We start from the raw sequence: 72,089 nt of genomic DNA, 5'->3' as shown, positions 1-72,089 counted from the left end.
GCGCGGGGCCGGGCTCTGCCGACGTAGAACATTAACCTATCCTCGTATGTCCTTCCTATAGGTTGTTTGCGTGTCAAGGGGGACTCCTGAGCATCACAACTCAGGAGCCTAACTGGTCACGTTGCCCCTCACTCCTTGGCCCGTCCTGGTTTCCGATCGGCCCAATGGCGGTTGAGGTATGCACGAGGCCGGGCTCTGCCGACGCAGAACACAAATTAAATAGGAAGAAAACCACAAAATCTCAAAGAAAATATTATAATACATATTGTTCTCACAATATCAAATGCAAGTTTAACGCCTTCACGAGGCATGGTGCATGTTGCAGGAATAAAGTAGAAAAGCAGCCGCAAGTCACCCCTGGACATTGTTGGGACCTGCAAAAGGTGCCCCCTCTTAGGTAGCGTCGCCTTCACCTCCATCACCGGTCGAGGGCGCGGGGGCGAAGGCGTCGAACTTCTTCAGCAAGGCTTCCACTTGACCCTTCACGGCTGCGGCGGCAGCCACGCAGTGTTCGTTAGCTATAGGTTCCAGCAGCTCGTCAAGACGAGCGCTGGGGTCGCAAAGGTGCAGGTGGCTGAAGACCCGTGTCAGCGCGGCTGAGGAAAGGACGCGAGCCTCTGCCTTCGCCATAGGACCGATGCCCTCCACGACTTCCTCGAGCGTCTTCACCATGAAGGGAAGCAGCTGAGGAGGGCCATCCTCGTCGATGGTCAGCGGCTTCTGCAAGCCCTTCTCATACAGTGTCTTCAGCGCCACGCGGGACCTCTCCTCGAAGGTCGAGAAGGCCGTGTGGTTTTCGGCAAGAACCCTCGCCTTGGCGTCAAGGTTGTCCTCCTACGCCCTCGCCTTCCGCTCCAACTCCTCCAGCCGGCTTGAAAGTGCGTTATATCGACTAGAGGGGGGGTGAATACGCGAATTTTATGAAATTCTTCACTGAGGAAATTGCTGGTGAGGAAATTCCTTGGCGAAGAACTACTAGCAACGGAATAAGTACTCAAAAGTAAACATCACAGAATACAAGCATAGTCATCATGATGAAATGAAGACAGGCACAGAGTACATGAAGCGTAAGCACAAGATAACACAGGATGAAGACAAACAGACTGAAGAAATTGAACTGAGGAAATTGAGAAAGTCTTCAGTCAAAGTCTTCAAACACAGATATGAACAAGCACACAACACAGTTATGAGGAAATGAAAGAGTTGAGGAAATAGAACCAGTAAGCTTGGTGAAGACAATGATTTGGTAGACCAGTTCCAACTGTTGTCTTAGTTGTACGTCTGGTTGGAGCGGCTGAGTATTTAAACTCAAGGAAACACAGTCCCAAACACCCAGTCCTGAACTCGCAGCTCAGGACACCAAGTCCTCACCGTATTCTCCTTGAGCTAAGGTCACACAGACCTCGCCCAATTACTCGTGGTAAGTCTTTAGGCGACTTCCAAACCTTCACAAACTTGGTCACTTGGCGATCCACAATTCCTCTTGGATGCTCTAGACCATGACTCCTAACCATTTGGAAGAAGCACAGTCTTCAAAGGTAACAAGCGTCGGATCCACGTAGGATCAATCTCTTCAGTGATGCTCAGTCACCTGGGGTTTGTAGGTGTTTGGGTTTGGGTTTTTCCTCACTTGATGATTTTTGCTCAAAGTCCTCGGAGGATGGGTTGCTCTCAAATGACAAGTGTCAGTTTCTCTCGGAGCAGCCAACTAGCTAGGGGTTGTAGGGGGCGGCTATTTATAGCCTAGGGAGCAGCCCGACATGATAAGACATAAATGCCCTTCAATGATATGACCGTTAGGTGAGTAGATATTTTGGGACAGCTGGCGCATAGCACAGCAACGGTCGGAAATTTGAGTATCAAATTCCTCAGGGCTATCATGTTCCTCACTGTGTAGGCAAACCGCACTGGCGAATTCCTAACTCCTTAGTCAGAACAAATTCCTTAGAGACCAGAAGAGCTTCGTCTCTGTCAATAAAGAAATTGACTGAACTGTATGAGATTTCCAATGGCTTCACTCGAAGGGATTGATAGGTGTACGATTTTGAGTTGAGCATCACATGGAAATTTTTCCTTAGTATTTCCTCGACCCCCTTTAATAGTACCGTGTTTCCTATGACTGAAGAAAGAGAAAGTGAAACTATCAAAACAAAAGTCTTCACGCTTCATGTTCCTCGAATGAATACTAAGTCTTCAAGGTCACACCATTTTCTTCACTTTCAAAGTCTTCAGAATGTCTTCAGAAATACAAAGTCTTCAATCAAAGAACTTCATTTTTAGGGGTCGACTTTCTCTGTAAACATCAAACTCCTCATAGACTTATAGACCTGTGTACACTCACAAACGCATTAGTCCCTTAACCTATAAGTCTTCAATACACCAAAATCACTAAGGGGCACTAGATGCACTTACAATCTCCCCCTTTTTGGTGATTGATGACAATATAGGTTAAGTTTTCAACGGGGATAAACATATGAAGTGTAAATACTGATATTGAGGAATTTGATTGCAAGATATAGAAGAACTCCCCCTGAAGATGTGCATAGTGAGGAATTTGCTTTTGAAGCAATGCACACTTGAAGAGTTGAATCATGGAGATCTCCCCCTATATCTTGTAATTCATACACGCATTTGACATATCACAATGAAGAATTTGAAATGCATGATGAAATATGTTGACTGATGTAATTCAGCATGCATGCAATAATATTTAACGAGGAATAAGCATGCAGAAAAAACGCATCAAGAGTATCAGAGCACCATCGGGTTTAAGTTTACAACTCGATCCAATAAAAGTCTCAGAAGAACGAGAGTTGTAACTTAAAAAAACGCCATATAGAAAGACCCGCTTGAAGACTAACTCAAAATTCTCCCCCTTTATCATCAAATGACCAAAAGGATCGAATATGAGGACTAATGGCCCTGAAGAATATCAAGTTGATGAAGGAGCGCCAGCATTGCTGGGGCCGTTTGTTGTAGTAGGGCCTGCCGCAGTGTCGCCCAAGTCTTCATTTTCATCAGTGTCGCGTGATGAAGAATATGAGCTGGCCACCAGAGAAGGAACCTTGACCTTCTTGAATTTCTTCGGTGGAGGTGCAGACCAGTCAAAATCTTCCTTGAGACCCATTTTCTTCAGATCGTCCTCACCATACAGATGTGACAGGATTGCCCAGGTGCGACCGAAGACTTGATGGAGGTAGTAATGGTTTTTCTTCATTGCATTGTGTGTAGAAGTCATGTTGCGAAGAAATGAACCAAACTGACGCTTAACCCATTTGTGATTTCGATCCACCTTCTGGTGAAGACTAAGCAGAAGTTCACGGCCAGTCATCACGCGCGGAGCAGTGGCTTGAGGAGTGGACTTGGGTGCATTGGTAGAGTCATGTGTGGCAGAGTCATCATTCGTGGAATAAGAAGCGGCTTTGCGAAATTGACCATCCAATGGACGAATACCTTCATCTATAACAGCTGGTGCCTTGCCCTTTTCATCAACCAAGGAATTGGTCTGCTTGAGGACTTCAATTGGGGGCAAGTAGCTGAGGTGATTCTGAAAATCAGTTTTGTAGTTGAGTGAAGACATTGTCCTGAGGAATCTCATAGTCCAAGGTGCATAAGGCTTCAGCTCAAACGGAGACAGTGCAACATTTGCCAGAGTCCTCATGAAGAAATCGTGATAATTGACGAGAATGTCATGAACGATGTTGATTACCAGATTCTTCATGATGCCAACAATTTCCTCATCAGATGAGTCGTGGCCTTTGATAGGACTCATTGTCCTCGTAAGAATACGATAGACAGTTCTTGGTACATACAACAATTCCTTCACGAGGAATTTGGTTCTTGGTGCCTGACCTGGCTTCAAAGGTTTCATCAGCACCTGCATGTAGTGATTTGTAAGCTCAAGTTCACTATAGATGCAACGAGCCTCTTAAAGGGGAGGACTGAGTGGTAAGGCACGAAGCAATTCAGAAGCTGGTGCAGTGTAGTGAGTATTTTCAGATATCCAGTCCAGCACCCATGAATTCACATCTTCAGAATCTCCTGTGATGTGCAGCGTTGCATAGAATTGAAGAATCGGTTCTTCATTCCAATCGCAGATGTCAGAGCAAAAGTTTAACAGTCTAGCATCGTGAAGAACACTAAGGACTGGTGCGAAGCACGATAGAGATTCCATATCCACGTGAGGAATATGCTCATGATAGAAGCTTTTCTCCTTGTTGAACAGCACTATGGAGTACAAATTAGCTTGACTAGCAGTCCAGAAACGCCTCTTCCTAATGCGAGCAGAGTTATAGGGGTTGTAGTCTTTGAAGAATACATGCTCGCCGAAGAAATCATCAACCTTGAACTTTTGCTTGCATGAGAATGGATCCTTTGGCTTGGGCAGAGGAGTGTCAGTGAGTTGCATCACGATCTCAGGAATCGCAATCTCAAGTTCTTCAGGCCGAGGAATTTCTGGTTCCTCTTCAGTGGTAGGCTGCATCTTTAGATGTTTAGCAGCAGCAGTTTCTTTAGCACTAGTGGCTGGAATTTCCTCATGCACAGATGAAGTGGGGTGAGTTTCTTCAGAGCCCATTTTAACAGTTGGTGCAGGCGACTGAGGGATTTACTGCAGCGGTGTGAACATTGGAGAGTTTGGATGCTGACTTTCCCAGAATTCATCACTTACTACAGGTGTGGAGCAGCCAACGTCCACATCTTCATCTTCCATTTCTTCAATGCCAGCCTCTTCAGCTATGAACTGAGGCATGGGCGAGGAGATGACAGGTGTTGAAGGGATCACATGCACTTCAATTTCTTCATCAATCTGCTCTGACGAAGCAGCAAAATGATTTTCTTCATCAGATCCACTTGGGATATCATATTCTTCACCAAAAGGAACAAGGTCCTTTGATGGCCTGGTTGAGATGGGAACGGCATCAATGGGATTAGCAAATGAACTTGTCATAGGCTTCATCTTCTTCGGAGCTGAAGACTCTGAAGCAGCTGATGCTTTCCTTTTCTTCACTGCAGCGCGCTCTGCAACCTTGGTCTTCTTCACATCTGATGCAGGTGGAACGATTGGAGTTGAGGTTGGCGCAGGAGCAGCTGAGGAATTTGGTTGATTTTCGTCAGGCACAGCTGATGCAGTTGCCTTGATTTCTTCAGTTTTTTCAGGCGCACCACTAGTGGATGCCCTGGCAATTTCTTCAGCGCCTGGAATGCAGTCATCAACCATGGAACTCACATTTTCTTCAGCAGCCTGATTTTCATCAGCGGTGCTGGCATGTTCTTCAGTCGGCTGAGCAGATGCTTCAGCCTGAGGAACTTCCTATTGCATTGGGGAAGCAACTTTGGAAGTGAAGTTATCCCCAAGTTTCACAAAACAAACCTTGGCTCCAAGCCAATCAGCGTGATATGCGTCAAAGTCATCCCTGAGTTTCTTGATCTCAGTTTGAATAGTGACAAGTTCTTCAGTTGTCATAGAGATAACGTTTTTCTTCATATGGCGGTCTTTCTTGTACTGCGCTTTCTTGATCTGCCCGGCCTTCTCAAATTTCCACTTTTCTTCTTGAATGAAGTGGGTTAGCATGTGACTTTCGCCAAGAGTCAGTTTGAAATCAGGCATGGGAGTGTTGGGGTCCTTGTGCCAAACGTCAATGTATTCGAGGATCAACTTGGGATCCAAAATCATCGGCACCTCTGTTCCCTTGGCTCTAGCGGCCCGGACTTGCCGATCTCTGATGATTTCTGCAAGTTCATCATCATCAGCTTCGTCTTCTTCAGACGGCACTTGGAAAGCGACTTGCTTCTTCTGAGGACTTGGTCGAGGACCGCGTCCAGCAGTTGACTTTGTCTTCAGCAGTGAGGGGACAACTGAGGAACTTGGTGCAGCCGAGGAACTAGCTGAGACACCCGAGGCAATGGATATGCCTGTAGTCCTTTGGCATGAGGCAAGATGCACAGGTGCTGAGGACTTTGTCGGAACAGTTGAAGACTTTGGCGGTGGAGCTGAGGACTGTTGAGGAACAGGAGTAGCATGAGGAATTGGCCGTGAGGGCTTTTAGGATTCTGGCCGTGAGGGCATTGCTGATGAGCTTGGCCATGAGGGCATTATTGGTGAAGCATTTGGCTTGCGCGCAGGCTTCTTAGACATAGCATTCGTTGGCTTGACAGTAGAGGCCTCAACAGAGGCACCAGCAGCAGAGTCTTCATTGAATTTCCTCACTACTTCTCTGGCTTGCTTAGCCAACTTGGCTTGGCACTTGGCCCATTCGTCAGGATAGTCCTCACCGCGCTTGAGGCTAGTGGGATCAGCTATTTGGCCAGGTGCCAATGGAGGTCTTGGGCATGGAGGATTGAGTGCGAATTTCTTCATGTACTTGTGAGTGACATATCTGTAATCCATCCATTCTCTAGCCCATCTCCTCTCTATCTTCTGAATGCGCACCTTGCGCTCATTCTTGGTTTCCTCAGTAGGTGTGCAGTACCCAGCATATATTTCATTAGGGATCTCAAACGATGTATTGACCTCAGGCCTCTTTCCTCCCTTCTGTGGCTTCTTACCATTAGCCATTTTCTTCAGTTGAGGAATTTGGACAATTTAATTCTCTGAAGAAGTATGCAACTTTTCTTCAAGGTACGCCGCAAATGAGTTAAGTTGATGAGAACCTAGTGATTCAGCAGCTGACATGAGTATCTGTGAACAGAGTATAGTTGCGAGGAATTTGGAGAGGTCATATGCATTCTCAGAAGATTTTTCAAAAAGAACAAGTTTGAGGAATTTGACCAGATGAGTCTTAAAGAATTTCACTAAGCGTTCATTGTCTTAGGTTCCAGAGTTGTAAAGATCGAAGATCCACACAATTGAGGAATCTTGAAGGAAAATGATGCTTAGAGAAACGAATCAAGAACATATGACTTGTGAGGTGTTTAGTCTGTGAATCTATGAAGAAAAACACCTTTGAAGATTTTGAAGATAATCATTCGAATCAACGAGAGCAGTAAAAGTAACTTTTAATTACCCTGGACGAAGAACATGACGAACAGTGAGGTGTAGAGATGAAGTTCGTCTGTGTAGATCTTCCACGCCCTAACTCGACGGAGGAAGATGACTACGGCGGCGGTGGAGTGAAGATTTCCACGGGCGGCGCGAGTACGTCGGTGACGAGGTCGAGGCAGTGAAGCTCTTCCTCACCGGCGACGATGAAGTACCAGCGGCGCTAGGGTTTGAGAAGCTCGAGCTGGAGAGAGAGGTCGAGCGGAGTAAAAGAAGTGAGGAGGGAAGGAGGGGTATTTATAGCCACGGTGAAAAAATATTCGCCCAAAGAAATTGGACGAACGTGCCCCTGACCCTTCTCATCCGCTTGACATGTGTCACCCACGTACTGAGAGGTGGAGATCGTGTGCGATCGTGGGTGAATGGATAAGTGTATCATGGGATGCAGAGCGGTTTGAGCGGCAAAGCCAAAAATTTATATAAGATGGGTTTTAAAGTTCCCTTCGCAATTTCTTCAGCTGACAAGGACACAGTGAAGATTTTGAACGAGTTTCAAATAGAACGCACATGAAGAATTTGTGAACAGATTGGGTTGAGTATAGCATAGAGGGGAAGGGTCCGATCACATTCACTTAGCAGAAAAACCAACTTGAAGACTTAGCAAAAAGTGAATGCTGTGGAGGACATAAACTTATATATATATATATATAGACAATGAAGAAAAATGACGGAAACAATGAAGACAGTGCAAAGTTGAAGAATATGATTAATTGAGGAATTTCAACTTTTGGTGGTGGCGTGACCCACCATATAAGAATGATGATTTCAGACACCACGTACAATTATCGTAGGGTTCTGAGAATCAAATTCTTCGTTAATTTCTTCACACTAAGACTGTTATTCTTCATTGATTGAAGAAAAAACGTTTCTTCATGTGTTGCACAGCTAAGTCATGAATTTTGCATAAGTGTTAGGATGAGTGTCCTTTTTAAAGAACGTTCGAAGATTCTAGGATATTTAGCTCACACCGCAACTTGCTAAATCTCTTCTCATCCAAGGGATTTGTGAAGATATCGGCTAGCTGTTCTTCATTCTTCACATGCTCAATAGAAATGTCGCCCTTCAAGACATGATCACGAAGAAAATGATGACGAATCTAAATGTGCTTAATCTTTGAGAGCTGAACTGGGTTGTGAGCAATCTTGATGGCACTCTCATTGTCACAGAAGAGAGGCACATTCTTCCTGTTGATGCCATAGTCCTTGAGAGTTTGGTTCATCCATAGCAATTGAGCACAGCAAGAACTAGCGGCAATGTACTCAGCTTCAGCAGTAGATAGTGATACGCAGTTCTGTTTCTTCGAGGACCAACAAACCAAGGATCGTCCGAGGAAATGACATGTACCAGATGTTGACTTGCGGTCCACACGATCACCAGCATAGTCAGAGTCAGAATATCCAACGAGATCAAAAGCCGAGCCCTTGGAGTACCATAATCCAAGTGTTGGTGTGTGAGCTAGATATCGAAGAATATGCTTCACAGCCTTATGGTGTGATTCCTTCGCTGTAGCTTGAAATCGGGCACACATGCAAACACTAAGCATTATGTCTGGCCTAGATGCACATAGGTACAATAAAGAGCCAATCATGGAGCGGTATACCTTATGATCAAAGTCAATACCATTTTCATCAGTGCACAGATGGCCATTTGTGGGCATAAGAATTTTGACGCCTTTGCAATCTTGCATGCCGAATTTCCTCAGTACATCCTTGAGGTATTTCTCCTGAGATATGAATATGCCATTGCGTTGTTGACGAATTTGAAGACCTAAGAAGAATTTCAATTCTCCCATCATAGACATTTGATATTCTTCACTCATCATATAGGCAAATTCATCACTATAATGTTGGTCAGTACAGCCAAAGATAATATCATCAACATATATTTGGCACACAGACAATTCACCATCATAAGATTTAGTGAAAAGAGTAGGGTTGAGTGAACAGGGTTTGAAGCCTTTCGTCATGAGGAATTCCTTCAAGGTATCATACCATGCCCGTGGGGCCTGCTTGAGACCATAGAGCGCCTTGTTGAGTCTGAAGACTTTGTCAGGATTCTTTGGATCTTCAAAACCTGGGGGTTGAGCAACATATACTTCTTCCTCAAGCTTACCATTGAGGAATGCACTTTTCACATCCATTTGATATAAAGTGATATCATGATGGTTAGCATAAGCAAGTAATATGAGAATAGCCTCAAGTCTAGCAACAGGTGCAAAAGTTTCATCGAAATCAATTCCTTCAACCTATGTGTAGCCTTGAGCTACAAGTTGTGCCTTATTCCTCACCACAAGGCTATTTTCATCTTGCTTGTTGCGGTAGATCCACTTTGTGCCAATGATATTGTGCTTGCGAGGATCTGGACATTTGACCAGTTCCCAGACATTGTTGAGCTCGAACTAATGTAGTTCTTCTTGCATGGCCTGAATCCACTCAGGCTCCAGAAATGCTTCATCTACCTTAGTGGGCTCTGTAATAGAGACAAAGGCATAGTGCCCACAAAAGTTAGATAAATGTGAAGCTTTTGAGCGTGTGAGAGGACCTGGCGCTTTGATGTCATTGATGATCTTTTCAACTTGCACTTCTTTTGCAATGCGAGGATGAGCTAGTTGTTGTTGAAGAATTTGATCAGCATTCTCTTCAGCATCATTTTCTTCAGTATTTTCTTCAGGTGCATTAGCTCGACGGTCATCATGTTCTGGAATGAATTTTTCAGCAGATTCTTCAATAGGAATGACATCCTCGGTAGCCTTGAACTTGATAGTTTCCTTAGGTGCTGGTTCATCTATCACAGTAGGTAGGTGCTCTCTTTGCGAGCCATTAGTTTCATCGAACCGCACATCTACAGTTTCAACAACCTTGTGAAGAGCGTTGTTGAAAACTTGGTAGGTGTGCGAGTCCTTTCCGTAACCAAGCATAAAACCTTCATGTGCTTTCGGTGCAAATTTTGAGTTGTGATGATGATCTCTAATCCAACATTTAGCATCGAAGACTTTGAAATAACTTACATTGGGTTTCTTATCAGTGAGGAGTGAAAGTGCGTTATATCGACTAGAGGGGGGGTGAATAGGCGATTTTTATGAAAGTCTTCAAAACGTGGGAGTTATGAAGACAAACAGCGAAGATTATGCCTGTTACTATGCAGCGAAAGTTAGATTACACTAGGCCAGCCATGGTCAAGTATTCAATAAAGTGAAAGTGCAATGACAAACAGCTACAGTGTAATAAGGATCAGATGGGAAGAAGTTATGAAGCCAAACAGATCATACATTCACGTTGTGAAGACAAAAGATAGAGCAAGCATGCAATGGCTTCACAATGAGTAACAGTAAGAAAAGGAAGTGAAGATGAAACCAGTGACTCGTTGAAGACAATGATGTGTTGGACCAGTTCTAGTTGCTGTGACAACTGTACGTCTGGTTGGAGCGGCAAGGTATTTAAACCTTAGGACACACAGTCCCGGACACCCAGTCCTGAACACGCAGCTCAGGACACCAAGTCCTCACCGTATTCTCCTTGAGCTAAGGTCACATAGTCCTCGCCCAATCACTCTGGTAAGTCTTCAAGGTAGACTCCCAAACCTTCACAGACTTCGTTCACTGGCAATCCACAATGTCTCTTGGATGCTCTGAACGCGACGCCTAACCGTCTGGAGGATTCACAGTCCTCAAGTGTAATAAGTCTTCAGATCACACAGACAAGAAGACTTAAGTGATGCCCAATGTTCTCTGGCTCTGGGTGGTTAGGGCTTTTCTCCTAGCTAGGAATTTTCTCTCAAAGGCTTCGAGGTGGGTTGCTCTCAAACGACAAAATCCATGCACTGTAATCTGAGCAGCCAACCGTTTATGGTTGTAGGGGGTGGGCTATTTATAGCCACTTGGCAACCCGACCTGATTTGTCCGAAATGACCCTGGGTCACTAAGGAACTGACACGTGTCGCAACGGTCAGATTTCAAACTCTCATGGCAACTTTACTTGGGCTACAAGCAAAGCTGACTTGTCCGGCTCTGGACAAGATTCTCTCTCATTGTCTTCACTCGAAGACATAGGTTTTTGTTTTGGGCATCACTTCAGTCATTCTGACTGGTTCTCCTGGACCCCACTTAACAGTACGGTGGTTCCTATGACTCAACACAAAAGAAAAAGAACTACGAAAGATCTAAGTCTTTAAGCTCCATAGGCTTCATAACGTGTATTCTTTTGTCATAGTCTTCAATGTGAATATCTTCATATACCACCTTTGGCTTCAATGTCTTCATACATTTTTAGGGGTCATCTCTGGTAGTAAACCGAATCAATGAGGGACTTCTACCTGTGTTATCCTGCAATTCTCATAAACACATTAGTCCCTCAACTAGGTTTGTCGTCAATACTCCAAAACCAACTAGGGGTAGCACTAGATGCACTTACAATCTCCCCCTTTTTGGTGATTGATGACAAACTAGTTGAAGTTTTCAACGGGGAATATAGTCTGTGAAATTGTAAAGGGTAAGGAATTGTCTTCATAAGTTGCAAGGGCTCCCCCTGAAGATGTGCATATAAGTTAATTTGCTTTTGGAATGCAAATGCACATGGCAGGTTGTACTTGGAGATCCACTTCAGCTTATGATGACAATCCACTATGCATGTGAAAGTATATGAAGATAATGACATGCATAATGGAAAATGGACGTCTGCAGAATGAGCTAAGTGCGGAATTTATCGTCGCACATGCGGAATTTATCTTCGCAAAAATAGGGTGGCAAACAAGTAGCAGACGACCATCTGGTTTAAGTGTTACAACTCAAAGAACCAAATGAAGCAAAAATGAGAGTTGTAAGCACGAAGCAAAATATAGCAAAACATAAAGCACCCGCCCATATGGACCCGCTTGAAGACTATCAACCCATATGCTTCTCCCCCTTTTGTCAGCAAGGACCAAAAAGGTTTGAAGACATAGAGTGTCTACTCGTTCTCAGGAGCAGCAGGGTCGTTGGAGGTGTTTGGCGGTGCAGAAGAGCTTGGAGGTGCTGAAGCAGGTGGCGGTGATGTAGCATCGTCTTCTTCATCAATGATTCTGGCAGTGACTGTGGCAGCAGATGAAGAAAACTCAGAGTCTTCAAGTGATGGTGTGTTGCGCATCACAGCCCTTCTAGGAGGTGTGGTGTCAAACTTGAAGCGCTCAGTGAAGCCATCCTCTTCAAGTTCAGCTTCAGTACACATCATTGAGAGCCCTTTCCATGTACGATGACATGTTTCATGAGTGACGAAAGCATTCTTGGTGGCAAGATTTCGAAGACGATTAACATCCACCAAGAGGCTTTTCATCTGACGCTTTAGCCAGTCAGGATGCTTATCTTGTTTTTGATGAAGGGCCACAAGAAGCTCTCGGTCATTGAGAACACGAGCGCGCTTCTTGGGTCTTGAAGCAGTTGCACTATCAGTGGCTTCAGTTGAAGCAGGGTGTGGCGCACGTGTAGTGCCAGCCAAAGGATACACCCTGGAGATGGCTTCAACACCTTCATCGTTCTGACTGAAGCTCTGGTGTTCTGCATTCTGAAGACTCAACGGTTGCTTGGCAGGCTCAGGATATATAGCTTCAGCAGAGGTATCCACATCTGGCAAGAAGATCCGATGGTTTCGGGCTGAGGGCTGATACGAGATCACAGAGTGCAGTTTGATCAGCCTCATCACCCAAGGAGCATAGAACTTTAAACCAAATAAATCTGAGCCTGACGCTACAAGTTGGCATATGAAGAAATCCTGTGCGTTGAAGCATTTGCCATGAAGGATATAGAATATGAGAGTCTTCATTGCACCCTCAATCTTGGCATGTGGAGAGTGTCCCTTAATGGGCCAGAGAGTCCACCGGATGATGTGATATATGGTCCTGGGCAGGTACTCAAGGTCTTCGACGAAGAACTCAGTTGGATAGGGTGCATCATGGGGCAATGGCTTCATCATCGAGAGCATCTGACTCATATTGGGTTCAGGCCTCTGGAATATGCTCTCAATAGCTTCATCATGTAGTTGACAGCCTTCCTCGAAGAATTCGCCAGGAGTGGGCAGGCCGGTGAGCTCAATGATATCAAATGCATTGGCTTCATGATGGACATTGCCAGTCATCCACTCCAGGACCCAAGTCTTCGAATCTCTGTTGTATCCTTTAATATGGAGGGTGGCATAGAACTGAAGCAGAAGCTCTTCATTCCAATGCTCTTCATCAGTGACAAACTGGAGCAGACCAACTTGCTTAAAGCAATCCAGCGCTTCCTCTAAGCAGGGGCAGAGCAGCAATGGCTTCAGCATCAAGGCGCTTGTGCGGGAAGATGCGACCTTGGTTGTATAGGATGCATGAATTGTAGTTGCGCTGAGGATAGCTCTAGAACCTATCTGATGAAATCCTTTCCCTTGAATAGGGGTTCTTGGAGCTGTTGAAAAATGTATTGTCTGCCTTGAAGCTATTGATGTCAAATGAGCCAGGTGCTGATGCAGGACCTGGGAACCTTGGCAGCCTTGGGACTGGCTTCTGGACATGAGGCCTATGCTCAACATGGTAATCAAATTGAGGACCTGCAGCAGACTCAGGAACAGAAGTGTCTAGATCAGTAGCTTCGCTGTCTGCTAAAGCTTTTGGTGGGGAGGGCTCCACATTGGCTTCAGTGTTGGTTGTGGCAGCCTCAACATTTTCAGCCTCCGCTTGACTAGATGGAGGGTTAGTCACAAGCACGTTCTCCTGGAGAACTGCTTCTTGGTGTAGTGGGGAATTGGGATCTTGTGGTACTTCTTCATTTTCTTCGGCTGATGCAGCCGGAATGTCTTCAGCATAGACTTGAGGCCTTGGACCTTTGCGAAGCCTGTGAAACACAGACGACGCTTGTGGGGTTGGAGTGGGCTGGGCCTCAAAGTCCTCTTCCCCTTGAGGGTGATCCGCCCATGACGCATCTTGTGCAATTGGCGTCAGAGGACGACCAATGCTGATGAGCTCACTTTGTTCATACTGAGGAAGGGCTGCATCATCTTGTACATTGTCCTGATGACCAATGTCTTCAGCAGCAATGGGGTCGGCTGCTGGTATGTCTTCAGCTTCAGGAGCCTCTGTGGAAGCAGGCTCATGAACCGTCAGTTGACGTTCTGCGTTCGGGTGCACCATAGCAATAGGTTCAACTATCAAGGGCTCTGTGGGAGCAGCCCGAGATTTCTTGATCTTTCTCTTCTTCTTGCTGGGGCAGTAGGAGAGGCTTCAGAGCTCTTCCTCTTCCTGGCTTCAGCCTCAGCAGTTCTTGTCTTCTTGAGCTCTGAAGCTGTTGACCGGCTCTTTGGCTTCGAGCCAGTCGTTGCAGTTGGGAAGACAATTGAAACTGCTTCTTGCCTAGGTGCCTCTGGTTCAGCCATAGCAGGCTTCTTCTTCTTCGCGGCCATCTTGGGGTCGATGCTAGGATGCCCAAGTGCCTTGCGCTTCTCGGCCTCATTGTAGGCCTGCACACATCTTTCTGCCAGAGACTTCATCCGCTCACGTGAACCTTGAGCTTCTGCATGCTTCTTCAGAAAGTTTTCCTTAAGTTCATGCAACATGGTCTTGAAGCTCTTCACTTCTTGCACGCTGAGCTTGGCCATATGCTTCTTGAACTAAGCCTTTTCATGATCAATTTTCTGCTTCAGTTCAACTATGCGCTGGGCAATAGCAAGTTCTGAAGCAATAGCACCTTGGAATGCGACGCTGAGGCCAACGGGCAGCTGCAGATCTTCGAAGCTGATGTCTGGTGAGGCAAACCATTCGTCCATGAAATTGTGGATGATGGCGACATCAAAGAGAGGCAAATTGTTGAAGATTTCAGCTTCTTCTTTGCTTTTGATGAGCTGCTCTAGAGCTTCATCTCCAAGATATTCATCACTTGACAGATCTATGGCTTCGCTGCGCAGGATGGCAGCAGCTGTGAGCTCTTTGCCGGTGTGTGGCTGAGGCACTTTGGCCTTCTGGGGCTTGGAGACGCGGGATACGTCTTCAGACTGCACACTGTCTTCAGGAGGTGCAGTTGCCAATGGCTTCGCCCTTGAGATTTTTGAGGAAGGGGCCGACTTTGAAGCTTTTGGCTTCTTTGATTTCTTTGGCTTCGGTACAGCAGGAGCTTCATCAGACTCAGAGTCAGCTGGAGGGTCATTCACGGCAGTCCCTTGGACTAGGATGTGGGTGATGAGGCCTTCAAGGTTGGCAAACAGACCGATGATATTGGGTTCTGCGTCGCGTGTGCCATCTGCCCTTGGTGCAGAGGGACCAGGGTTGAAGTCTAACCCAAATTTCTTCTTGTTCTGCTTCGCTGATTGTTTGGCAAACTGGAAGTTGCGCTTGAACAGATTGTCGTCACGACACCAGAGGAGTGACGACGGATGCGCATCACCAGGCTATGGTCCTCGGACCATGCATGGGTAGAAGCCTTGAGCAATGGCTTCATCTCTGGTCCTGGGTATGAGATTCTTGTAAATGATGTCCCCCCACGGTTTCTTGATGGCACTTTTCTCAGCATACTCTTGGGTGACGAAGCGGTATTTGAACCATTGTTCAGCCCAATAGCGTCGAATCCATTGGATTCGAGTCTTGCGCTGCCCATAATTCTCTTCAGGATCTGTTTTATACATTTCTGCCAGGTCTTTAGGAAGATCTTTGGAAGTTCCTTCACGTCTCTGTCTGCCCCCCTTCCTTGCTGCTGCTTCTGAAGCCATAAACTTTAACTTGAAAGGCTTCAAAACTTTCAAAGGCTTCAAAGGCTTTCTTTTGCTGGACCAACAGGAACTGGCTTCAGGAGAGTTTATGTGATGCTGTAGGAATTGTGCAAATGAATGCAGACTATGAGAACCGAAGGATTCTCCCACGGACATGTACCTGTGACAGCATTAAGGTGCGAGGGAAGGGGAAGAGGTCATATGCATTCTCAGAAGGTTTTGAAGATTAATCAGTTTAGAAGACATTGACCTCATCATGCGAAGACATTCACTCATAGATAAGAAGTTGGTTCTAGATTTGTACAAACCCACAGATCAGTACAAGTGAGGAATCTAACTACTTCATGAAGCACAAGTGAATATACTAGGCATGTTATGAGATGCAGATTGAGAGATCTAACTTGTGTGAAGATAAACTTTTTATGGTAGAAAGTGACAGAACCATGAGATCAAAAGAGGCTGTAAAAAGAAGTTTTATTTACCACACTTGGAACTGCTAGACGGAAGTGGGAGATGATGCCGAGCAGTTCAGTCCTCCGTGCCCTAACTTGGCGACGGAAGACACCTACGGCGACGGCGGAGAGAACGATGTCCGCGGTCGGCGTGAGGACGGCGTCGGAGAGGTTGCGGCAGTGAAGCGCTTCATCGCCGGCGTCGTCGAGAGCTAGCAGTGGCGCTAGAGTTTGTGCGAGGGTGGAAGAAGGAGATAATGACCGCGGTAAGTGTGAATTTATAGGCATAGGGGCGGCACTGTGCTATTACACAGGTGCCCCTGGCGATTCGCATCTGAGGAACGCGTGGCCTGTTTGTGGAAGTTTGGGGTTTGTTCCACGTCCCACGCACTCCTTGATTGTCGGGCGGTCGTTCCTGCTTCTCTGGATTTTATGTGGAGGAATGAGCATTGAAAACGGACTTTATGGTTGTCTCTATATCTTCTGCTGACAAGGACGCAGTGAAGACATTCGACAGTTTCAATAGAATGCATATGACTTGGAGGGATAGAATTTGAGATAGAAAGCATAGAGAGATTGGGGTCCGATCACATTCACTTAGTTCAAAAGTTTCAACCAAGAAGACATAGCTATAAGTGAATGCTGTAGAGGACAGAACACTAGTTTGTATATATCTATATAATCAACGTAGTGAAGATAATCATGAAGACATGTTAAGTTCGAAGCCAAACCAAATGTGAAGATATTGCAAGGTAACGCCATGAGTGAAACACTTCAAAATAGAACGTTTGGTGGTGGCGTTACCCACCGTATAGGAAGTATTAGACCCAGACACGGCGCACAATTATCGTGGCGCTCTGAAGTCAAATTCCACATTAATGTATTCACACTTAGAATGTATGTTTTCATTGATTGAAGATATACTTTACTTTGTGCGTTGCACATCTAATTCATCATATGCATAAGTGTTAGGATGTGTGCCTGATCACAGGACATTTGAGGATTCCAGGATATTTAGCTCACACCGTAACTTGGAAAATCTCTTCTCATCCAAGGGCTTGGTGAAGATATCTGCCAATTGTTCTTCAGTGTTGACGTGTATGATATCAATGTCTTCCTTCACAACATGATCTCTGAGAAAGTGATGATGAATTTCAATGTGCTTTGTCTTCGAGTGCTGAACTGGGTTGTTGGCAATCTTGATGGCGCTTTCGTTATCGCAGTAAAGTGGTACTTGCTTCAGATGAATGCCATAGTCCTTGAGTGTTTGCTTCATCCACAGAAGCTGAGCGCAGCAAGATCCAGCAGCAATGTATTCAGATTCAGCAGTGGAGAGAGATACACAGTTCTGCTTCTTTGAAGACCAACATACAAGTGATCGTCCCAGAAAGTGACATGTGCCTGATGTAGACTTGCGATCAACTTTATCACCAGCATAATCGGCATCCGAAAATCCAACCAAATCAAACTCTGAGCCCTTTGGATACCATAATCCTAGAGTTGGGGTGTGAGCCAAATATCGAAGAATTTGCTTCACAGCTAAGTGATGCGACTCCTTTGGTGCCGCTTGAAATCGAGCACACATGCAAACACTAAGCATAATATCTGGCCTAGATGCACATAAATAAAGCAAAGAACCAATCATGGAGCGGTATACCTTTTGATTGAACTCTTTACCATTGTCGTCAGGACCTAGATGATGTTTGGCTGGCATTGGTGTTGTGAAGCCTTTGTAGTCTTGCATACCGAACTTCTTCAGGCAATCTTTGAGATACTTCTCTTGAGATATGAAGATGCCATTGCGTTGTTGTCGTATTTGAAGACCAAGGAAGAACTTCAGCTCCCCCATCATGGACATCTGATATTGCTCTTGCATCATATATCCAAACTCTTCACTGTACTTCTGATTGGTGCAGCCGAAGATAATGTCATCCACATATATTTGGCACACAAACAGTTCACCATCATATGTCTTCGTGAAAAGAGTGGGATCCAGGGAACCAGGTATGAAGCCTTTGCTCTTCAGGAAGTATTTGAGTGTGTCATACCAGGCCCTAGGGGCTTGTTTGAGGCCATACAGTGCCTTGTTGAGCTTGTATACCATGTCAGGATGTTTTGGATTTTCAAAGCCGGGTGGTTGTGCAACATACACTTCTTCTTCAATCTTGCCATTGAGAAAGGCACTTTTCACATCCATTTGATATAGAAGTATGTTATGATGATTTGCATAGGCCAGCAGTATGCGTATGGATTCAAGCCTTTCCACAGGAGCAAATGTTTCATCGAAGTCAATGCCCTCCACTTGAGTATATCCTTGAGCAACGAGACGAGCTTTGTTTCTGACAACTTGACCATGCTCATCTTGCTTGTTGCAGTATATCCATTTGGTGCCTATTATGTTGTGCTTCCGTGGATCAGGACGCTTGACTAGTTCCCATACATTATTCAGCTCAAACTGTTGAAGCTCTTCTTGCATAGCTTGAATCCATTCAGGTTCCATGAAGGCTTCTTCAACTTTCTTGGGTTCTGACATTGAGACGAATGCGAAGTTCCCACAAAAATTTTCTAGCTGAGTTGCCCTTGAACGAGTGAGTGGACCAGGTGCATTGATGCTGTCAATTATTCTGTCAATCTGCACTTCATTGGCAACACGAGGATGTACAGGGCGAAGACTTTGCTCTTGCTGATCTGTGTTGTTGTTGGGAGGAATGTCTTCAGGCTGAGCATTGTCTTCTTGTTGATCAGGTGCTGAGATGATAAGTTCTTCTTCAGGATGAGCTTCAGAAGGTATAATCTCTCCAGTTCCCATAAGCTTGATTGATTCACTAGCTGGAACTTCATCTACCACATTTGGCAGTTGCTCTCTTTGTGAACCATTTGTCTCATCGAACCGCACATCCACTGTTTCAACCACTTTGTAATGAAAGAGATTGAAGACTCTGTAGGAGTGTGAATCCTTTCCATATCCAAGCATAAAGACCTCATGTGCTTTTGGTGCAAACTTTGAGGTGTGGTGTGGGTCCTTGATCCAGCATCTTGCGCCAAATACTCTGAAGTAACTGACATTTGGCTTCTTGCCAGTTAGGAGTTCATAAGATGTCTTGTTCAGAAGCTTGTGAAGATAAACACGATTGATTGTATGGCATGCAGTGTCAATGGCTTCAGTCTAGAATTTTCTTGGGGTCTTGTACTCATCTAGCATTGTTCTGGCCATCTCAATGAGTGTTCTGTTCTTGCGTTCGACGACGCCATTCTGCTGTGGCGTGTACGGAGCTGAGAATTCATGTGTGATGCCCAAGGTATCAAGATTTGTATCAAGGCCAGTGTTCTTGAATTCAGTGCCATTGTCACTTCTGATGTGCTTTATCTTGGCGCCAAAATTGTTCATAGCTCGATTGGCGAAGCGTCTGAAGACATCCTGCACTTCAGTCTTGTAAAGGATTATGTGCACCCAAGTATATCTAGAGTAATCATCAACAATGACAAAGCCATAGAGGCAAGCAGTAGTAGTAGAAGTTGAGTAGTGAGTGGGACCAAAAAGATCCATGTGGAGCAGTTCGAAGGGTTGTGTAGTAGTCATGATTGTCTTCGAAGGATTTTTTGCCCTCGTCATCTTCCCTGCTTCACAGGCACTGCATAAATGATATTTCTTGAACTTGACGCACTCGATGCCTATGACATGCTTCTTCTTCGCAAGGGTGTGGAGGTTCCTCATGCTAGCATGCCCAAGCCTTCGATGCCAAAGCCAGCATTCTGAAGCTTTTGCAAGAAGACATACAGCAAGTTGTGGCCCTGCTGAGAAATCTACCACATACAAATCATCTTTCCGATACCCTTCAAACACTAGAGACTTGTCAGACTCCATTAGTACTAGGAAATAATATTTTCCAAACATTACGATCATGTTCAAATCGCAAAGCATTGAGACAGACATTAAGTTGAAGCCAAGGGATTCAACAAGAATGACTTTATCCATGTGTTGATCCTTTGAGATTGCAACTCTACCTAGACCCAATACCTTACTTTTACCAGTGTCAGCAAATGTGATGTGGCTCTTGTCGAATGGATGTAAGGTTGAGTCCATAAGAAGGCTTCTTTTGCCAGTCATGTGATTTGTACACCCACTGCCAATAATCCATTCTGAAGACTTTGAAGACGCTGGTGTCGTACCCTACAGTGCAGTTAGGGGGATAGGCTTCACGAAGAGAATTGTGAAGCAAAAACATTTGACGAACCAGTGGGTTATGAAAACTTAGATCCAGATTAGGACTAATAGGGAGAGTAGCATGCGATTCAGGAACGAAGTACATAATGATGCCATTCGGGCATTTTATCTTGCACCCTATAAGATTTTTAAGGTCCCCAGCAATAGCGTCAGAAGATTTTGTTTTTCTGCTGGAGACCTTTCCCTGCAAAAGAGAGTTAAGCTTTCTTAACCACCCACATCTTCAAGGGTGGCTTAGAAGCAATAAGTCTAAGTGCAGCATCTGAGAATTTTGGCTTTGAAGCCTTAGCAAACAGTCTTGCAGGTGGACAATAATACTCATAGGAATAAGCAGAATAATTTTTGGTCATATGAACATGATGGTTCGATGAACCGCTCTCATATTCATATGCCTGAGTATGGTTTCCCTGCAAAACATTTGCGTTAGTGTGACTCAGGTGAGTCCTCTGTTTGTATGAAGCCTTTGGACCGTATGAAGCCTTTGGTCTGAGGTTTGTCTTCTTCAAGTGAGGTGTCATGAAGGCATTCACAGGAAGATTTTCCAGACACTTTTTCGGAATCCAGATCTTCTTCATAGGCGGTCCATTCCTACAGTTAGTACCAATGTACCTGGCAAACACTTCACCATTCTGATTCTCAAACAGTTTATAGTTTGCATCAAAGGATTCATCAATAATAATGGGGTTAGCACATGTGAAGCCAGACAAATTGGATGGATCTGCTGAAGGTTCCTTTGCAGCAACCCATGTGGTTTTGGGGTACTGCTCAGGTTTCCAGTAAGAGCCATCTGCATTTATTTTCCATATGAACCCAACACCCTCTTTCCTAGGGTTTCGGTTCAGAATCTGCTTCTTGAGGACATCACATAATGTCTGATGTCCTTTAAGACTTTTGTACATCCCTGTTTCAAGCAATGTCTTCAACCTAGCATTCTCATCAGCAATAGCAGTGGTATCCTCAGCAGAGGGGTTAGTCACCACATCAACAGTTGAAGATATTGCAACAGCAGTAGCAGTGGAACATTCAGCAACAGAAGTAGCATTATCACGCTCAATGCATTTAAGACATGGTGGTTCAAATCCTTCCTGAGCGGAACTGATCTGTTCGGCGCGAAGTGACTCGTTTTCCTTTTGAAGATCTTCATGAGCCGCTCTCAATTTCTCAAGTTCTTGCTTCCTTTGAAGATAATCATAGGAAAGCTTTTCATGAGTTGTTGAGAGAGTATCAAGACGATCTTCATGTTCCTGATACTTAATGTGAAGATTTTTTATGTCTTCAATTAAGGATTCAGATCGAGTCATTTCAGCACCCAACAGATCATCGATTCTGTCTAACAGTTTTTGAATATGTTCCATAGCTTTCTGTTGTTCAGTTGCAATTTTAGCAAGTGTTTTGTAGCTGGGTTTTGAAGCACAGTCAGAGTCATCGTCACTAGATGTTTGATAGCGAGTAGTGCATGTGTTTACCTTGGCACCGCGTGCCATGAAGCAGTAGGTAGGAGTGGAGTCGTTCTTGTCATTTTCATCGATGTCGGTGATGAAGTCATTGTCTTCAGTGTTGAAGATGGACTTGGCGACGTATACTGTAGCCAGACTCGCAATGCCAGAATCAGACTCCTCCTCAGACTCCACCTCTGCCTCCTCAGAAGCAGACTCCTCCTCTGAATCCATTTCCTTGCCAACAAACGCACGTGCCTTGCCAGATGAGCTCTTCTTGTGTGATGAAGACTTTGAGGAAGACTTGGAAGAAGACTTTGAGTATTTCTTCTTCTTTTTGTCGTCAGAATCATATTCCTTGCTCTTCTTCTTCCTTCTGTTCTCATTGTCCCACTGTGGACACTCAGAGATGAAGTGTCTAGTTTTCTTGCACTTGTGACATGTTTTCTTCTTATAGTCATGAGCAGAAGCTTCATCATTCCTTGAGCTTGATCGTGAAGATTTTCTGAAGCCTTTCTTCTTGGTGAATTTTTGGAACTTCTTCACTAGTATTGCAAGTTCCCTTCCAATATCTTCAGGATCATCAGAACTGCTGTCAGATTCTTCTTCAGATGAGGAAACAGCTTTTGCCTTCAAGGCACGAGTTCGCCCATAGTTTGGACCGTAGATATCTCTTTTCTCAGACACCTGAAACTCATGTGTGTTGAGCCTCTCAAGTATGTCAGACGGATCGAGTGTCTTGAAATCAGGACGTTCTTGTATCATCAGGGCTAGGATGTCAAACGAACTATCAAGTGATCTCAGCAGCGTCTTGACGATTTCATGTTTGGTAATCTCAGTGGCGCCGAGGGCTTGAAGCTCATTTGTGATGTCAGTGAGCCGGTCAAATGTGTGCTGGACATTCTCATTGTCATTTTGCTTGAAGCGGTTGAAGAGGTTGCGAAGAACACTGATTCTTTGATCTCTCTGGGTTGAGATGCCTTCATTGACCTTGGAGAGCCAGTCCCAGACCAGCTTGGATGTCTTCAAGGCACTCACACGGCCATACTGTGCTTTTGTTAGATGACCACAGATGATATTTTTGGCAGTAGAGTCCAGTTGAGTGAACTTCTTGACATCAGTAGCAGTGACACCTTCTCCAGCCTTGGGAACGCCGTTCTCGATGACATACCATAGGTCGACGTCAATGGCTTCAAGATGCATGCGCATCTTATTCTTCCAGTAGGGATATTCAGTTCCATCGAAGACGGGGCACGCAGCGGAGACTTGGATGATCCCTGCAGTCGACATAGCTAAAACTCCAGGTGATCAAAGTCAATACCATTTTCATCAGTGCACAGATGGCCATTTGTGGGCATAAGAATTTTGACGCCTTTGCAATCTTGCATGCCGAATTTCCTCAGTACATCCTTGAGGTATTTCTCCTGAGATATGAATATGCCATTGCGTTGTTGACGAATTTGAAGACCTAAGAAGAATTTCAATTCTCCCATCATAGACATTTGATATTCTTCACTCATCATATAGGCAAATTCATCACTATAATGTTGGTCAGTACAGCCAAAGATAATATCATTAACATATATTTGGCACACAGATAATTCACCATCATAAGATTTAGTGAAAAGAGTAGGGTTCAGTGAACAGGGTTTGAAGCCTTTCTTCATGAGGAATTCCTTCAAGGTATCATACCATGCCCGTGGGGCCTGCTTGAGACCATAGAGGGCCTTGTCGAGTCTGAAGACTTTGTCAGGATTCTTTGGATCTTCAAAACCTGGGGGTTGAGCAACATATACTTCTTCCTCAAGCTTACCATTGAGGAATGCACTTTTCACATCCATTTGATATAAAGTGATATCATGATGGTTAGCATAAGCAAGTAATATGCGAATAGCCTCAAGTCTAGCAACAGGTGCAAAAGTTTCATCGAAATCAATTCCTTCAAGCTATGTGTAGCCTTGAGCTACAAGTCGTGCCTTATTCCTCACCACAAGGCCATTTTCATCTTGCTTGTTGTGGTAGATCCACTTTGTGGCAATGATATTGTGCTTGCGAGGATCTGGACGTTTGACCAGTTCCCAGACATTGTTGAGCTCGAACTAATGTAGTTCTTCTTGCATGGCCTGAATCCACTCAGGCTCCAAAAATGCTTCATCTACCTTAGTGGGCTCTGTAATAGAGACAAAGGCATAGTTCCCACAAAAGTTAGATAAATGTGAAGCTTTTGAGCGTGTGAGAGGACCTGGCGCTTTGATGTCATTGATGATCTTTTCAACTTGCACTTCTTTTGTAATGCGAGGATGAGCTAGTTGTTGTTGAAGAATTTGATCAGCATTCTCTTCAGCATCATTTTCTTCAGGTGCATTAGCTCGACGGTCTTCATGTTCTGGAATGAATTTTTCAGCAGATTCTTCAGTAGGAATGACATCCTCGGTAGCCTTGAACTTGATAGTTTCCTCAGGTGCTGGTTCATCTATCACAGTAGGTAGGTGCTCTCTTTGCGAGCCATTAGTTTCATCGAACCGCACATCTACAGTTTCAACAACCTTGTGAAGAGCGTTGTTGAAAACTTTGTAGGTGTGCGAGTCCTTTCCGTAACCAAGCATAAAACCTTCATGTGCTTTCGGTGCATATTTTGAGTTGTGATGATGATCTCTAATCCAACATTTAGCACCGAAGACTTTGAAATAACTTACATTGGGTTTCTTATCAGTGAGGAGTGAAAGTGCGTTATATCGACTAGAGGGGGATGAATAGGCGATTTTTATGAAAGTCTTCAAAACGTGGGAGTTATGAAGACAAACAGCGAAGGTTATGCCTATTACTATGCAGCGGAAGTTAGATTACACTAGGCCAGCCATGGTCAAGTATTCAATAAAGTGAAAGTGCAATGACAAACAGCTGCAGTGTAATAAGGATCAGATGGGAAGAAGTTATGAAGCCAAACAGATCATACATTCACGTTGTGAAGACAAAAGATAGAGCAAGCATGCAATGGCTTCACAATGAGTAACAGTAAGAAAAGGAAGTGAAGATGAAACCAGTGACTCGTTCAAGACAATGATGTGTTGGACCAGTTCCAGTTGCTGTGACAACTGTACGTCTGGTTGGAGCGGCTAGGTAAGTAAAGCTTAGGACACACAGTCCTGGACACCCAGTCCTGAACACGCAGCTCAGGACACCAAGTCCTCACCGTATTCTCCTTGAGCTAAGGTCACATAGTCCTCGCCCAATCACTCTGGTAAGTCTTCAAGGTAGACTCCCAAACCTTCACAGACTTCGTTCACTGGCAATCCACAATGTCTCTTGGATGCTCTGAATGCGACGCCTAACCGTCTGGAGGATTCACAGTCCTCAAGTGTAATAAGTCTTCAGATCACATATACAAGAAGACTTAAGTGATGCCCAATGTTCTCTGGCTCTGGGTGGTTAGGGCTTTTCTCCCCGCTAGGAATTTTCTCTCAAAGGCTTCGAGGTGGGTTGCTCTCAAACGACAAAAGCCGTGCACTGTAATCTGAGCAGCCAACCGTTTATGGTTGTAGGGGGTGGGCTATTTATAGCCACTTGGCAACCCGACCTGATTTGTCCGAAATGACCCTGGGTCACTAAGGAACTGACACGTGTCGCAACGGTCAGATTTCAAACTCTCATGCAACTTTACTTGGGCTACAAGCAAAGCTGACTTGTCTAGCTCTGGACAAGATTCTCTCTCATTGTCTTCACTCGAAGACATAGGTTTTTGGTTTGGGCATCACTTCAGTCATTCTGACTGGTTCTCCTGGACCCCACTTAACAGTACGGTGGTTCCTATGACTCAACACAAAAGAAAAAGAACTACGAAAGATCTAAGTCTTTAAGCTCCATAGGCTTCATAACGTGTCTTCTTTTGTCATAGTCTTCAATGTGAATATCTTCATATACCACCTTTGGCTTCAATGTCTTCATACATTTTTAGGGGTCATCTCTGGTAGTAAAACCGAATCAATGAGGGACTTCTACCTGTGTTATCCTGCAATTCTCATAAACACATTAGTCCCTCAACTAGGTTTGTCGTCAATACTCCAAAACCAACTCCGGGGGTGGCACTAGATGCACTTACAATCTCCCCCTTTTTGGTGATTGATGACAAACTAGTTGAAGTTTTCAACGGGGAATATAGTCTGTGAAATTGTAAAGGATAAGGAATTGTCTTCATAAGTTGCAAGGGCTCCCCCTGAAGATGTGCATATAAGTTAATTTGCTTTTGGAATGCAAATGCACATGGCAGGTTGTACTTGGAGATCCACTTCAGCTTATGATGACAATCCACTATGCATGTGAAAGTATATGAAGATAATGACATGCATAATGGAAAATGGACGTCTGCAGAATGAGCTAAGTGCGGAATTTATCGTCGCACATGCGGAATTTATCTTCGCAAAAATAGGGTGGAAAACAAGTAGCAGACGACCATCTGGTTTAAGTGTTACAACTCAAAGAACCAAATGAAGCAAAAATGAGAGTTGTAAGCACGAAGAAAAATATAGCAAAACATAAAGCACCCGCCCATATGGACCCGCTTGAAGACTATCAACCCATATGCTTCTCCCCTTTTGTCAGCAAGGACCAAAAAGGTTTGAAGACATAGAGTGTCTACTCGTTCTCAGGAGCAGCAGGGTCGTTGGAGGTGTTTGGCGGTGCAGAAGAGCTTGGAGGTGCTGAAGCAGGTGGCGGTGATGTAGCATCGTCTTCTTCATCAATGATTCTGGCAGTGACTGTGGCAGCAGATGAAGAAAACTCAGAGTCTTTAAGTGATGGTGTGTTGCACATCACAGCCCTTCTAGGAGGTGTGGTGTCAAACTTGAAGCGCTCAGTGAAGCCATCCTCTTCAAGTTCAGCTTCAGTACACATCATTGAGAGCCCTTTCCATGTACGACGACATGTTTCATGAGTGACGAAAGCATTCTTGGTGGCAAGATTTCGAAGACGATTAACATCCACCAAGAGACTTTTCATCTGACGCTTTAGCCATTGTCACTTCTGATGTGCTTGATCTTCACACCAAAGTTGGTTGAAGCCCTCGAGGAAAATCGTTTGAAGACTTCCTGCACTTCATGTTTCTAAGTACAAGGTGTACCCATGTATAACGAGAGTAATCATCAACAATAACAAAACCATATTGAGATGCTTCATTTGAAACAGCAGAATAATGATTAGGACCGAAGAGATCCATGTGAAGCAATTCAAATGGGCAAGTAGTGGTCATGATAGTCTTCGCTGGATGCTTGGCCTTTGTCAGCTTCCCAGCTTCACAGGCTCCGCACAGGTGATCCTTGAGGAATTTGACATTCTTGATGCCTATGAGATGCTTCTTCTTCGCAAGCGTGTGCAAATTCCTCATGCCTGCATGACCAAGTCGTCGATGCTAGAGCCAGCCTTCTGAAGCTTTTGCAAGTAGACACACGGCTGGTTGTGGTCCTGTAGAGAAATCAACAATATACAGGTCTCCTTTCCTAAAGCCTTCGAAGACTTTGGAATTGCCAGCTTCCATAACCACGACACAACGGTATTTGCCAAAGACAACAACCATATCAAGATCACAAAGCATTGAGACAGACATAAGGTTGTATCCTAAGGACTCAACAAGCATGACTTTGTCCATGTGTTGATCCTTTGTGATCGCAACCTTACCTAAACCCAATACCTGACTTTTGCCTTTGTCAGCAAAGATGATATGCTTCAGATGCGACGGAGATAATGGAGCATCCATTAATAGATTCTTGTCACCAGTCATGTGATTTGTACATCCACTATCGAGGACCCATTCAGTGGCTTTGGGTTGATCATCCTACAGATGAATTAGTGCATCTTACAAACTCATATACTTCATCAATGAAGAATATGACATCAATTCATTAGATCAATTTCATCAAGCAACATAACAGATAAAGCAGTGTGAGGACGTGAGAAATGAAAGTTCATTTCTTCATGATTAGCCTGCGTCCTATCAGGCATACTCAGGTCTCCAGCAAATTCTTTAGACGATTACGTACGTCTGGAGACCTGACCCTGCAGAAGAGATTAGTTCTTTTTCTTCACCACCCACATCTGAACGGGTGGCAAAGAGTTCATCACTCTGCGAGCTCCATATGAGACGGGATGGCATAGAAGCCAGTCCATTTTGTTTCACATAAGAGGGGTTAGAATAAGCATAAGAGTAAGCAGAGAAATTCTTCAAGGACTTATGGACATAATGATTTGGAGAATAATGCACATATCCATAATCCTTAAATCTTCCCTGCGACACAGACGGGTTAGCACGATGATGTTCATATGAGGAATTTGATCTGGGGTTCCTATTCTTCACAGGTGGCGTCATGATGACATTCACCTGAAGATTTTCAAGGCATCTTTTGGGAACCCAGATTTTCTTCATAGGGGAACCGTTCCTGCAGTTAGTGCCAACATATCTAGCAAATACTTCACCATTCTGATTTTTGAACAGTTTATAGTTGGAGTCAAATGACTCATCATCAGAACGAGAAGATTCACATGTAAATCCAGATAAGTTAGATGGATCAACTGGAGGTCCCATGTAGTTTTGGGGTACTGCTCAGGCTTCCAATATGTACCATCAGCGTTGAGTTTCCTCTCAAAGGCAATACCCTCTTTCCTATGGTTCATGTTGAGGATCTGCATTTTAAGTACATCACAAAGAGTATGATGCCCTTTGAGGCTTTTGTACATGCCTGTCATGTACAATTCCTTTAGCCCTGCATCGTCAATGATACTAGCAATGTCCGCAGATGAGGAATTAGTGATAGCAGAGGCATGTGAAGAATTTGAAACATTAGCAGCATCTGAACATTCAGGTGAAGAATTAGCATATTCACGTTCAATGCATTTCAAACATGGAGGAAAAATTCTTCCTGAGAAGCGCTGATTTGTTGAGCAAGTAATGAATGCGCTCATTCTGAAGATCTTCATAACTCACTCTTAGCTTCTCAAGATCTTGCTTTCTTTGAATAAATTCATAAGAAAGCTTCTTATGATCCGATAAGAGAGTGTTATGATGACTTTGAAGGTTTTCAAGCTTGGACTGAAGTCTCTGAAGATTTTAAGTCAAAGTTTCAGCGCGATCCATTTCTTCACCCAACATATCATCACTTTTGTCTAGCATGTTTTGAACCTTTTCAAGAGCCCTTTGTTGTTTTATAGCAATCTTAGCAAGTTTAGAATAGCTGGTCTTAAGGTTTTCATCAGATTCATTCTCACTTGATTCAGAGGAGGTATATTTGAGTACCTTGGCACCCTTTGCCATGAAGCAATAGGTGGGAGCATAGTCATCATTCCCTTCATTAGCCTTGTTGGTGAGGTCATTTTCTTTAGTGTTGAAGATAGACTTGCTGATGAATGCAGTAGCGAGAGCTAGGCTCGCCACTCCGTATTCGGACTCATCAGATGTCTCCTCTTCCTCATTTTCTTCAGATTCAGCCTCAGAGTCCATTTCCTTGCCAATGAATGCCTTGGCCTTCTTGGAGCTGCTCTTCTTGTGATATGAAGGCTTTGAGGATTTTGATGATGAAGATTTTGTGGATTTCTTCTTTTTTGTTCGCATCATCAGAACTGTAATCCTTGTATTTCTTCTTCTTTGATTCCTTTTCCCACTGAGGACAATCTTGAATGTAATGTCCAGGTTTCTTGCATTTGTGACAGAGCCTCCTCTTATAGTCACTGGATGAGGAATCATTGCTCCTTGAGGGTCTTCCAAGGCGACCACGTCTTGAGAGCTTTTGGAACTTCTTCACGAGGAGAGCCAGATCATGGCTTAGTTCTTCAGGATCACCAAGGCTGCTACCAGAGTCTTCATCTTTGGACTCAGATACCGCCTTGGCCTTCAATGCGTGTGATCTGCCATAGCTCGAACCATAGAGATCTCTTTTTTCAGCAAGTTGGAACTCATGAGTATTTAGCCTCTCGAGAATATCAGCTAGATCAAGTGACTTGTAATCAGCACGTTGTTGTATCATCAATGCCAGAGTGTCAAATGAGGAATCAAGCGATCTCAGCAATTTCTTCACCACCTCATGGTCGGTGATGTCAGTGGCACCAAGTGCTTGAAGCTCATTTGAGATGTTAGTGAGGCGATCGAAGGTTTGTTGAACATTTTCATTTTCAAGTCTTTTGAAGCAATTGAAGAGATTGCGAAGAACATCAACTCGAGAGTCACGCTGTGTTGAGACTCCTTCATTCACTTTGGACAACCTGTCCCAGATAAGCTTCGCTGTCTCCAAAGCACTCACTCTGCCATACTGTCCTTTGCTCAGATGGCCACATATGATATTCTTCGCTTGAGAGTCGAGTTGCTTGAATCTCCTCACATCAGCAGCATTCAGAGAAGGTGTGATTGAGGGAACACCATTTTCTACAACATACCAGAGATCGTTATCAATTGCCTCAAGATGCATTCGCATCTTATTCTTCCAGTAGGGGTAGTCTGTCCCATCGAAGGTTGGACACCCAGCAGAGACCTTGATCATACCTGCGGTCGACATAACTAAAACTCCAGGCGGTTAAACCAAAATCACACAGAACAAGGGAGTATCTTGCTCTGATACCAATTGAAAGTGCGTTATATCGACTAGAGGGGGGGTGAATAGGCGAGTTTTATGAAATTCTTCACTGAGGATTTTGCCGGTGAGGAAATTCCTTAGAGAAGAACTACCAGCAGCGGAATAAGTACTCAAAAGTAAACATAACAGAATACAAGCATAGTCATCATGATGAAATGAAGACAGGCACAGAGTACAGGGAGCGTAAGCACAGGATAACACAGGATGAAGACAAGCAGACTGAAGAAATTGAACTGAGGAAATTGAGAAAGTCTTCAGTCAAAGTCTTCAAACACAGATATGAACAAGCACACAACACAGTTATGAGGAAATGAAAGAGTTGAGGAAATAGAACCAGTAAGGTTGGTGAAGACAATGATTTGGTAGACCAGTTCCAACTGATGTCTCAGTTGTACGTCTGGTTGGAGCGGCTGAGTATTTAAACTCGAGGACACACAATCCCGGACACCCAGTCCTGAACACGCAGCTCAGGACACCAAGTCCTCACCGTATTCTCCTTGAGCTAAGGTCACACAGGCCTCTTCCAATCACTCGTGGTAAGTCTTCAGGCGACTTCCGAACCTTCACAAACTTGGTCACTCGGTAATCCACAATTCCTCTTGGATGCTCTAGACCATGACGCCTAACCATCTGGAAGAAGCACAGTCTTCAAAGGTAACAAGCGTCAGATCCACGCAGGATCAATCTCTTCAGTGATGCTCAATCACTTGGGGTTTGTAGGTGTTTGGGTTTGGGTTTGGGTTTTTCCTCACTTAATGATTTTCGCTCAAAGTCCTCGGAGGATGGGTTGCTCTCAAATGACAGGTGTCAGTTTCTCTCCGAGAAGCCAACCAGCTAGTGGTTGTAGGGGGCGGCTATTTATAGCCTAGGGAGCAGCCCGACATGATAAGACATAAATGCCCTTCAATGATATGACAGTTAGGTGAGTAGATATTTTGGGACAGCTGGCACATAGCACATCAACGGTCGGAAATTTGAGTATCAAATTCCTCAGGGCTATCATGTTCCTCACTGTGTAGGCAATCCGCACTGGAGAATTCCTAACTCCTCAGTCAGAACAAATTCCTCAGAGACCAGAAGAGCTTCGTCTATGTCACTGAAGAAATTGACTGAACTGTATGAGATTTCCAATGGCTTCACTCGAAGGGATTGATAGGTATTTCCTCGACCCCCTTTAATAGTATGGTGTTTCCTATGACTCAAGAAAGAGAAAATGAAACTACGAAAACAAAAGTCTTCACGCTTCATGTTCCTGGAATGAATACTAAGTCTTCAAGGTCACACCATTTTCTTCACTTTCAAAGTCTTCAGAAATACAAAGTCTTCAGTCGAAGAACTTCATTTTTAGGGGCCGACTTTCTCTGTAAATATCAAACTCCTCATAGACTTATAGACCTGTGTACACTCACAAACGCATTAGTCCCTTAACCTATAAGTCTTCAATACACCAAAATCACTAAGGGGCACTAAATGCACTTACACGGCTGCGCTCCGCTGCCTGTGCCTTTGCCAGCTCTCCCAGCTCAGCATCGCGGCCCTTGATGGTGTCCTCCCGGGCTTTCATCTCCTCCTCCTTCGCCTGGCGGCCACGTGCTTCTTCCGCATGCTGGTCGCACAGGCCCTTCAGCTCGTCCTCCAGCTCTCGGCAGCGGCCGCGGGCGGCCTCGGTATCCTTCAATGCCGCCTCGCGATCGGCCGCAGCTTTGGCGGCGGCCTTCTTCTCCTTCTCGGAGACCGTCGCGGCCTGGCTCAGCGACGCTCGAACCGCCGAGTCAGAGTGAAGCCAGCCAGAGACCAGCTCCGAGCGCCCGGCCACCAGGCGCGAGTCCATGCCCTGGAGATCTTCCAACAGCTGGGCCATCTCCGAAAGGGTGTGCTCCAAGACGGCTGAGGAAGCAGAAGAACCTGGGGCCAGGGGCGCAGCAGGAGAAGGGGGCGACGTCGTCCCCAGAGCCTAGGAGATCAAGGGCTCCTGAGCCTTCAGAACCTCACCAGCCATGCCGAAAACCGGCACCTCCTGAGCCAGCGGCGCCTCGGGGGCTGACTCCCCTCGAGGATGCTCCACTGGGCCTCTCGAGGACGACCGGGCTGAGAAACATGAGTGCCATCCCCACCTTTGCTCATGGCGAGGGGCGCGGTCGCAGGAGGCGACACGGACTCAAGCGGCACCACCTCGCTCTCCCTTCTCCTCTTCACCGCAGACGACTGCCTGGTTACGCAGCAAGGAAAGAGAGTCGGAAATGAGCATTGATAGCAGGAACAAGGCGAGGAGGGGCACTTACTGGTCAACATCAACGTAGTCCACCTTCCGCTTGGTGAGCTTGAAGCCGAAGAGTGTCACGACCCGAGGCGCGGGCACACCAGCCCCAGAAGCTGAAGCCGGAGCAGTAGTTGACCTAGAAGCGTCCCCAGCCAGCACCAGAGCAGTAGCAGAATCTCGGGAGATCAGCGCCGACCTGCTCCTCGTCGGGATCACGGCCAGTCCCTCCTTCTCCTGGATGCTTCGGCCTCATCATCATCGGGGAAGGCGCAGAGGATGTCAGCCTTACTCAGGGGGAGGTCTCCCCCGTCCCTTCAAGGGTTACCTCTGAGTCTTCCTCCTCCTCTTCTTCCTCCCCGCGGGACTCACCAGAAGATAGCTCCATTGGCGTTGACGCCGTTGGGGCCCCGGTGAGCACCGGCGGCACCAGTCCACGCCCGTCAAATGTCGGCTTGGAGGCCACGATCAGTGCACTGTCCTTGTGGCGGAACAAGGGAGTAAAGACATTCAGAGGATACTCCTGGTCGTCCCCAACTAGGAGGCGAAGAGCTGCGGTCAGCTCCTCGCCGGACAAGGCCTCCGAGCTCAAGCGAACCTTGTCCTCTTCATCCCCAAGTACCCAGAAGGGGCGTGAGCGGGCTTGAAGCAGGGCCACGCGCAGCGCCAGGAACTCCCTCAGGAGCATGGCCCCTGTAATCTTCGTCGCCTTCGCGTTGCCGGGCTTCAGTTCGGACTTCATCTGCTCCAGCACCAACATCGCCCGCTCATTGGTGAGCTTCGCGCAGGACCAAGACTTATTGGCCTGGGGCTTCTCCATCGGTAGCGCCAAGCGCGGGTGGACACGCTTGGCCCTCATCAAGACCCATTTGGCCCTGAGGTTGTCGACCTTCTTCCCGGTGTTTGAGATCGAGTTGGCCTTGCCAGCCGCGATGAAATTGGCGCACCCGGAGATATGGCCCTTGCTGGCACTGAGGAAGAAGAAGTGGCGCAGCAGGGCCAAGGACGGCATCACGCCCAGATACGCCTCACAATAGTAGGCGAAGATGGACAAGAGAAGGATGGAGTTGGGATGGAGATGCAGCGCCTGCAGCTTGTAGTGGTCAAGGACCTCATAGAAGAAATTGGAGAAGGGAGGAACCAACCCGGCGGCGATACTGCTTGTGAAGAAGGGGAAGAATGTGCTCCCCTCGGGCTCCGGCACGTCGGAGGCAACTCGGAGCTCCGACTTCCCCCTTTTATTACTCTCCCCCGTCATCAGCATGCGCGTGGCGCCGAGGCTTTTCTCCGAGACGATGGGCGAGTTGAGGGCAGGTTCGTACCAAGCCTTCGCCGCAGACGGCACCGGCAACGAGGCGGGCTTGACCTTCCGGGGCGCCATTGGTCGCTGAAGCAGTAAAGGATGGGAGCGGATCTGAAGATTTCGAAAGCGGGGAGCAAGAAAGGGGTTCTGAGCAAGGCGAAAGGAAACAGTGAAGGCGAACATTTTCTATGCCAGCCTTTTGACAGTCGGGCAGTTGTCGAGGCAGCGTGGGGAAGCAGAGACGCCCATGCCCAATCAACCACCACGCGTCGACCGAGGCTGCAGGCTATGGGGGCCCGCAGCGCTCCACACTTGACCCTTGGCTTCCCCTCGAAGCCAAGCCCGAGCGTGCCTTGGTCCCCGGGGCTAGTGTCGGTGTTCTAGGAATGGGGGTCCCCAGACTTGCCTGCTTGCGGCCCACGGTGTGGCTTTGCTAGCAGGCTCGTACGGCCCATCTTTGTCAACAAGGAATCAAGACCATCACGAGGGGCCAATCCTCGTGAGGCGGACGACACAAGACCTCCTCAGGAGCGGCCTCACTAGGCCAGCTCGTGAGGGGCAGAGAGTTCAAGGCCGGGCAAACCTCGCGAGGTTCTCGTGACGTAAGCCATCACGATCGAGACCAGGCAGGCGCCAGCGCACGTAGCGTGCTTGTTTCCTCTTTGGTGCTAAGGGGGAAAGTGCAGGCGCAGAGTACCGAGGCATCAAGCAGAGGTTTCCATATTGGTGCAACAAGACCAAGACCAGAAGGACGGCAAGATGGAGGTCACCGTGGAGCCCAAGACGGCATCACCACTAGAGCCTTTGGCAGGCGAATACTGCTTTTGTCAGGATAGCTTGTACTAGCTGTCCCCTTTCAAATTGGCCGTTGTTGACTCCCTTCCCGCTCAATATTTGGGGACAGGACCAGGGTCTCTATAAATAGGACTAGCCACCACCATAGAGGGGGGATGGGGGATTGGAGCCACCACATCATTGGCGGCACACCCACCAACAACAACACCTCAACCTCAGGAGGCTGTTCTTCCCCTTGTACTGTTCGTCTTCAGCCCAAGAGGCAATCCACCACCACCACACTTGAGTAGGGTATTACACCACAATGATGGCCCGAACCAGTATAAATCTAGTGTCCTTTGTGTTGTGAGTTCGTCGAATTAGTTCGTGAGATCTAGGCTAAGTTAGGACGCGGATCAATAGGGGGGAGATCTTCACGTGCACCCTAGTGTTCGAACCTTAAGGGTTCTGCCGAAACCCGTGATCCGACAATATGCACCTTGCAAAGCATCTTCAATATGCGGCTCTATCCTTGGTGAGACCTTTGAGTTCCTCTCGGATATGATCGCATATTGGGCATGACATGTAGGTAGCAGAAGCCCTCCTAGCAACTTGCTAAAAGCTGCTACTAGACAGAGGAAGAGGAGGAATTCTGACAGTGAGGATGAAGATTTTGTGTTTGAGGAAGAAATAACTTCTAAGAAGAATGTGTTCAAGAAAGAGTATGTCAGTGTTGTTGCCACCACCAAGCCAGGACTACAAAAGAAACCTCCTGCCAAGAGAGCTCCAATTTCCAAAGTAAGAAGATCAAATGCTGCACATGAGACTATGTAGTTCACACTTGAGCCCAGAGAGGAAGATGAAGCTGCTAGTGGGAAGAAGAAAAAGAAAGAGAGAGCCAAGAAGACTGTTTCCATAGTCATTGGTAGACCATCCATGATGAGGGATGATGATGGCGAAGATGAGGTGGAAGAAGAGCCTGTTGCACCTCCTGCAAAGACACATAAGCACATGGGTGATGTTGTGAAGTCTGTTGGTGCTGCTCCTTCCATGCCAAAGACAAAAGCTCCACCTGCTGCACCCGCGACTTTAGCTCGAAAGAGATCCACTAGAAATATCCCAGATGTAGAGAAGAACAAGGCACCAGTGCCAGAGGACCAAGAGGATGATGAGCCACTAGTGCTCAGAAAACTGAACCCAAAGATTCCAAATCGCAATGATGATCATCCAGTGGATGAGAACATGAAGCTAAGAAAGGATGCATGTCAGAGATAGTGGAGAAAGAATGATCCATATGCCAAAAGGAGGAGGACTGCTGTTGACTACCGTTTTCACACCAGAGAACAACAAGACTTCTATGAGGCTATGTTGCTGGACAAGAAGCCCATTGTGTGTGACATGAAGTGGGTTGATTGGAAATATATTGATGAAAATGAAGATTACTTCCCCCACGTTCCTGTGGGCTTTAGGCTTACTAGAGTAGATGCTTTTGTTGGACAAGAGCTGACTAAATGGAATGATTATATGATTATGCAGTTTTATTCCACTGCACACTTGTATCCAGATGGGAAGATAGTGTGGATGACTGAGGGTACCAGGTACCAATCATCTATCTCTGAGTGGGCTGAGCTCATCAATGCTCCAAAGGAAGATGAAGATGATCTTGATGTGTATGGCAAACCCATGAAGGATCAAAATTCAATGGCTCACATGTACAAGCCCATTCCTGAGGCTGCATTGCACACTCACAAGTTTGGATCAATCTACTATCTACTTGCTGGACTAACCACCATTAATACCATACTGAGGCATACCCTATTGCCCAAGTCTGGAGATCATACAATGATACGTATGCATTCCATTAACCTGCTACACCTGTTTGATGTTCCCCAAAAGTTCAAGGTCATGAGATTGATACTTGAAACACTCAAGAGGACAACAACTGACCAAAAGAGGTCATGTGGATATGCTCCACATATTCAGACGTTGATCAACTCCAAGGTTGGGACTGGAACATATCTACTTGACAAAGAGCATCTACCTCTTAGGCTCGATTTTGAGGACAATGAAGTTGTCATGGATGGTTCACATCCTAATTTAGCTGAGGCCCAGGAGAAGATTGAGAAGGAAAAGTCTGCTAAAGCAGCAAAAGCAGCAAGTGCTCCAGATCCTTCTATTGTGAATCTCAAGACTAAGCAAGATCAGCTCACATACCTGCTAGAAGCAACCCTGAGGATAGAGAAGAGTCTGGCCAACTTGACTAAGAATTAGGAGAGTTTAGAAAGGATTGTGGAGGATAAAATGTACAATCTTGATGTGAAGGTCATGGAGATTCAGACTATAGTGGAGAAGTTGAGAGATGATGCTAAGGACAATGATGCTAGAACTACAACAGACATACTCCAGATAGTGCCAAGGGCACAGAGGTCTACTACTGAGCCAGTTGCATATTTGAGGCCTGCTTATTCTGCTCCTTCCACCATAGCCACATTTGCTCCTCAAGTATCTACTCCACCAGCTCCACAGACTTCATGATGAGGACATCAATACCATTGTTACACCCACAGCCCCTGTTGCTATACATACTGGACCAATTACTAGAGCGCGCGCACGCCAATTAAATTATCAGTTACTTTCGCTTCTTGGTAATGATTCTAATGTTGATGAGAATATGATGCTTCCTAAATTGGATACATTTGTTTTGCTTACAAATGAAGGGCCTGGCATGGATAAGAGGGATGAACACTGGAGCAAGACCAAGCATGGAGATGATGGCATGCGCAAGGGGATCAAGAACGAAGTTACAAGTGATGATTTCTGGACTTTGAAGCCACCATAAGGAGTGCATGAAGCCTTGGGCGAAATATACAAGATGGCACTTCATAAATTTCGTCCAGAGGCTATTCTAGGTGTTGCGTCAACTTATTATTGGGCCAGGCCCATGTATTGTCGAAATACTTTAGTATAGGCTGTTTTTAGAGTCCGTATGTGTGGGGAAACAAGGGTTAGGGTTGGTTTCGGACCCCTCTTCCAAGGACCATGAAATTCCCCCCTCTTCCTCCATATATAGAACCCTTAGGGTGTCATTTAGACTTTGGGTTTTGTTTAGATTAAGTTCGCCATAGCTACAACCTCGCGTACTTCGTTTTCAACGACCAGACAAAGGCGTCACAGAACCCCACCTTGATCAATAAAGCTTTCCTCCTATATTCGCAATATCTAGATTGAAATCTTAATTTCTTGCTTGTTCTTCGTTTGCCTATAGGAAACATACCTTCGTGGTTAGGTTGATCGTGCTCCAACATGGTCAATAACCTCTCGGAGTTGGTTTAGTGATTGCTAAGGCGCGACATCCTCGCACGTTCGTAGTCAGATCGTCAAAGTCGATTTCCTGAAAAACGATAGCCACCATCTCTGTAACACCCTCGATGCGACTATATCTCCCACGTGTCGAGGCACGACTTAGAGGCATAATCGCATTGAAGGCATATGTCGCAAGTAAGGAAATCTTCACAACATCCCATGTAATATAAATAATAAAGGGGAGATAACATAGTTTTCTTACACTCGCCACGTCAATCAAGGTACATAAATAACATTACATCATCCAAACACTCATGGCCTGACTACGGCACCAAAATAAAAGATAACCCAACAAGCGACACGGTCCCAATCACCCCCAACTGGGCACCACTACTGATCATCGGGAAAGGAAACATAGTAACGTTGAGAGTCTTCGTCGAACTCCCACTTGAGCTCATACGCGTCTCTTGGAGCGGAATCATCAGGCCCTGCATCTGGTGTAATAGTAATCTGTGAGCCACAGGGACTCAGCAATCTCGCACCCTCGCGATCAAGACTATTTAAGCTTATAGGTAAGGCAAGGTAAAATATGAGTGGAGCTGCAGCAAGCGACTAGCAAGTATGGTGGCTAACTTATTCGCAAAAGCGAGCGAGAAGAGGAGGCAAAGAGCGAGCGAGAAACTAGAGAGCAACCTGCGCAAACATTACTCCAACACCGTGTCCACTTCCCAGACTCCGCCGAGAAGAGGCCATCATGGTAACACACTCGGTTGATTCATTTTAGTTAAGTTAAGGTTCAAGTTATCTACAACCAGACATTAACAAATTCCCATCTGCCCATAACCGTGGGCACGGCTTTCGAAAGTTCAATCCCTGCAAGGGAGTCCCAACTTAGCCCATGACAAGCTCTCACGGTCAACGAAGGAATAGACCTCCTCCCAAGATGTTCCGATCAGACTCGGTATCTCGGTTACTCAAGACACTTCGACAGGTTAAAACAAGACCAGCAACACCGCCTGAATGTGCCGACAAATCCCGATAGGAGCTGCACATATCTCGTTCTCAGGGCACACTCAGATGAGACATCCTACGAGTAAAACCAACCCTCAAGTTGCCCCGAGGTGGCCCCGCAGTCTACTCGGTCGGACCAACACTCATTGGAGCACTGGCCCTGGGGGGGTTAAAATAAGATGACCCTTGGGCTCCGGTAACCCAAGGGAAAAAGAGGCTAGGTGGCGAATGGTAAAACCAAGGTTGGGCATTGCCGGAAAAGCTTTAATCAAGTCGAAATATGAAGGGGTTCCCATTATAACCCAACCGCGTAAGGAACGCAAAATCCGGGAACATAACACCGATATGACGGAAACTAGGGCGGCAAGAGTGGAACAAAACACTAGGCGAGAGGCCGAGCCTTCCAACCTTTACCAAGTATATAGATGCATTAAGATAACAAGATAATATAATGATATCCCAACAAGTAAATAAATGTTCCAACAAGGAACGGCCTTCAATCTTCACCTGCAACTAGCAACGCTATAAGAGGGGCTGAGCAAAGCGGTAACATAGCCAATCAACGGTTTGCTAGGACATGGTGGGTTAGAGGTTTGACATGGCAATTTGGGAGGCTTGCAAGCAAGTGGTAGGCATCGTAGCATTGGCATAGCAAAAGAGCGAGCAAACTAGCATAGCAAAGATAGTAGTGATTTCGACGGTATGATCATATTGCCTGCACAGTTGTCAGAGCTGACTGGATCCTCGAAAGCAAACTCAACGGGCTCCTCGTTAGCGAACTCGTCTCCCGGCTCTAACCAAACAAGACAAACGAGCAACAAGGATAAAATCAACCACGTGCAAGACCAAGCAATATGATGCAATGATGATATGCTGCGATGCGGGATGCAAAATGCAAGATATGACAGGAAATGCATGAACCTAGCCCCAACTTGGAAATCCAAGGGTGCCACTAGAAATATGAGATGAAATCGCTTTAAAACGATAAAAAGAACGCCGGAATCGGAGTTACGGTTTGGAAATGGCAAGCGATTCAAATATGACATCGGTCTGCGATTTACAGCAAGTAGCCAACTAAATGCAATGAGATGAGCATGCTACAGCAACCAAACATGACACCAAAATACATTGCAGGGATGAACACAAGATGCTTAACAAAAGTCTAGCACTGGGCTACGACCAATTCATCCATTAACTGGTTCAAACAAGCATGGCAAAAATGCATATGGCAAACAGATCTCAGACTTAGTGAAATTAACACTTGTCTGGAATTTCAGATCAGGTAGCCCTCTTCGGAGCCACAAAACTACATGCTACAAGACCTTAACATGGCAAAGTAAAGCATGGCATGGAGCTACTCAAAGATTTTAACAAAATTCCCTTAGTGACCTTGAGCCAAAAGGGATTAGAAAATACAATTGCAAGCATGTGAACATAGCAAAAACATAATCAGTTTTCACTACGGTGCAAGTCATGGCAAGACAAGCATACATCCATCAAGAAGGGACAAAATGCAAGCTAGACATGGCAAGAACAACAGCATAGAATGCACGGATCAACTACAACAACACCGGCAAAATCGCAAACAAGTTGACAACCTGCCAAGATTCACAAAGTAGCAAAAGTAGAACTCGGTTGACTCAAGCTAGGGTGCCCATAATTGCAAACAAAGACATGGATGGATAGAGCACTACAAGATTAACAAAACTCCCTTACTGATCATCCTCAAAAGAGGCACAGATCACTAGGAAACAACATGAACATATGGCATCATGAGATGAACAGCTCCAGGACTTAGTGAAATTACTAAGTCCCTGAAAACAGAATTAGCAAGTGCACCACTTTGCAAGCTTGCATAAGTCACCACACACATCACAAAAATACATGGGTTGCACCTCTGGAAAGATGACAAAACCCTTAACAAAACACATGTAGAGCATCAGGGCATAGCATCCACACAATAATCATGGCAAAAATGACAAAAGCATAAATGGAGTAGCAGATCTGACAATTAACTCAAGTAGCCCTCTTCTAACAGTATTTCGGGCATCAAGATGAACTCAAATGAAAATGATGCAATGGGATGAAATGATGTACTCTCTAAGATGAACATTTTGATATGCTATATGCCAAAAACGGAGCTACGGATGAGGAGATACGACATGATAAAAGATGAGCACATGAGCTAGGGATGGGGCAAAAAAGTCAACCCGAGTCACTCCGGATCTAGATCCAGCCCGAGAACTGTAGGGGCGGCGCAGTTCCCGATGTTGGCCGGCTTCGTCGCTGGACTTGCCGAAGAAGGCTGGAGCCAAGGGGGAGATGGTCGGAGGAGGGAGAGGACGGCGAGACGGCGGCGTTGGCGGGCGGTGGAGCCGCGGCGGCGCGCGGATGCGGCGGCGCCGGCGATGGCGCGCGGCGGCCGCGGCCAGGCTCCCGGGCGGCGCTCGGGCAGAGGAGGCGCGGGGCTTCGGGCGGCGGCGCGGTGGCTTCGTGCCTCGGGGGCCCGGCTCGGGCCTGGCGGGCCCGTGCGCGTGTGGCGGCGGTGATGTGGTCCGGGGCACCCACGTGGCGGCTCCCGGTCAGCGGAGGCGGATCCGGACGTTGTCCGGCCTGTGCAGACACGTCTGGCGGCGGCGGAGATGGTTTTTTTAGGGTTTGATGAGGGGATCTGAGATTTGGATTGGGGGAGGTATATATAGGCATAGAGGGAGCTAGGAGAGTCCAAATGAGGTGCGGTTTTCGGCCACACGATCATGATCGAACGCTCTCGATGATGGAGCAGAGTTTGGTGGGTTTTGGGCCAAATTGGAGGGGTGTTGTGCTGCAACACACACGAGGCCTTTTCGGTCCCTCGGTTAACCGTTGGAGTATCAAACGAAGTCCAAATGGTACGAAACTTGACAGGCGGTCTACCGGTAGTAAACCAAGGCCGCTTGGCAAGTCTCGATCCAATCCGGAAATGTTTAATCACCACACACGAAAGCAAGGTAGAAATGACCACCGGAGGAGAACGAAGCGCCGGAATGCAAAACGGACAATGGGGAAAATGCTCGAATGCAAGAGACGAACATGTATGCGAATGCAATGCACATGATGACATGATATGAGATGCATGACAATGACAACAACACACGGAGACAAAAACCCGAACCCAAGAAAAATAAAATAACTTAACGCCGGAAACGGCAAGAGTTGGAGTACAAATTGGGAAAGTTACATCCGGGGTGTTACAACACTCCACCACTACGAAAGGATCTCGTCCCGAGATCTAGGACTGAAAGAACGCCGGGTACTCAGAATGGAGGTGATCCTCGCGTTCCTAGGTAGCTTCACGGTCGGAATGGTGTGACCACTTGACTTTGAGAAATTTGATTGACTTGTTGCAAGTCTTGCATTCAGTCTCTTCAAGAATAGCAACTACGGTAAGAGAGATCTTCTTGGAGCTCAATGTCCTCGAAGTTGACGGTGCGGTCAGGAGTCTTGAAGCACTTTCGAAGCTAAGAGACATGGAACACGTCATGAACATTTGCAAAGTTTGAAGGAAGCTCGAGTTGATAGGCGAGGTCGCCTCTCTTGCTGACAATCTTGAAAGGTCCCACGTATCTGGGAGCAAGCTTCCCTTTGATACCGAAGCGACGAGTACCTTTCATAGGAGAGACACGGAGGTACACATGATCTCCGATCTCGAAAGCCAAATCATGGTGCTTACTATCATAGTAGCTCTTCTGACGGGATTGGGCTGCTTTGAGGTTATCTCGAATGACTTTGCACATTTCTTCTGCTTCTGTGATTAAGTCATTACCCAAAAGCTGACGTTCACCGGTTTCGGACCAGTTGAGAGGGGTACGACACTTCCTGCCATACAGAATTTCAAATGGGGCCTTGCCCGAACTTGCTTGAAAACTGTTGTTGTGGGAGAATTCAGCATAAGGAAGACAATCCTCCCACTTCATGCCGAAGGAGATCACACAAGCCCTGAGCATATCTTCAAGAATCTGGTTGACACGCTCGACTTGACCGCTAGTTTGAGGATGGAAAGCTGTGCTGAAGCGGATGTTGGTGCCCATGGCCTTCTGAAAAGAATCCCAAAACTTCGAGGTAAAGATGCTGCCACGGTCTGAAGAGATCACTTGTGGAATACCGTGCAGAGAGACAAAACGAGAGGTATAGAGTTCCGCCAATTGAGCTGCAGTGATCGAATCTTTGATAGGCAGAAAGTGAGCCACTTTGGTGAGTTTGTCGATGACAACAAATAGAGCATCATTGCCACGCTTGGACTTTGGAAACCCAGTCACGAAGTCCATTTCAATGTGGTCAAACTTCCATTCTAGAATGGCAAGAGGTTGGAGGAGACCTGCTGGCCTCTAGTGTTCTGCCTTCACTCTTCTGCAGACATCACATTCATTCACGAATTGAGCGATCTCGCGCTTCATTCGAGTCCACCAATAAGCCTGTTTAAGGTCCTGATACATCTTCGTGCTCCCAGGGTGGATGGAGAGGAGAGAAGTGTGAGCCTCGTTCAAGATCACTTTACGGAGGTCACCTTTGGGTACAACAATACGATCCTCGAAGAAGAGAGTGTCCTTGTCATCAAGGCGGTAGCACTTGTACTTGGACTGACTCTTGGACCTTTTTCACCATAGCATCAAGAAGCTGGGCTTGGCGAATCTGGTCTTCTAAGGTAGGAGAGACTTGAAGGTTGGCGAGGAAACCTTGAGGAACAACTTGCAGATTAAGTTTGCGGAAAGCTTCACAAAGCTCGGGTTGATAAGGCTTAAGAATCAGACTATTGCAGTAGGCCTTTCTTCTCAATGCGGTGGCAATCACATTGGCCTTGCCTGGAGTATACTCAATACTCGGGTTATACTCTTGAATCATTTCGACCCATCTAGTTTGCCTGAGGTTGAGATTAGGCTGAGTGAAGATGTACTTGAGACTCTTGTGATCAGTGAAAATGTCCACTTTTCTTCCCAATAGACGATGTCTCCAAGTCAAAAGACCATGCACAACTGCCGCCAACTCGAGATCATGAGTGGGGTAGTTCTTCTCATTAGGCTTCAACTGGCGAGAGGTATAAGTAACAACTTTCTTCTCTTGCATCAAAACTGCGCCAAGACCTTGGAGAGAGGCATCACAAAAGACCTCGTACGCTTGGATTCATCAGGCGGAGTCAGAACTGGAGTAGTGATCAATTTCTCTTTCAAAGTGTTGAAAGCAATGTCACACTCCGGATACCAAACGTACTTGACGTGCTTCTGGAGAAGATTTGAGAGAGGCTTCGCGATCTTAGAAAAGTTTTCAACGAATCTTCGACAATAGCTTGCAAGACCGAGGAAGCTACGGAGTTGCTTCACATTCTGAGGAGGTTCCCAATTCACAATTGCAGACACCTTCTCAGGATTCACGGTAATGCCCTTGGCAGAGATGATATGACCAAGATAAAGCACTTCATCGAGCCAAAATTCACACTTGGAGAACTTGGCGTAAAACTGATGTTCCCTTAGCTTATCAAGAACCAAACGCAAGTGCTTGGCATGATCTTCCTTATTCTTCGAGAAAACCAGAATGTCGTCGAGATAGACCAAAACGAAGTCATTGGTGTAGGCGTTGAAGATGAAGTTCATCATGCGAGAGAACGTCGGAGGAGCGTTGACGAGGCCAAAAGACATGACAGTGTATTCATATGAACCAAAGCTTGTCCTGAAAGCAGTCTTGGGAATATCTTGCTCACGGATTCGAATCTGATGATAACCCATACAGAGATCAAGCTTGGAGAATACTTGGGCACCTTTGAGTTGTTCGAATAGCTCATTGATGTTGGGAAGTGGGTATTTGTTCTTGATGGTCTTCTTGTTCACTGGACGGTAATCGACACAAAGTCGGTCCGTTTCATCCTTGTTCTTCACAAAAAGAACACCACAACCCCACGGAGAAGAACTAGGCCGGATGATACCCATTTTCTCTTGAATATCGAGTTGCTTCTTCAGCTCCTTCAACTCTTCAGGTCCGAGCTTGTAAGGACATTTGCACACAGGTTCCGTGCCAGGCTCAAGATCAATAACGAATTCAACTGGCCGGTGCGGAGGCATTCCTGGAAGCTCTTCTGGAAAGACGTCTTGATATTCGCAAATGACTGGAATTTGAGAGATGGCATCCAATTCACCCTTCTCATTGAGAGAAAACAGACAAATGGTATTATCCCGAGCGGCAAAGACAATTACATCCTCAGACGAATGAGTCAATTTAATCTGCCTTGCCGCACAATCAAGATGAGCCTTATGCTTAGAAAGCCAGTCCATCCCAAGAATAAGATCAATATCCGAGTTGCCAAGAACCACCGGAGAAGAAAGAAACTTGTAGTCGCCCAACGTGAGAGAGATATCAGGAGCAACCAAACTAGAATTCAAATGCTTGCCGGGAGAAACAACTTGCATGACTTTGGGCATGATCTCAGTATCAAAATTGTGCTTCGATGCAAAAGGGCATGACAAAAAGGAATGCGATGCACCAGTGTCAAAAAGAACTTTTGCAGGAACATCGTTAACAGGAAGGTTACCCATGATGACATCTGACGAGTCCTCTGCCTGAGCTGCATTCATCAAATTGACCTTGGCATGCTTGGGGTTATGCTTGACCATAGCTGTACTTGCTGATCTGACAGGAGGAGGAGGAGGAAAACGCCTCTGGTTGAAACACTTGTTGGCATAGTGACCCTTCTGTTGGCACTTGTTGCACGTGACCTCTGAAAGCGGACGGTGATACGAAGCACTCGATCTTGGAGCTTGAGACGAAGTCTTGTTCTGAAAGCCAGGGTTGGGTGGGTGGGAAGAACCACTGCCACTTTTGCTCTTCAGCTGATACGGCTGACGAAACGGAGGAGGAGGAAGCCAATACTTCTGCTGCTTGGCCACTTGAGTAGAGGAAGAAGGAGTGACGTCTCTGACTCGCTTCTTGGAAGCATAACACCTCAACTGAGCAGCCTCTTGCTTCAGTGCCATGTTGTAGAACTCATCGTATCTCAAGGGCTCAAAGAGAACAAGAGCTAGCTGAATTTCTTCTCTGAGACCACCCCTGAACTGATATATCATGCTCTTCTCATCAGGGACGTCCTGCTTGGCAAAGCGGGCGAGCTTCTGGAACAACTTGTTGTAGTCATAGACAGACAAAGAGCCTTGCTTCAGATTGCGGAATTCCTCACGCTTGCTTTCAACCATGCTCTGGGGAATATGATGAGCTCGGAAATCTCGACGAAAATCATCCCAAGTGATAACACGTCCACCTCTGGAGTCCTTGTACTTCTGGAACCATTCTGTAGCTTGATCTTTGAGTTGGAAGGAAGCGAACTTGACAAAGTCCTCAGGCCTGACGTTACTGCACTCGAAATGCTTACACAGATCCACAAGCCAATTGTCAGCATCGGTTGCCTCAACACAATTGCTGAAAGTCTTTGGCCCGTTAGCAAGGAACTGGTTGAGTGTAGCAAAGTGATTCTGATTGCTGCCTTGATTCCCTTGGTTGCCTTGATTGCGCTCTTGAAGAATTTGCATGATCAACTGTGTGTTTGCATTGGTTGTGGCCATCATAGCTTGCCATGCCTCCGGAGGAGGTGGAGGTGGTGGCGGATCAGGATTCGGAGTCGTGCGCATTGGAGGAGCCATCCTGTAGAGGTTGAACACCATTAGCACATTGACAGACAAATATTGAAGCTGAATCTAACGGAATGAAAATTGCAACATATAGTCTTCACATCCGAACAAAATGAACGAATGCATTCCTCTTGAAATGGTCACATATCCATAAATTGAGAAGCCACGTAGAATTAAGGTAGAGAAATAAATCATCAAGGTACGGATCAAGAACGAATAATCGGTAAGAAATCCCAATCTCAAACCAATATCCGTGGAAGAAGAACTAGAGCTACTAGAATTCCCACCTATGAAACTCCCGAACCTTTCCGGTTATGCAATCAGGTGTTGGGGATACAGGGGAAGCATAATATCTCACCCAAACTAGCAAATCCTACATCCAGCTGTATCCATCCTTCAACACATAACCAAGAAACCTTCGGAAACCATCTACCTCAACCTTCGAAAAGCATCTGTTATACAATTTATGGCGATACTCCCGAACTCCCGCCCCAGTACTGGGTGGCGTCGAGGTTATCTCACCAACGAACTGCATAGAAGAGATTTTCGATGTCGGCGTACTAAACTCAGGTATTCCAGGACTGCAACGATAAAATTATGATGACAACTCCTCAGAGCTCAACTCCCCGGGACACTTCCACTAAACCCCTGACAGGAGGCACCAAGACAATGTTCTCATCATAAAACCATCGGAACGATTCCAAGATACCCGCGTGATCCTAAAAAAAATTTAGTGAAATTTGAGAAGAGAAGAGTCAAAACTCTACGTCAGGATGCCTTACCAGAGCGATGAGGAGACTGGTAAGTAAAAAGAATTCCTAATCTCTCCGATATATAATTCCTAAAAGACTCAAAACATTTTTCTAGACACAACTCGGCCGCTAATAACGATCAAGCAATGGGGCTCCTAAGGTCGGGGAAGGCTCTGATTACCAACTTGTAACACCCTCGATGCGACTATATCTCCCACGTGTCGAGGCACGACTTAGAGGCATAATCGCATTGAAGGCATATGTCGCAAGTAAGGCAATCTTCACAACATCCCATGTAATATGAATAATAAAGGGGAGATAACATAGTTGGCTTACACTCGCCACGTCAATCAAGGTACATAAATAACATTACATCATCCAAAAACTCATGGCCCGACTACGGTGCCAAAATAAAAGATAACCCAACAAGTGACACGGTCCCAATCACCCCCAACTGGGCACCACTACTGATCATCGGGAAAGGAAACATAGTAACATTGGGAGTCTTCGTCGAACTCCCACTTGAGCTCATACGCGTCTCCTGGAGCGGAATCATCAGGGCCTGCATCTGGTGTAATAGTAATCTGTGAGCCACAGGGACTCAGCAATCTCGCACCCCCGCGATCAAGACTATTTAAGCTTATAGGTAAGGCAAGGTAAAATATGAGTGGAGCTACAGCAAGGGACTAGCAAGTATGGTGGCTAACTTATTCGCAAAAGAGAGCGAGGAGAGGAGGCAAAGCGCGAGCGAGAAACTAGAGAGCAACCTGCGCAAACATTACTCCAACACCGTGTCCACTTCCCGGACTCCGCCGAGAAGAGGACATCACGGTAACACACTCGGTTGATTCATTTTAGTTAAGTTAAGGTCATGTTATCTACAACCGGACATTAACAAATTCCCATATGCCCATAACCACGGGCATGGCTTTCGAAAGTTCAATCCCTGCAGGGGAGTCCCAACTTAGCCCATGACAAGCTCTCACGGTCAACGAAGGAATAGACCTCCTCCCAAGACGTTCCGATCAGACTCGGTATCTTGGTTACTCAAGACACTTCGACAGGTTAAAACAAGACCAGCAACACCGCCCGAATGTGCCGACAAATCCTGATAGGAGCTGCACATATCTCGTTCTCAGGGCACACTCAGATGAGACATCCTACGAGTAAAACCAACCCTCAAGTTGCCCCGAGGTGGCCCCGCAGTCTACTCGGTCGGACCAACACTCAGAGGAGCACTGGCCTTGGGGGGGTTAAAATAAGATGACCCTTGGGCTCCCGTAACCCAAGGGAAAAAGAGGCTAGGTGGTGAATGGTAAAACCAAGGTTGGGCATTGCTGGAAAAGCTTTAATCAACTCGAAATATGAAGGGGTTCCCATTATAACCCAACCCCGTAAGGAACGCAAAATCCGGGAACATAACACCGATATGACGGAAACTAGGGCGGCAAGAGTGGAACAAAACACTAGGCGAGAAGCCGAGCCTTCCACCCTTTACCAAGTATATAGATGCATTAAGATAACAAGATAATATAATGATATCCCAACAATTAAATAAATGTTCCAACAAGGAACGGCCTTCAATCTTCACCTGCAACTAGCAACGCTATAAGAGGGGCTGAGCAAAGCGGTAACATAGACAATCAATGGTTTGCCAGGACATGGTGGGTTAGAGGTTTGACATGGCAATTTGGGAGGCTTGCAAGCAAGTGTTAGGCATCGTAGCATTGGCATAGCAAAAGAGCGAGCAAACTAGCATAGCAAAGATAGTAGTGATTTCGAGGGTATGATCATCTTGCCTGCACAGTTGTAAGAGTTGACTGGATCCTCGAAAGCAAACTCAACGGGCTCCTCGTTAGCGAACTCGTCTCCCGGCTCTACCCAAACAAGACAAACAAGCAACAAGGATACAATCAACCACGTGCAAGACCAAGCAATATGATGCAATGATGATATGCTATGCGGAATGCGATGCGGGATGCAAAATGCAAGATATGACAGGAAATGCATGAACCTGGCCTAAACATGGAAATCCAAGGGTGCCACTGGAAAATGAGATTAAATCGCTTGAAAACGATATAAAGAACGCCGGAATCGGAGTTACGGTTTGGAAATGGCAAGCGATTCAAATATGACACCGGTCTGCGATTTACAGCAAGTAGCCAACTAAATGCAATGAGATGAACATGCTACAGCAACCAAACATGACAACAAAATACATGGCAGGGATGCACACAAGATTCTTAACAAAAGTCTAGCACTAAGCTATGACCAATTCATCCATTAACAGGTTCAAACAAGCATGGCAAAAATGCATATGGCAAACGGATCTCAGACTTAGTGAAATTAACACTTGTCTGGAATTTCAGATCAGGTAGCCCCCTTCGGAGCCACAAAACTACATGCTACAGGACCTGAAGATGGCAAAGTAAAGCATGTCATGGAGATACTCAAATAGTTTAACAAAAGTCCCTTAGTGACCTTGAGCCAAAAGGGATCAGAAAATACAATTGCAAGCATGTGAACATAGCAAAAACATAATCAGTTTTCACTACGGTGCAAGTCATGGCAAGACAAGCATACATCCATCAAGAAGGCACAAAATGCAAGCTAGACATGGCAAGAGCAATAGCATAGCATGCACGGATCAACTACAACAACACCGGCAAAACCGCAAACAAGTTGACAATCTTCCCAGATTCACAAAGTAGCAAAAGTAGAGCTCGATTGACTCAAGCTAGGGTGCTCCATAATTGCAAACAAAGACATGGATGGATAGAGCACTACAAGATTAACAAAACTCCCTTACTTATCATCCTCAAAAGAGTCACGGATCACTAGGAAACAACATGAACATATGGCATCATGAGATGAACAGCTCCAGGACTTAGTGAAATTACTAAGTCCCTGAAAACAGAATTAGCATGTGCACCACTTTGCAAGCTTGCACAAGTCACCACACACATCACAAAAATACATTGGTTGCACCTCTGGAAAGTTGACAAAACCCTTAACAAAACACATGTAGAGCATCAGGGCATAGCATGCACACAATAATCATGGCAAAAATGACAAAAACCTAAATGGAGTAGCAGATCTGACAATTAACTCAAATAGACCTCTTCTAACAGTATTTAGGGCATCAAGATGAACTCAAATGAAAATGATGCAATGGAATGAAATGATGTACTCTCTGTGATGAACATTTTGATATGCTATATGCCAAAAACGGAGCTACGGATGAGGAGATACGACATGATGAAGATGAGAACATGAGCTAGGGTTTGGGCAAAAAAGTCAACCCGAGTCACTCCGGATCTAGATCCAGTGCGAGCACTGTAGTGGCGGCGTGGTTCCCGATGTTGGACGGCTTCGTCGCCGGACTTGCTGGAGAAGGCTGGAGCAGAGGGGGAGATGGCCGGAGGAGGGAGTGGACGACGAGACGGCGGCGGAGGGCGGCGTTGGCGGGCGGCAGAGCCGCGGCGGCGGCGGCGGCGCGCGGATGCGGCGGCGCCGGTGATGGCGCGTGGTGGCGGCGGCAATGGAGCGCGGCGAGGCTCCTGGGCGGCGCGCGGGCAGAGGAGGCGCGGGGCTTCGGGCGGCGGCGCGGTGGCTTCGGGCCTCAGGGGCCCGGCTCGGGCCTGGCGGGCCCGCGCGGGTGTGGCGGCGGTGATGTGGTCCGGGGCGCCCACGTGGCGGCTCCCGGTTGGCGGAGGCGGATCCGGACGAGGGGATGGTTTTTTTAGGGTGTGACGAGGGGATCCGAGATTTGGAATGGGGGAGTTATATATAGGCATAGAGGGAGCTAGGAGAGTCCAAATGAGGTGCGGTTTTCGGTCATCCGATCGTGATCGAACGCTCTAGATGATGGAGCAGAGTTTGGTGGGTTTTGGGCCAAATTGGAGGGGTGTTGGGCTGCAACACACATGAGGCCTTTTCGGTCCCTCGGTTAACCATTGGAGTATCAAACGAAGTCCAAATGGTACGAAACTTGACAGGCGGTCTACCGGTAGTAAACCAAGGCCGCATGGCAAGTCTCGGTCCAATCCGGAAATGTTTAATCCCCACACACGAAGGAAAGGTAGAAATGACCGCCGGAGGAGAACGAATCCCGGAATGCAAAATGGACAACGGGGAAAATGCTCGAATGCAAGAGAAGAACACGTATGCGAATGCAATGCACATGATGACATGATATGAGATGCATGACAACGAAAACAACATACGGAGACAAAAACCCAAACCCGAGAAAAATAAAATAACTTAACGCCGTAAAGACGGGACACTTTGCCTCTATCAAGTGGTATTACATTTCTAGGTTGCTCGGTGAGATTTTACAATTTTTTTCGTAGTTTCGATCGAGTATGTTCTTCATACCTATATTCCACGAAAAAGCCAAACAAAAATTAGGGTTAGTTCATCCTATCCGAACCAATCTGAGCCTTTGCATAATCTTTTCTGTATTTTCTTTGTTGAATTTGCGGTTGCATCATCTTGTGAAGTTGCTGGTCTTAGCATCTAGTCCTTTAGAGTTTCGAGTTCTGTTCACAGGTTGTCACGTCGCCGCTGCCATATATCACCACGGCATCATCATCATCATCGCTGCTGCCATATACACCACCACCTATCCGCCGCCATCATGCCAATGCGAGTCCACCCCCAACATATATCTGCCACCAGTCCGAGTTCCACCAGATTCATCGCCGCTACGAGTCTGAGTTCCACCATATTCATCTCCGCCACCAGGCCTAGTCCGAGTCCAGTATTTGTTCCTTTATTTTTGAGTTCCAGATCACGCGATAGTACGAGTTGTGACCAAGTCGGACTCTCTAACTTCTGTGCTACCCGCAGTAGAAAAATAGTTCCAAACTAAAAAACCTAAGTCTGGAAAATTCTGGCTAGGCAGTTTTAAGACCATTTGTAGACTTTTTCGGAAAAAAATTGTCGCGGAGCAAAAAAAGGACGCCGATAACAGCCACACGTGTGGCATATAGGGGGGTGTGCCGCACGCTCTGTGTCGCACGGAGACGACCTAGCCCACACGACCGCGTCAGGGCGCGCGCAGCCACAGCCCGCACATCCGGTGTGTGGCACAATCGCCCACATGTCTGGGTGAACGATCGTGCTGCCCGCACGACCCAAACGCCCCTCATCTTGGCCTCCTCTTGAACCCCAGTGCGACTTGCATTGTCATCTCCTACCTGTCGATCCCCTACTTCCATCACCTCCCTTTTCTAGTTGCCATGGCAACCAAATCAGATCCCTAGCGCCTCCCCACCGCTAACCACCCCCAACCCCGCCCTCCTAAGACGATGAGCTAAAGAGGTGGATTTTCGATCTCCTCCTGTTTCTCGTCCTTCTTCTGTCCAGAAATGTGATATTGCAGATTGCCCATGAAGATGGCGATTAGATCCATGCTGTCAGGGCAAAACACACCACAGATTTGTGTGTATTCGCATTTGTCCACCAACATACGCCAGATCCGCCATATACTATACTAGAGTTGAGCTAAGCTTCTGGGGTGGCTTCGTGTGAGTACTTGGTACGGAAGGATGCGTAGGAATCACTAAAAATAGGGAGAAAAAGGAGGAATTTTTCATAGGGAGGGAGGAAAAAAATAATTTCCACTTGTATCCAACGTCAGTTGCCACCTATCATTGTCGTTAGCTGCAATGTTGTTGCTTGCCATCCTATTATATTTGCTGTTGCCATCGCTTCAAAATGATAGCTGACATGTAGATGTTAGAAAAGAGAATGAATGTGCATGTCCTACTTGCCAAGATGTGTTGGTTGCCTACGCAAGAAATGTGATAAGATTGCCGTGTTATCTTGTATGTGCAAAAAGCAAGAATGCATTTTGCGGATTATTGATGCGTTCTTGTTCATGTAGTGACTGAAAACACAGTGGCGGAAAAAAGCAGAAGAATGAATCATGAAGACATCGCTGATCCTTGGTTTTCTCAAAGGCCAGAAACGCCCCCTTGGGATGTACCAGAGTACAATCAACTCATTTCTGCAGGGCCGTTGCTGCCACTACTAGAGCAGTACGCGAGCACCGGTACGATGCATGATAAAAAAAGGAACAGTTGCCATGTTTGTGGCAAGGAAGATGGCATTCTACTTATGTCCTATAATGTCATTTTTCATAGGTTCTTATGACACAACCACACATAGGGGGATACCATGGCAAGTTCAGTCACATGGCGCTAACGCTGACAAATGTACGAGCGACCAACTTCAAGTAGCTAATGTGGCAAATGAAAGTAACGCATATGAAATAGAAACATACTGGTGTGGCCATGAAATTAAACTTGCAAGGATGGAAAAAGACTCACGAGTTATATGGAAAAATGTAGGACCTTCATGCATCACGTGGCATCAGGCGGCAACCATGTACCTGCCATCAACGTCGTACACAGGTGAGTCCATGAAGGGAAGGTGTGGACAATGAATTAGGAGAAGGAACATAGGTGGCATTGTGGTTGCCATGCTTGGACAACTGCAGTTTCCATGCCTGGACAACTGCAGTTGCCATGTGTCATAAAATGTGATTGCAATATCTAAACAACCGTGGATGACATGTGTGAACAAATCTGTGTGGCATGCGTGCACCACTACATGTGCCATGTTGTACAAACTACAGTTTCCATGCATTGGCCAATTGCTAAAATGATCACAGGTTGTTATGGTGGAACCACATCAGCAAACGTCTCATGGCAAGCTTCATAGTTGCAGGCAAACGTGATTGCAGATAGAGCACGTCAAATTGGAATGACAAACCAGATATATGATCAGCACATGCGGCACAACAAGGTAAAAAATGTGAAACAAAAAAATAGTAGTGCATTTGCTTTTGTGGAAAAGGAATGGGAGGAAAAGTAGATTTGGCACGGCGATGGTGGAAAAAATAAAACAAAAATGCTACCAAGTGGACGCGTGCAAAAAATCATCTATTGTCTTCAGGATTTGCCAATTTCTATATGATTTTGTGCAACATTCATGATTGATTACATTTGCCTAGTGAGTTCGTACCTAGAATATAAGTTTTGATGCTAAAAGATGCTGGTTGCCATGTCTTGGCAACAGTAGTTGCCATGTATGTTGTACTGTAGTTGTCATGGCTATAGATTCCAAGTTTTGATGCTAAAAGATGCTGGATGCCATGTCTTGGCAATAGTAGTTGCCATGTTTGTTGCACTGTAGCGAGCATGACTGGAAAACTATAGTTGCCATGCATGGCCATATGCAGATTCCACGGCATGTTGTGTGAATGATGTCATGCCAAATCACATGCAGTTGTTGTATTCCATTACGATAAACATGCCATTCAAGCAATGCTTACACTCGTACCTATTTTTTTATTGCAGGGCCTTCAACTACAATCAAAAACGGCTCGGGGACATCTACCGCGGGAACCTCTGAGCACGCGGAAGAAGCTTTCCACCAGCCAGCCAACAATCCCACCACAAACAATGCAGAGTTAGTGTAGGAAATGGCAATGGTTCCAGTAATGCCGACAAGCACACCTTTGCACACCAGCACAGGTAACACTCAAGCAGATGAAACAACCACTGATACTGAAGTGAATGATGAAACTGATGACGAAGCACAAGGGGATGAAGAAGATGGGCAATCGGAAATCATGGTACCTCAGCCACCGTATGTTGGGAAGTGATTTGATTCGTTCGAAGATGCCAAGGAATTCTACCAGAGATATTCAATGTTCCATGGGTTTGCGGTCAACACCGAATACCACAGGAAAATTAAAAGAACTAACGAGTACAGCAGAGGTGAGATGAGGCGCTACAAGGCACGAAGGAACAAGAAGGGTGAAGGTGTTGCGCCTGTCATTCCGGAACGAAAGAGAGGTATCATTGTTAAGACGGAATGCCCTGTCCGGTGTAAGCTAAACGTAGATGGAGCACGGTGGGTGGTCACTGAATATTCTGACGAGCACAACCATGAACTAATAAAGTAGTTTGAGATGGTAAAATTTCTGAGCGCCCACAAAGGATTCACCCCCCTCAAGAAGAAATTCATAAAGCTGCTACATGATTGTAACGTCGGTCCATCAAGAATGGTCAAAATACTGTCGCTCATCCACAGCGGAGATGGTAGACTGTGTAGCATGCTGTACATACTAGCAAACATCACAAACCTAAAGGAAAAGTACCATAGAGAGAGCAAGTTGGCTGACATAGAAGACACGATAGCCTACTTCGATGAGAAAGCAAAAGTAGATCCAGATTTCTTCTACAGGATAAGATTGGACGATGACGACCATGTGAGGAACATGTATTGGGTGGATGGTGCTGCAAGAAGAGCCTACAAACATTTCCGATATTGCATTTCGTTCGACGCGACATATCTCACTAATATCTACAAGATGCGCTGCGCTCCATTAATAGGAATAAATAACCACAATTAGTCATTGCAGTTCGGATGTGGGCTCATTCGGAACGAAGACACGGATGGGTACACTTGGCTGTTTAAAACCTTCTTGGAGTGCATGGGTGGACTTGCTCCGATGAACATAATAACATACCAGGATTTTAGCATTCGTGCAGGCATAGAGGAGGTCTTTCCGTTGTCAGTGCACAGGCACTGGAGGTGGCATATTATAAAGAAGGCTTAGGACACGCTAGGACCGTTCTTTGCTGACTGTCCAGAGCTGCACAAGGCATTAGAGTTGTGCGTGGACCACAACTTGATGGTGGAGGAGTTTGAACTTAGCTGGACAGCTATGATTGAAACATATCAAGTCCAAGACAACGAGACGCTTGCTAGCCTGTGGGATAAGCGAATGTACTGGGTGCCGGACTACTTCATGCACTGCTTCTTCCCATTTCTGCAGACTACGCAGTGCAGCGAGTGGTTCAATGCTGTTCTGAAGCGGTACGTGTAACACCCACGATGCGGCTATATCTCCCACGTGTCGAGGCACGACTTAGAGGCATAATCACATGGTGGTTTAGTCGCAAGTGGGGTAACCTTCACACAATCCCATGTACTGAATAAGAAAGGGATAAAGAGTTGGCTTACAATCGCCAGATCACAGAAATAACAAGTTAAACATACATCATCCAGAGTATAATCAAAGGTCCAACTACGGAACCAAAATAAAGGAAGATAACCCCAAATGCTAGATCCCCGATCGTCCCAACTGGGCTCCACTACTGATCATCTGGAAAAGACACATAACAACGACCAAGATCTTCATCGAGATCCCACTTGAACTCGGTTGTGTCACCTGCACTGGTATCATCGGCACCTGGAACTGTTTGGAAGTATCCGTGATTCACGAGGACTCAGCAATCTCACACCCGAGAGATTAAGAATATTTAAGCTTATGGGTAGGACAAGGTAGTGAGGTGGAGCTGCAGCAAGCGATAAGCAAATATGGTGGTTAACATACGCAAAGAAGAGCGAGAAGAGTAGCAACACAATGGTCGTGAAGCTAGAAGTGATCAAGAAGTGATCCTGAAACTACTTACACACAACCATAACACAAGAACCGTGTTCACTTCTCGGACTCCGCCGAGAAGAGACCATCACGGCTACACACGTCGTTGATGCATTTTAATTAAGTCAAGTGTCAAGTTTTCTACAACCGGATATTAACAAATTCCCATCAGCCACATAACCGCGGGTACAACTTTCGAAAGTTTAAACCCTGTAGGGTGTCCCAACTTAGCCCATCACAAGCTCTCACGGTAAACGAAGGATATTCCTTCTCCCGGAGAGACCCGATCAGTCTCGGTATCCCGGTTACAAGACATTTCGACAATGGTAAAACAAGACCAGCAAAACCGCCCAATCTGCCGACAATCCCTATAGGAGTCGCACGTATCTCGTTCTCAGGGCACACCGGATAGGTGAAGCTACGAGTAAAACCAGCCCTCAAGTTGCCTCGAGGTGGCCCCGCAGGTTGCCTGGTTCGGACCAACACTTGGAGAAGCACTGGCCCGGGGGGCTAAAATAAAGATGACCCTCGGGTTGGCCGACGCTAGGGAAGGGTAATAGGTTGATAGGTATATGTAAAACCAAGGTTGGGCCTTGCTGGAGCAGTTTTATTCAAAGTGAACTGTCAAGGGGGTCCCATAAATCCCCAACCGCGTAAGGAACGCAAAATCAAGGAACATAACACCGGTATGACGGAAACTAGGGCGGCAAGAGTGGAACAAAACACCAGGAAAAAGGCCGAGCCTTCCACCCTTTACCAAGTATATAGATGTATTAAAAATAAATAAGAGATATTCTGATATCCCAACATATCCATCTTCCAACATGGAACAAACTTCAGCTTCACCTACAACTAACAACGCTATAAGAGGGGCTCAGCAAAAGCGGTAACATAGCCAAACAATGGTTTGCTAGGAAGGTGGGTTAGAGGCTTGACATGACCATAAGGGAGGGATGATATAACAAGTGGTAGGTAGCACGGCATAGCGATAGAGCGAACAACTAGCAAGCAAAGATAGAAGTGATTTCGATGGTATGGTCATCTTGCCTGCAATATTCTCAGAGTTGTCGAAAGCTTGATCATCGTTAGCATACTCAATAGTTTCCTCGTTCACGTACTCCTCTCCCGGCTCTACCCAAAGCAAGAACACAAGCAATGGAACTACAATCAATCACGGTGCAATGCACAAGCAACATGATGCAATACATGGCATGATATGCAAGATATGATATGCAATGCATATTCATGCTTCAGAAGGGAAAGAATGACAAAGGCATCAACATGGCAAACCAAGTATGCCGCTGGAAAGATGAGGTGATTTCGGTCCAAATCGATATAAGGATCATCGGAAATGGATGCATGGATTGCAAATGACAAGCAATATAAGGATGATGCGAAACTGTGATTAACAACATGATGGCACTTAGAGTGCAACAAGAAACTAAGCTACTGCACTCCCACATAGCAACAAAGCATATGGCAGTGATGTACAAGAGATGCTTGACAAAACATGAACACGGAGCTACGGCTAAATCGTAATAGAACAGGTTCAAACAAGTATGGCAAAAGTGCAAAAGATATTAGCTTCACAGACTTTGTGAAAATACTAACATGTCCAAAACAACATCGGTAAGCAAAGTTTAGATCAAGCAAACAACATGCTACAGTAACTTATCATGGAAAACAAAGGCATGACATGCTTCTACTAAATGCATTTAAGAAAACTCCCTTAATGAACATGAGCCAAAAAGGCACAGAAGATATGATGGCACCCATGTAAACATAGCAAGTTATGTTAACAGTTTTAGACTTTGAAGAAAAATAGAGCATGGCATAAACAGATTCATGATAGCAACTTTGCAAGCTCATGCCACTCACCACAAAGCATTACATGGCAACATAAGCATACCAATAGGAAGAAGATATGTTCGTGAAGCTAACCATGACAAGAGAAAGTTCATAGGATGTATGGATCACTAGCAAAACACATGGCAATATTGATTAACATGATAACAATCTGCCAGGAACATTATTTAGCAAAAGTAGAGCAAGAAAATGAAATGCTAGTGCACTCCATAATTGCAACCATAGGCATGAAAGGATATAGCATAACCACATGTTCAAGACATCCTTACTAAAGTATCTCAAAATAAGCATGGCTCTCATGGTAGCATCAAGTTTACATGGCATCAAAATAACATCAGGAAAAGGACTTAGCAAAATCCTAAGTGCCTGAAAACAACAACATCACGGAACCTAGTTTGCATGCTTGTGTTATTCACCACATAGACCACAAAAATACAATATTTCCACACCTGTAAAGATGACATGTCTTAGTCCAAACCACATGTAGACCTCATGCTGATAGGATGCACACAGAAAATGCATCAAAAATGACAAATCACCATGTTCTACTAAGAACTAGCAGTTAAAATTTTATAGCACTCTTGAAACGATGAAAATGGCATCATACTTGACAGTAACATGCATGCAAATGCTACTAGCATGTAGAGCTCAACAAAACGACCATTTTGACATATCATATGCATGATTCGGAGCCACGATCACTGAGATACAGCATGATGAAGGAGGCATAAAAAATATGATGACAGGAAAAGACTTGGTAGAATTTTGGACATCGGGGAGGAAGTGGATTAAGGGGTGTAGGATGAGGCGGCGGCGGTCGACCAACGGCGACGAGGCGGCGGAGCACTCTCACGAAGTCTGCCAAGGGCAAGGGCGGCGGTCGGCGGTGGAGACCGGGCCGGGCGGTGGCGGTGGAGATCTGGGCCCGGGCGGGCCCGCGATGGGCTTCACGGGCCGCGCGGTGGTGGGAGGTGGCGGCGATAGGTGGCGGTGTCTGATTGGATGTGGGAGGCAGCGGTGATGACGTGGCGTTATGGGATCGGTCGGAGCGACGTGGCGGCTGGACTTGTCCGGCGGCGCGAGGAGGAAGATGCTAGGGTTCATCCGTGAATTTCGGAGGGGAATGTGTATATACAGGTAGAGGGAGCTAGGAGATTCCAAATGAGGTGCGGTTTTCGCCCACACGATCGTGATTCAACGAATGAGAGCATGGAGGTGGTTTAGATGGGTTATTCAACTGATTTGAAGGCATGTTGGGCTGCAACACAAAAGAGGCTTTTGCGGTTACCCGGTTAACAGTTGGGGCATCAAACGACCTCCAAATGGAACGAAATTTGACAGGCGGTCTACTGGTGGTGTACCAAGGCCACTTGACAAATATCGGCCCATTCCAAGAACGGTTAACTCCCACTCATGAAAAGAGACAAGAGGGGTGCGCCGGGTGCATGTGGGAGTGTCGGATTGCGAAACGGACAACGGGGAAAATGCTCGGATGCATGAGACAAACACGAATAAAAATGCGATGCACATGATCACATGATAAGAAATGCATGACATGAACAAAATGCAAAACAAAGACAAAAACCTAACCACGAAGGGAAAATCATATCACATCTCCAGAAAATGGGAAGAGTCGGAGTTACAAATGTGGAAATTTACATCTGGGGCATTACAGTACGCGAGCCCTTAGAACTCGTTGCTGAAGTTTGCCAAGCAATACACAGCTTTGCAACAGAAAATACTGGGATCTCAGCTACAACAAGAAGCAAACACCGTGCTCAAGCAGCCTAAATTGCTAACATATTTACCGATGGAGAGATAGATGAGCAAGATATATACCAACAAGATTTTTAACAAGTAAGTCAGTTGTGTTACCGTCTAATTTACACAAGCATGAAGGTAGTAGGTGCCATATAGAATGCAATGCAGTTGCCAGCTTTTTTGAAATGCTGATATATTTAAAGTATCCATTGAGTACAGGGTAATCATGATATGTAGTTGCCATGTGAAGTCAACTGTAGTTGCCGTGTGAAAATCAACTATAGTTGCCATGTTGAATGAACTGTAGTTGCCGTGTGAAATCAACAATAGTTGTCATGTTTAATGAACTGTAGTTGCCATGTTTTATGATATGCAGTTGACATGTGACACAATACTTTATTTGCCATGTTGTATGAACTACAGTTGTCATGTTAAATGTAATGCACTTGCCAATTAAAAATGTTATGCATTTGCCATGTGAAAAATATCATGCAGTTGCCATATGGAAACAAACAACACAAGAACAGATGTGGGAAAAATAAGGATTCCCATGCCATCATTGATGTTAGATGCGTTTGCTATGTTACGACCTACATCTACATAAGGTGCTACAAAAACATCATATAAGAGTTTAACAAAAACACATAAACATGTAGATTCCAGGAGGAAATAAAGCGTGCCAGCATGTACACGGCTTACCAGATGGATGAGCATACGTTCAAGGTCTGTTCTCTCTTGGGCATGTCGGATTCAGAACTTGAAGACCTGGAGAAGGGAAAGAACTACTTCGTGAAGGCCTCGATAAACGATGGCGAATACTACTGCCAATGCTGCAAATTCGGACGGGACGGGATTGTGTGCTGTCACATACTAAAAGTAATGGACATGGTCACGGTAACACGATTGCCCCGCCATTTTATACGGCGGCAATGGACTTGGTATGTTGACGATGTGTTGCGGCCACAGACATCAAATGCAGTTTTGGCTGTGCATGATGAGAGACTAGAGGCAACCATGGAAGCTGTGAGGCACGTTGTGTTGACCAAGAACTATGATGAACTAATAGATGAAGCATGCAAGAGTGATGAGACAGCGAGGGTGGAAGAAAAACACAGGAAGGCCCTGAAAAGAGAGCTTGATGAGATAAAAAAAGATGAAGGCCGAATAAGCCTTACACAGGTTCCCCCGCACCTCAAGTGTGCCTTCGTCCACGGGTTCATCATCTGAAAACTCAGAGGTAGGGTCTGGAATAGCAAGCACGCAAACTCAGGTCAGGAACCCGCTCCGTTCCATCACAAAAGGGCGTCCAAAAGAGGTCAGATACAAATCGGGGTTGGAGATTCAAGCAAAACACAAGAAAACAAAGCAAGGGCGAGAAATCCATGAGCAACTCTAGAGGATAGTTACTTGGGTGTTGGTCACATTTTTGTAAGGTAGATGGTCTAGATTTTTAAAAATTGGAGAAGGACTGGTTATTGGCATCAGAACTTGACAGAAAATGACATGAATCAGTGACCACAATTGCCCCGTGGGTGGTACTTAATCTGCGATGTTATTTTTACAGAATCTGCCATGTTATTTCTGCTATAGCTACCATGTTATTTCTACTAAATCTGCCAGCGCATAGATTTTTGTTTCAGTCAACACATTTTATTCCGCACATATTGTATTGTATGCATACTATGAAAAACTAGTTGAAATGATCGCGTGCAAAAAACGCAAGGTAACGGCCGCTTATGAACTACCATGCTAACTGGTACAGTTAGTAATGCAAAAAAACCAAAAAGCCAAAAAACAGAACGATTACTTTCACTAACCGTATCTGATCAACTATATTTGCCATGTTTTCAGGCATCATAGACACATTCAAAACACCCGACTGGTGCTACCAACCACAATCACATAACAGTACCCGAACATAAATGTAGCTGTTGTCACACCTAAGTAGGTTCACTCATGCTCCACCATTGTATACTAGGCTATGGTGGATGCAGTCATAACATAGTGCACGAACATTGTTTTAAAAAAGAACAAGTTAATACCTTACATTCCTCAGCCATAGAATGTAAGGTAGGCATGTAGTATGAAGAACCATGTGATCACTTGTACTTCTTGTTGGCTTTTTTGACAGCTTCCTCTATGAAATCTCGTGCGTTGGCCCGCGTGTTGAAATCTTCATTCATCAACCAATTCCATGCGTATATTTTGCGGAGCTCAATGACCGTTGCATCTATGACAATAGGGACCCGTCGGCCTTCCAACTTTGCAAGGTATTCCAGCATGTGCAATCCACAGTCCTGCCTATAAAAAGTAAAGAATCGGGTCAACTCAAGAGAACAGGAAAAAAAATCATAAACTTCAATGCAGAGGTGACAAAAAGGTTTAGGGATTGGTGTGGAGGACACATGAAAAAAGATAGTAATTACTGGTTTCCTTGCTTAGTAGTCGCGACATAATCGATTGGAAAATGACCGATCTGGACCCTTGAGTTTTCGTAGTGACGGTTCCATGTCTCTTTGAGGTTTTTGATGAAGAATTCAGTATGTGTAGTATGGTCTGCATCATCTTCTGAACGCATTGAACTAAGCACCTCAAAACGTTGGTTCTTCAGGTCAAGGCAAATCGCATAGTGGTGACCACACTTGTCATGTGGGTCCTGTGGTGCAAAGTCTTGGAACATGGGGAACAGTACCTGTAAAAGTAAAAATAAAGGGAAAAAAGCAGAGTTGAAATCAAAAACAACAAAATGATGTAGTAGGAACAATGTTTTGAAAAGATATTGTCAGATGCAATAAGAGGTACATGAATGACAAAGCCGCGAGTGTCCATAAATGCGCCCACAAAGAATGTTTATTTGCCATGATTAATTAAAAGAAGTTGCCATCCATGTATGAACAAGTTGCCAAATTTTTTAACTGAAGTTGCCACATAAGTTGCATTAAAAAAGAAGTCAAACTTATTTTACATGGCAGTTGTTGCCACATGAAACATCTGTCAGAAAAAATAGTATCTAGCCCACATGGGAAGCATAGCTACTAACAAAACATAGCATGGGACAAAAATATGTGCAAACAAGGAGGGAACACTCACACATTTCTTCAGTGTGAGTTTGAAATCACCATGCGCAGCAAAATGCTTCCTCGGGATTTTTATGGTGGAAGTCACCATCCCATATTTTGCAGGTCACACCGTACTGCATGATTGTCTTGTCGGGACAAATATCCATATGCTTGTTGATGAAGTCAATCCCACACGCAACTACATTCTGTGACATTTTACCAAGTGGCCTCATAGACTCGGCAAGATCACCCAGATCGACATACGTCGCATCACATTGTATGATTTTGGTTCTGTCCAAACATGAGTTGTATGAAAATGATATAACATGAAAGAATCATGTCTACTAAAATAAATTAAAAATAAAACATAAACAAGGCATGGCTAGAATAGCAAAGGAAAAAAAATAAGAGAAAAGCAAGTGAGGGGTTGTGTGGTGTGGACGTTACGCTTTCAACTCCTTCAGGTGCTTGTTGTTGGACCTCGCATTTCCGAAACGCTTGACAATATCATGCAGGTGGTTCTGCTCCTTTGTGGCCTTGACTTCGGGGTCATAGTCATCCGCGGGTGGTTCATGAACTACCCTATGCTGCCTCACAGATCCAGGGGTGGCACTTCTAACGGTATCCTCGGATACCGACTCAGCAGGCACGTTAGAACTTGATTGCCCCTAACCTCGTGAGGACCTCCTCTTTAATGCTTCCTTCTCAATCTTGCGGTAAGCTTCATCAAGTGACGGCGAAATCTCCTCAGGGGTGGCTGCAAGGATCAAACAACGGGTTAGGATACTTGGAAGAAGAAACAAGTTTATGGTGAAAAAGGATGCAAAATATGAAAATGTAGGTGCAAAAAAGTTAGTTGCCATGTGGAGACAACTCCAGTTGCCATGTGTACTGAACTAAAGTTGCCATGTGTCAACAACTGCAGTTGCCAAGTGCATTGAACTGAAGTTGCCATGTTGTAGCAACTCCAGTTGCCATGTGCTTGGCAAATGGAATTGCAACATGGCAACAAATGTAGGTGCCATGTTGCAGCAACTCCAGTTGCCATGTGCATCCAATGAGATTTGCCAGCACCAGTAAGAAACCAAAAAAAGCTTGTGACAAACGTCGGACTAAAAAAATGTAGAAACAAATGATAAACACAAAACATGTACCTTGCACTATCGGCTCTGCAAACTTCACAGCCTTCCTGCCGTCAGCCATTGGTTACGCCATCATTGGGGCCATGCCTGCCGGGAAAGCAAAGGCAACAGGCACAGCATCTTGCACCACTGGTTCATCCTTAGTGTGATGGATGCCGAGGTTACAGCTCGGTGGGGTGAAGGCCATTGGGTGCCTCTCCACCCTACCAGTCGGATCGCGAAAAAATTGCTTGGCAGAATCTAGGGGTGACAGATCAACAAACATTTCTGCCTCGTCTGCTGCAGCATCATCAAGCTTGTTAGTAGGGCGGGGCGTGCTCTTAGCGGTCTCAATCGCAACTTTCTTGCCAATCTTCTTGTTTGGGCTATACGAGACACCAATGTTGACTAGCAGCTTAGAAATGCACAGATTTAAGTTGGGTTCTCCGCGGTGGGTAAAGACGCAGTCTCCTCCAAACATTCACCTCCGTCAGTCGTGCCCGGCTTGCCACCTGGGTCAGTTGTGCTCTGGACTTCTGTTTTCTCCATAACAATGCTTTTGGTAGGTGGTGGGAACAGTGTGGACGCAGGCACATAACCAGAGTCATCTCTGCCGCTCCTAGCAACAACTGGTGCGTTGGGTATGTCTGCAGATTGCTTGCGGGGGCTACAACGCCTAGGTGGAAGACCATCTCACAAAACGTTCACCGTAGCAACCTCTGGACCACCAGAAGATGGAGCTATTGTGCCAAGAGTCTCACCTATGGATGGCATATCATTCTGGATTGTCACCGCAGCCCCTTCTTTTGTGGACGCAGCAGTGCCACCACCCACGCACTTGGAATCCGTATCACATGAGCGGGAATCTTCCTTGCTTAGGTTGATGTCGGGAACGTCAACTTCAATGCTTGCTGATCGGGTGGCATGGGTCACAATAGCATCCTTCATTGCCAGCAGAGTGGGCAATATCTCAGCAGTCCTGGAAGATACTGACTCATCACTCCCAGATGTACGGATGCCTATTGTTGTAGCCTACACATCTGCAACCGGCGGAGATGGTCGACCGCTTGCATTAGAGCTAGTGGGAGTAGTGGACGGTGCAGCAGCAGTTTTGTCGATTGGTGCCTCATGAACATCTGAGTTGCCACCTGTCGACAACTTCGAATGAATGCGTTCCAGCGGGTCTCTGCGGTTCTGCTTGGTCACGTGTGTGGTAGTCTTCTTCACCCTGCAAGAAAAGCACATGAAAGAGTGTAAAAAATTGAACAAAATAGTTGCCATCGTAGCCATCTTAAATATGAAAAATGTGTGATGTGCTAGAACTGCCATTTGAGAACTAGGTATGGATGAGCACACAAGACAAAATGTAGGGGTGGTGGAAGCCAGTGGAAAACTGCTAGTTGCCATATGAGTGGAAAAGGAATTGCCATGAGGCATAGTTAGAAGTTGCCATGCAGAACAAGCAGGAGTTGCTATGCAGCAAAAAGTAAGATCATGAGAAAACAGGGGTTTTCATGTGGGACTGATGGCAGTAGCCCATGTGGCAAGCTAGAAAGCTACATTGAAAAGCAGACGATAGTTGCCGCATAAATGTATCAACTAAAAAAGTTGTGTATGATCTAGAATGCATCAAGCAAAAAAATAGCACTATGACAATGAATAAACAGGGAGAACCTACTTCTTGACTGTCTTCCTCAAGTCTACCAACATGATAGGATCCCCGGTATTGGACGTCAATATACGAGGAGACGACCTAGTGGAAGTGATGTCACCAGCAGTGGGAGCACCCTTGTTCAACCGGGCAGAAACACGGTTTGGCGTTGGTTCTTGTTTCTTCTAACCTACTCGTCCACCAGTTGTAGCCTCACTGCACATGGAAAAAATGGCAAAAAAGGGTAGCAAGTATGAGACACAAAAATCATGCCGCACTTAGAAAACAATGAAAAAAGAGTTGGTCCATTAAAAAGGAGGGACAAACAAAACACTAAAAAGATGTCAACCCTCCTCCTAGCAGCTACGGGGTCCGTCCTAGACCTCTTTCCAACAAAGCCCCAACATCCTCTCGAGCGCTGCCCCTCTTTGAAGGCGACACCCCCGTGTCTTTCGCAACTGTCTGTTCAATGAATTTCTCTGGTGGGGGACATTTGGTGCAGCCTTGTCCTTCTTACCACCTACGCGAACTTCAACATGTTCATCGTCGTCGGTTTCATGTTGCACATTCTCCATGTAATCATCGTTGTCCTTATCGAGACCAGCATCTCCATCCAGTTCATCTTGTGTGTCGGGGAGCTCCTGGGAGCTATTGTAGTCATAACAGCCACGACAACCAGTTGGCTGATGAGTCCATTCTGCAACAAATGGTGTGAACTGCCTCACAACTGCATCGCTGTCAGATCCATTAAGTGCAGTCCACCCCTCAACCAACTTTCCGAGCAAGCTGGTCATGCCAGAAGCAAACTGCCCAACTAGATGCTCAACAGGTGCCCTCGCCTGAGCACAAAACAAAAAGTAGCAGTAAACCAACCATATTAAGGTCACATGCGCAAGAACAAATAAACCTAAACAGCCATAGAGATATATCAAAAAAGAATAAGAGAAAAACAATTTGAAAAAATAAAATAAAAATCCTTGATTACCCCAGCAGGACAGGACGAAGCTGAGTGCATGTCCATCCACTTGCCAAAGTTTTGAGGCCCACCAAACATGCTGTAGTCTATAACATGCTTGGCCATCAGCTGGAAAACATCAGAAACAGCTAGGATGTAGGAGAGAAAATAAGGAACAGTGACTAACAATTCATGTATTGCAAAAAAAGAGGAAGAAATTAGAAGTTTCAACACGGATGGTGGAGTTGTCCTGTGGTGTCAGACATGGGTGCCATGCGCAGACAACCATGGCTAACAAGGTATTCATCTCTTGTTAGCCACAGAAGGTTTCCATATGGGGTTTTTTTATATCTTATGCAGCATCGAAATTGAAGAATGTCGTGCAAGAAAGGAGGTAGAACTAACCTGTAGTTATCTTGTCTGCGGCAAGCACAGCCTTGACAGCATCGTACGTCCACGCAGACACAACAAACTTATGTGGAGGCGGCGGGCCTCCTGTCCTAGTAAAATCAACGGTGGACAGATTAAGACGATCAACGTACATGAGCTGGTGTACACAATAAAAAAGAAAAATATGTCAGTTGCCATCATGCTATGGTGAAAAAGAAGCTAATGCAGATTCCTTCAGTCATCAAGTTGAAGGGGATGAAGAAAAAAAGTTGCCATCTATCTGTGTTAGTTGCCATCATGCTGTGCTGGCAGTTGCCATCATGTTATGATGATAGTTGCCACAAGGTCAACATCATGGTTGGCATGCATATTGTATAAACAGAGAGTGGATGTATGAAATGAACATTTTTTGTGTGTTGTTGAGAAATGCTATTGCCTTGTAGGTAGCAACCACGGATACCATGGATCAAAACAGAAGTCACTTTCACATGTAAACAAATTCACATAAACAATGAAAACAAACGAGTTGCCATGCATGATCTTGTACGGTTCACACTTATCAACAGCTGACATGTTGATTTGGGAAACATTCAATGTGGTAAGAGTATTTGCAAAAGAGTAGGGAAAAAATACCGTTAAATGGAGTCGACAGCCCTTCTGGTACATCTTATTTGAGAATGCATCATGCAGGAAGTCGGCAATGAATTTCCACCAATTCATGTTTTTAACATCTTTCAGCTTTGCTTGCACAACAGAATTCAGGACAAGAAGTTGCCGCATCAGCATTGAAATGAAAAACACATGAAAAGACTGGCAGTGACTTGCTTACGGATGACATGAGAGTCAAAAGATTGAAGGAAGAAAGGATTAGAGATAGAGCATTCACCAGGATGGGGAACCACTAGTTGCTTGGGCCAAGAGATGTGGTAGGCGCAAACACAGCTAAGATCAAGTACATGAGTAGCTTCATCTTAAAAACCTTGCCATGGGTTTTCATGCTCTCCAGCGAATTTGCCAGCACAGTCGTTTTTGGCATGGATGCTATCCCAGGAAACAAACGAGCAAACAACGTTTCCTCAATATTATTATTGACCTCATACGGGACTTTGATTTATCCACGGGGCACACCGAAAGTGCAGAACATGGATTCCTCGTCCAACGGCAGTCTTGCATGTCCCGGAATCACAAATTCCCTGGAGACGGGATCGTAAATCTCACCGAGCCAGTCACAAATAGGGTTCACTAGGTTCTTGCACCGAATATCCATCAGAGCCTGCATCCCCATCTCACCAGCAGCTCCCTTCTGCTCGTCAGTAAATCCCTCGGTCAATATAGTCAGGCGTTCTTGTGAAGCCCTATTGTGATAACTTTTCTTCTTCTGAATAACAGACAAATGATCATTTGTTGCCATGTTTCAATGGCATGAAAATTTAGTTCCTAACAGAAGATTGCAAAACTCAATGTGACATTAAAACATATGCGGGTGGAAAGTTACCTCATTGCCATCTTTTGTCCGACCAGTTGCGCAATTCTGTTGCGGTAACTCCATGAAGTCATCATCGTCGTCTTGATGGTCACCGCGAGCCATTGTGCTAAGGTAAGAACAAAACACATGTCAGCGTGAAATGAAAACACAGCCGACAGATACAGAAAGAACTGCATAAAGTAAGTATTCACCTGATATCATCGATGAATGGAAAATTAAAACTCTAATGGTTGCCCCAATGTTTAAGCATCTGAAACAGGACAGTAATTGCCATGTGATGAACATACACACAAAAGGCAGAAAAAATAAATCAAAATGGAAAAGAAAAATGCAGAAGCATGGCAAACTGGACGTGTATGAACTTATGAAGGAAAGCGGAAGCGTTAGCACAACGCGGTTGATGTAGTCGTACGTCTTCATGATCCGACCAATCGAGTACCGAACGTACGACACCTCCGAGTTCAGCACACGTTCAGCCCGATGACGTCCCTTGAACTCCGATCCAGCCGAGTGTTGAGGGAGAGTTTCGTCAGCACGACGTCCTAGTGACGATGTTGATGTTCTACCGATGCAGGGCTTCGCCTAAGGATCGCTATAGTAATATCGAGGTGGACTATGGTGGAGGGGGGCACCGCACACGGCTAAAGGATCAAATGATCAATTGTTATGTCTATGGGGTGCCCCCTGCCCCTGTATATAAAGGATCAAGGGGGGTGCGACCGTCCAAGGAGAGGGCACGCCAGGAGGAGTCCTACTCCCACCGGGAGTAGGACTCCCCCCCTTTCCTAGTTGGAATAGGATTCGGGAGAAGGAAAGAGAGAGGGGAAGAAGGAAAGAGGGGTCCGGCCCCCTTACCCTAAACCAATTCGGTTTGGGCATTGGGGGGCGCTATAACGCCCCGAGGCCGAGGTGCCAGGTGTCTTCCAGTTATTCGCTGTCGTTGTCATGTCATTTTCTGGCGTGTTGCATCTTATCATGTCATCATGTGCAGTGATTCATCATGTTTTGAAACTTGCATTCGTCCGGGTTCTCCGAGTTCTCTCCGTTGTCCGTTCTAAGCCCAACCACACTTCCACGCGCCCACGGCATGTCCGAAATAGTATTTTATAAGTGGCCGGAAAATGTTCTCGGAATGGGATGAAAGTTGGCATGTGGTCTTATTATAGTGTAGATAGACCGCCTGTCAAGTTTCATCGCATTCGGAGTTCGTTTGATAGCCCAACCATTAAACTATAGCGGCATTATAGCCGGTTTAACGTCGGACGTTTTCGATCTCCAGAGACCATGTCGGGCTGCATCTCGCCTCTCTTCTCTCAGACCAAACCGCTCTCCATAGTCCACACTTAACCTCGTTCACATAACCCATATCTGCACAGTGCTTCGAACCCCTCACGCGCGTCCAGAAACTGTCCCGAACCCGACCCGCTCTGTCGTTTCCAACGGGTCCGGATCATCCCCAAATATCTTCAAAACATCTTCGTTTTATTTGTTAGGCTCCCTAACCTAATTATCCGAGACCGTTCGATTAAAATCGGAGGGTTCGATCTAGCCCTCTTTTGGACCCCTTCTATAAATAAGCCACCTACCTGCCTAACCCTAAAATCTAGGAAGTTTGTCCTCATCGCTGCCGCCGCGATCCATCTCGGGATCCCCTTATCCTCCCATTCCTTCACCCACCAACCAGAGCTCGAGCCCGAGCTCTTCGGTTCGAAGTCACCAAAGAGCCCCACCGCCTCGATCGAGAGCCTCCTCGCTCACTCGATCTGGTATCGAGAGGGAGCTCCTCCCACTCGCTCTTCCCTCCGTGACCCCGTCGCATGCGCCTGTGCTCTTTTGCATCTGCGCCCGAGACCGCTTCCTCCTCATCCCGATCATGGGCGACTCGCCGGAGTCCAGTCGCCGATCCAGCAGCTTCGCTTCGCCCCTGCCTTGACAACAACTTGCCGGACCAGAAGCTCGGGCGCCTCCTCCTCCCTCTTCGATCCAGAGGAGTGGAGCTCCTCTGTGCCCTCGCCTCCTCCCAACCCTGTCGCCGCCGGCAACTGTGGGTTGCTGGAGCCGTCACGCGTTCCTTCCTCCTCGACTCCAGCAAACCCCGCCGGAGATGGGTTCCCGCTGCGCCAAGTCCCTCTGCAGGAGCCACGCCTGTCCGCTGCTGCTCCTCTTCGTCGCCCCGCCAAATCCCAACGCCATGTTTTCCCCTGCTTGCCATTGCCGCTGCTCGCGCCGACGACCAGGCCATCGCCCTCACCTGCGCCCTTCTTCTCCATTTCTGCCTTCTACTCCCTCCTCTACTCTAATCCCTCTCTCTCTCTCCTTCTCTTGCTTCCAGCAGGGAACCAGGACCACCAACACCCATCCGCCTCTAGTCCATGACGCCGGTGAGCCATCACCACTAGCCGGCGCCACCATCACCGGAGATGGGGTCCCGCAGATCAGATCCGCGCCTCGATCTGCCCGTTTCCGCCGATTCCCACCGACCCTGTCGCATGGTTCCCCCCTGTCATCATCTCCTGCATCGCGAGGGGCGTGATGCTGTTTCTATTCTTCATAAATGAGCAGCAGCTCGCCCGCTCATACCCGTTGACCGCGCTGCGGCTGCGAGCGACCACCAGTGGACTTCCCAGATATAGTCGGCCCAGTGCCTCCCTTGCCAGTCCCTCTCCTCACTGACTGGGCTTGGCCCATGGTGAGCACCCCTGGCGCCCCACCTTTTTTTCCTGTTGTTGGGGTAGCAGATCCGGCCCAGTATCTATTTTTTTAGGCTCTGCAAATTTAGCTATCATCCCAGGTTTTGCAGTTTTACAGAAAAGTCCCTTAATTTC

General features: G+C 46.0%; 2 protein-coding genes across 2 annotated transcripts; both read left to right on the top strand.

Annotated features, from left to right (window-relative positions):
- Positions 1-53,437: 53,437 nt before the first annotated feature.
- On the top strand, positions 53,438-54,241 carry LOC147975493 (uncharacterized). Its single transcript, XM_087519658.1, has 4 exons — positions 53,438-53,570; positions 53,662-53,775; positions 53,869-53,931; positions 54,192-54,241. Exons 1-4 carry the CDS (start codon positions 53,438-53,440, stop codon positions 54,239-54,241), a joined length of 360 nt encoding a protein of 119 aa, XP_087375784.1.
- A 1,348-nt stretch (positions 54,242-55,589) lies between these two features.
- LOC147975492 (protein FAR1-RELATED SEQUENCE 1-like) lies at positions 55,590-61,829 on the top strand. The gene is made up of 4 exons (XM_087520450.1): positions 55,590-55,821; positions 56,182-56,407; positions 61,259-61,325; positions 61,569-61,829. Exons 1-4 carry the CDS (start codon positions 55,590-55,592, stop codon positions 61,827-61,829), a joined length of 786 nt encoding a protein of 261 aa, XP_087376576.1.
- The last annotated feature ends 10,260 nt before the right edge of the window (positions 61,830-72,089 follow it).

This window comes from Triticum urartu, chromosome 4A (assembly GCF_056163025.1).
Source record: "Triticum urartu cultivar PI428250 chromosome 4A, HENAU_Tu73, whole genome shotgun sequence".
Taxonomy (NCBI): Eukaryota; Viridiplantae; Streptophyta; class Magnoliopsida; order Poales; family Poaceae; genus Triticum; species Triticum urartu.
The sequence above is the reverse complement of the archived record's forward strand: the minus strand, read 5'-3'. Positions and strand labels throughout refer to the sequence as shown.

Bases quoted from the DNA above. Each gene is read 5' to 3' on its own strand.
- LOC147975492 (XM_087520450.1), top strand. From the start codon at position 55,590: ATGGTCAAAATACTGTCGCTCATCCACAGCGGAGATGGTAGACTGTGT. The intron at 55,822-56,181 runs GTGCTGCAAGAA...CTGACTGTCCAG, and splicing joins GAACATGTATTGGGTGGATG to AGCTGCACAAGGCATTAGAG. The intron at 61,326-61,568 runs GTCTGTTCTCTC...TTGCGGCCACAG, and splicing joins TGGATGAGCATACGTTCAAG to ACATCAAATGCAGTTTTGGC.
- LOC147975493 (XM_087519658.1), top strand. From the start codon at position 53,438: ATGAATCATGAAGACATCGCTGATCCTTGGTTTTCTCAAAGGCCAGAA. The intron at 53,571-53,661 runs GTACGATGCATG...CATTTTTCATAG, and splicing joins AGAGCAGTACGCGAGCACCG to GTTCTTATGACACAACCACA. The intron at 53,932-54,191 runs GTGAGTCCATGA...AAATGATCACAG, and splicing joins GCCATCAACGTCGTACACAG to GTTGTTATGGTGGAACCACA.